Source organism: Mus musculus (genome assembly GCF_000001635.26).
Source record: "Mus musculus strain C57BL/6J chromosome 5 unlocalized genomic contig, GRCm38.p6 C57BL/6J MMCHR5_RANDOM_CTG5".
NCBI classification, from domain to species: Eukaryota; Metazoa; Chordata; class Mammalia; order Rodentia; family Muridae; genus Mus; species Mus musculus.
The window spans coordinates 580994-653082 of record NT_187059.1 but is presented as its reverse complement, the minus strand read 5'-3'; the positions used below and the strand labels follow the sequence as shown (position 1 = coordinate 653082).

Here is a 72089-nt window from a genome sequence, read left to right as displayed (position 1 = left end):
GTCCTCCCCTGTTCCTCCTGGGACGTCTCCCAGGGCGAACGGACGGTGGACACCTGGACACGTCTATCCTTATCCACCCCGCGTTCCCTCTCGGAGCGCGGTCTCACTGAGCGTCCCCAAAACTGAAACTGCGATCGCACCAAACTTAGAAACAGAACACAGACACCAGACCAAGACAGAACAAAGAATCTTACCTTTAAGTGGGTCTAGGACCTCTGGGTGGTCGCGCTGATCCCGGACGAGCCCCCAAATGAAAGATCCCCGAAGGGAGACCCTCACTCAAGCCTCGGGACAGCCGTGGACCCAAGAAGACACTGAGACCATACTCAAAATGTAAGTGGGTAAGATTTAATAAAGTAACAGCAAGAAAGCACATAGACCAGAGCTCTGGGGTCGAAACTCATGCACCTAGTATGGTGTAGAGGAGAATCGACCTCGAGCCAAATTTTTCACAGGCTTATATAAGAAAAACTCAAGGGGGGAGAGCGGGGCAGGGAAAGTACAAGTTTGCATAACTAAGGGGTTCTGCCAAGGGACAAGGGGTTCTGCCAAGGGAATTCTACGTAACTAAGGGGTCATGTCCTATTATTTGGCAATGTACCCGGTTCATTCTGAGGTTGTTCCAGGAGGCCCTTATCTCAAAAATGTTCTTGGAACAGTCTTTAGTTGGGAGGGTTCGAACTCTAGGGTGAGGAGTTCAGGAATGCATTCTGGGGTGAAGAGTTCAGGAGTGTTCTGGGAACACTCTCTAGATGGGAGGGGTCGGGCTCTGGGGTGAGGAAGAGTTCAGTAATTTTTTATTCTTCATTAGCTCCTTGGGTACAATATCTAGCTCCTCCATTGAGGGCCTTGTGATCCATCCAATAGCTGACTGTGAAGATCTACTTATGTGTTTGCTAGGCCCCATCATAGCCTCACAAGATACAGCTATATCAAGGTCCTTTTAGCAAAATCTTGCTGGTGTATGCAATGGTTTCAGCATTTGGAATCTGATTATGGTATGGATACCTGGGTATGACAGTCTCAGTTTCATAAATAAAATAGGGGACTGACATCCAATGTATATAAAAAACACAAAAACGTAGACTCCAGAAAATCTAATAACCCCATTAAAAATGGGGTACAGAGCTAAACAAAGAATTCCTAACTGAGGAATACCAAATGGCTGAGAAGCACCTGAAAAAATGTTCAACATTCTTAATCACCAGAGAAATGCAAATCAAAACAAACCTGAGATCCCCCCCCCCGGAAAAAAAGTCAGAATGGCTAAGATCAAAAATTTAGGTGACAGCAGATGCTGGCAAGGATGTGGAGAAAGAGAAACACTCCTCCATTGTTGGTGGGATTGCAAGCTGGTACAGCCACCCTAGAAATCAGTCTGGTGGTTCCTCTGAAAATTGGACATAGTTCTACTGGAAGATCCTGCAATACCTATCCTGGGCAAAAACGTAGAAGATGTTCCAACTGGTAATAAAGACACATGCTCCACTATGTTCATAGCAGCCTTATTTATAATAGCCAGAAGCTGGAAAGAACCCAGATGTGCCTCAGTAGAGGAATGGATACAGAAAATGTGGTACATTTACACAATGGAGTACTACTCAGCTATTAAAAACAATGAAATCATGAAATTCTTAGGGAAATGGATGCATCTGGAGAATATCATCCTGAGTGAGGTAACCTAATCACCAAAGAACACACATGATATGAATGCACTGATTTCTGAATATTAGCCTGGAAACTTAAAATATCCAAGATAGAATTTGTAAAACACAAAAAAAAAAATCAGAAAGAAGAAAGACCAAAGCATGGATACTTCATTTCTCCTTAGAATTGGGAACAAAATACCCATGGAAGGAGTTACAGAGTCAAAGTTTGTCACTGAGACAAACGGATGGACCATCCAGAGACTGCCTTATCTCCTGATACATCCCATAATTAGCCACCAAATGCAGACACTATTGCATCTGCCAGCAAGATTTTGCTGTAAGGACCCTGATATAGCTGTCACTTTTGAGGCTATGCCAGTGCCTGGCTAATACAGAAGTGGATGCTCATAGTCATCTATTGGATGGAACACAGGGCTCCCAATGGAGGAGCTAGAGAAAGTACCCAAGGAGCTAAAGGGGTCGACAACCCTATAGGTGGAACAACAATATGAACTAACCAGTATCCCCAGAGCTTGTGTCTCTATCTGCATATGTATCAGAAGATGGCCTAGTAGGCCATCATTGGGAAGAGAGCCCCCTTTGTATTGCAAACTTTACATGCCCCAATTCAGGGGAACTCTAGGGCCATGAAGTGGGAGTGGATGGGTAAGGGAGCAGGGCAGGGGGAGGGTATTTGAAATAGCATTTGAAATGTAAATGAAGAAAATATCTAATAAAAATTGGAAAAAAAGAAAACATACCACAAAATTTTAATGAAAAGAAAATCCTTCTGATAAAAAAAAAGAAAGTGTATCTTTGTATGTCAGGCTGTTCTGTAAGTCACTTGATAGACCAGGGTGGAGGTCGTCCTGCCTCTTCCTCCCATGTGCTGGGATTACACTTTTGTAATACCAAGCCTGGCTCTGTCTCAGGACTCTTAAAATGGCTGTTCCTTTTCTTAGGAGAGACAGAGAGGGTGTGGATTGAGATGGAAGAGAAGGTAGGGAAGATCTCAGAGGAGTTGGGGGAGGAGAAGCCATAAAACATTGTATGAAAAAAATATTTTCAGTAAAGGAAAAGCAAAGAAAAGGGGCTAGAGATATGAATGAACAGTTAAGAGCACTGGCTGCTCTAAGAGACCACTCAGGTTCATTTCCCAACCTTCTCCTGAGAGCTCCTATGTGCTGTATTCCTAGTGCTCTTAACTGTGGAACTATCTGTTCAACCTGCATTGGGGAAATCCAAAGAAGGGTCAGCTTAGCACATTGTCTACAGATGATGCCACCAAGATAGTAGCTAGACTTTGCAAAGGCTCATACTACACAAGGAGGCAGAGACAGGGTCTTCCTTAGTTTGGGTGTAACCTGGGTTATAGATGGAAACTGTTTCACCTAGGCAGCCTTGGAAAATGGGATCTGGGGTTCAATATAGGAAAAGATCTCAATATCCTGACTTAATTAGTGAGATAGTACAATTTAAGAACCTCTGAAGTTGAGAGTTCTAGCACCCTATAGCAAGAGAGAGGAAGCAATATAGAGAAGGCCAGTGGCTCCTTATGGTGAGCCCTAGTCTTAAATACAGTTTGTTCCCAAACTTGTTGCTGACAAAACTTTCCAAGATGTGCCCTGGACTGAAGGCAACTGATCTTTGTTCTGTACTGTCACAGGGATCTGCTGTGGTTGATGCTGCCTCCCTGGAAGTAGTAATACTGAAGTGACCCCTGATTTTACTCTCTAGGCACATCTGGTAGAGAGATTCTAGATTTGCAATGGTTGATGACCCACCCTAGATGTGGCCAGTGTCCTATGAAAGCCCAATTTCTAGAGAAAATCAAATGGAAAAGCCACGCTCAACAGTTTCTTTGGATTCCAAGTCTGTAGTCTCTGGCCCCTGCCTTTTGAGGGCAACTGCCAAGCAGGGAAGAAAATTGCTGCTTCTGGCTTGGGCAAAAAGCTGGTTTTGCTCTGATGCTCAAAATTGTTCATTCCAAGATTTTACTGTGGAGGCTCAGGGTTAAAAATAGAAAGAAACTGTGTGGGCTAGGAAGATGTGAATGGCTAAATACTAAGGGTACAACTGTGAGTCAGCTACTACACCTGCATAGGTGGTAGAGGGCAGCAAGCAACCAGAAAAAGATCAAATGGCCACTTACAAATAGTAGCTTTCATTATTAAAAATGATTCATCTGGGGAGCTTGTAATCTCAAGACACAGACCAGCAAGGGGCTAAAAGTTTCAAGGCCAGAGAATAGGGCTTATTAGCAGGATCTCAGCCTCAGCCAAGTCCAGAGAAAACCTTTAACTAAAGACAGAAGTCACAAAACCAAACAAACAGACAAGCAAACAACAAAACCTGCCAGGCTCTCCATTCTTCTACTCTTTTTGAGCATGGAACAGAAGATGAAAGGCACCTGGGCAGTGCTCCTAGCATCATGCTGAAACCATTCCTCCCCAAACCGCAGAATCTACTGTGCTCTATCCCTGGCATGGAATTCTTCAAGGACACCTTGAACAAGTGCCTTAGAGGGACACAGGTCAATCACAGAAAAGCTCTGGTAAACAGATTGCAGCAATATAACAGGATCAGGGATCTATCCCCTCCCACTGAGCACAAATCCTAGACCTGAAGGTAGTCCTTTTTCTACAAGTGGGTATTTAGACAAAAGCTTCCATTCCCTTTGAGGCTTGAAATTTTTCACGCATGATAAAAAGTGAGTCATTGTCTATATCTGGCCAGAGGTACTGGTGGCCCTTCCATTAATAACTATGGTGCCTATTAACTTGTCTGGGTCAATGCTAGCCTCTAGGCTCCCCAATTTCCTGCTCATGAGCCCCACCCAGCTCAAAGTCTCCTTTGTCTTGGTCCCATTTTACCCTGAAAATCTTTCTTTCCACTACTGACTTGTCTTTACTTTTCTCAGGAGACATCTACAGTTCTTTGTAGAAAGCCTTTTTCTCTTGAACTGAGGACCTTGGAATCTTTACTGCAGCTATTTTCACTCATGAAAATTCAGGACAAGTGGCTGAGCTGCCTATTTAACACCAGCTCCCACTGTTGGTATTTGGTTGGGTGAGACAGAATTTCATTATGTAGTGTAGGCTAGACTCAGTTTGGAGCTATCCTTCATCAGTCCCCTGAAGCTTGCGCCACCACACTGGTTCATCTCTCATCCTGTTCTGTATGTGATGACTGTCTTAGTTCATTTGTGTATTGGGGAACATGCATGTAGAGGTAGAGTACTGGAGCCTGATAAATTTCTCTTATTTTTCCTGTGGGCCCTATTACTGGGTCTTGCACCATGGAAAAATGAAAGAACAGTAGGCGTTTGTCCTAGCAGAATGTCTGCCTGTCTGTCTGTCCTCATACTGGGTGTTGGGGCTCTGGGTACTGCTTAATATTTCTATATAGTGAGACTATCTCTAAATAAACTGAAACACACAGACAGACACACAGACACAGACACAAACACAGACACACACAGACACACAGACACACAGACACACACCAAACCCAACCAATGAAAACAAAACAAAAACAAAACAAAACAAAACAAAACAAAACAAAACAAAACAAAACAAAACAAAAAAAGATTGTGAATGAAAAGTTAAAGGTAATTCCAGGGCTGGAGAGAGGCTCAGTGGTTAAGAGCACTGACTACTCTACCAGAGGTCCTGAGTTCAATTCCCAGCAACCACATAGTGGCTCACAACAATCTGTAATGTGATCTGATGCCCTCTTCTGGTGTGTCTGAAGACAGTGACAGTGTACTCATATATATAAAATAAGTGAATCTTTAAAAAAAAAAAAGAGTACTGACTGCTCTTCCAGAGGCCCTGAATTCAATTCCCAGCAACCACATGGTGGCTCACAACCATCTGTAATGTGACCCGTTGCCCTCTTTTGGAGTGTCTAAAGACAGCGACTGTACTCATATACAATAAATCAAATCTCTCTCTCTAAAAAAAAAAAGGTGATGCAAATCCTTTATTATGTGAAATAAATATCTGATTTGTTTGGATCTTATACCTACAAGTACTTTACCTATAGAAATTCCCCATATTCTTAGTTTACCCATTGTGTAAAAGAAAGGCCAGGAACCAGAATCAAGCTATGCTGGTACTCAGCTACTGAGTTGAATAATCAGGATTGATTCCCCTGTCCTTTCATCCACTGTCCTTTCACAATGAATGAGGCTGGGGATGGAGCCCCAGGGCATCATACATAACCAAGCAAGCATCCACCACTTACATACATCTCCAGTTTACTTTAGCCAAGTCATTCATTGGTTCATTTTTGCAAGCTGATATATTTCCAGAGGGTCTTACTTTGTAGCCTACCCTGACTGATAATTAATTTTATCTACCTAAGAGGTATGTACAGACACTCACAATTTTTATTGAGGTGGCTACTTAGCCTTCATATTGGGTTTGTTCAAATTTGCAAATCTCCTGCCTCATCTTCTCATGCCAGCAAACATGGTTTAAAACTATGCCACATATGTGTTTCTATGAGGAAACATGAATATTCTGCATCACCTTGGACCACAACCCAGTCTTAGAGACAAGCTGAAGATCATGGATGGGTCACTGTGTGGACATACGGAACCAGGTGGGCAGAGATCTCAGTGTCCAAGAGGTTAGACAGTGACCCTAAGCATGGGATCAGTGTCCATACTGGCTCCTGGGGGACTCATTGTTGCTGTTGCACTGGCTATACTGTATGAGTTGCTTCTGTAGTAAGACTGGCTGTGATTTTCCTGCCATTTATGAAGGGTGATGTCAAAGACGAGAGGAACTCAGAGGAGTTTTTGATTACTCCCCCTACTTTTCCAATATCTAGAAGTTGGGCAACTGAGATATATTTTCTCTTGATGTGAATGGTACTTACTGGGGACCCAGGTTCATTTTTATGGTAGAGATTACCAACAAATCCTGTTTCCCACCTGGAATCCCATGAGTATTGTTTGTAGAAAAAGAGTGTCTTGTGGTGTTGATAGAAGAAATGACTGGTCCATGATCCTATATAAGTACCTGACAAGACAAATCAGGACTGGCTCTATATCCATCTGACCATTGTTAACAATAATCTTTTGTCTGGTCAAAGAGAAATCAAGTATAGAGATCAAAATATTTAAATGAGTTAACATGGGATGATAGCAATTTGGATTTGTTTCTGGCACCAGGCTATGGAGCATTTTCCTGACCCTATTTTGAAAGACTGTTTGTTATCTGTGGGTTTGTCTTGCACCTCAAATCTGCAGATGTAAAGGTTACCCTGGATAGAAATGATCAGGAAGGGGAGGGCGAGAATCCCATGTTTTATACAATAAGGTCGAGCTTGACTGCCAGAGTGGAATCTCATTTTCTGGGATTGGGGAGAAGGTGGGTTGTCTCAATGTCCTCTGGAACTTAACAGAGCATGGTCCTGTTAGGATTGACATGTATAAAGAAGAGTCATTTTTAGGTAGAGGGATAAAAAGTTTGAGGTGTGTCAGGTGGACCCAATGAGAGAGTCCCTCCAGTGTCCGGGTCATGAGAATTACCTTAAATGGGCCCTGGCATTTGAGAGAGAGGGGTGAGGGCCAATGGCTTGGAGAGCATAGAAGGATTTGGTCTCCAATGTTGGCAGGCAGTGAACAGGAGATAGTGTGTGGCTGCCATAGACGGTGGTAACCAAAGATACATAGGAGAGAACACAAGGGGCAAAACAACGTGGTGAGTAGATCTGGGAGGGGAGAGCATTTAGGTAAAAGACCAGGAGTTAGTACCAGATATCCATACAAGAGTTCAAAGGGTAAGATGAGTAGAGGTTGGTTGGGGAGACCTTGTAGCCTGAAGAGACCCAGAGGTAGTTTTATCCAATCAAGGTGATGTTCCTGTGACAGCTTAGCAAGAGTGGTTTTTAAAGAGTGGTTGGTTCTTTGTACATTACCGTAAGATTGAAAGTGGTAGGGAACATGAAAATGCCAGGGGAAGTCTAGGGCCTTAGAAAGAATTTGAGAAATTTAGAAAGTAAAATCAGGACCATTGTCTGAGTGGAGGGAGGCTTGAACAACACATCAGGGGAATTCCTCTTGGAGAAGGATATCAGAGACTGTCTGATCCCTTTTGTTAGTTGTGGGAAATGCCTCCACCTACCTCAAGAAGGTGTCCACCAAGACCAGGAGGTACTTGGCACATTTGACAGTGTGCCTACTTGTGGGTAAAGTCAAGTTGCCGGTCAGTTTCAGGAAGGGAACCTGTAGCCTGATGGGTAGGAAAAGGGTTGCTACAAGACCTTGAGTTGTAGTTTGATATCTAACAGATTTTTCAAGAACCAGTGATAGATTTTTAAGAAAATTAAGTTCTCAGGAGTAGGCTGTAGTTAGGTCTTAAGAAAATAAGACAGTGCTTGGTTATTAGGATGAAAGAGTTGGTGAAGATAGGACAGAGTTTGTCAAGTGATAGGGGGTGAAAGTGGGGGTGTAGGTTGCAATTTAAGGATGTCCTGAGGAGGTTGAGATGAGTCTAGGCCTCTCTGGGCTGCAGCTCTAGCTGCCTCGTAGGCTTGGTTGTTTCCCTTGGAGACAATAGAGTCATTTGTCTTGTGTTATATGCAGTGAACAATCCCAAAAGCTGTCAGGATATGGGAGGCCTATAGCATGGTCATAAATTTGGTTGTATTAGTTATTGATCCTCCTTTTGTTGTAAGTAACCCAAACTCCTTCCTGATACTGGTGTGGACAGGAGGATATGGAAAGCTTTTTTGGAATTTGTGGAGATGTTGAGAGATTGTCCCTGTGTCAGCTGAAAGACATGGATAAGAGCTATTAGTCCAGCCTGTTGATTAGTGGTGTGAGCAGGAAGGACCTCTGCCTCCATTACCTTGGTGTCTGAAAGTATGGCATAAGGTCCAGATTGTCTGGACCCTTGCGTACCAGGTATAGATGGATTGAGGCATTGTGCCCTCCTGCATGTGTGAAGGACAAGGTAATAGCTCCTCTAATGTTTCAGTGCAAGAGTGAGATAGTATTTGGTTGAGGAAGAAGATTGGAAATAGTAAGAGGTGGACATGATTGGAAGGTGCATGTGGAGTCTTCTATTAGTGCTACCTGAAGATAAAGAACCTTGGAGGGAAGTTGAGTCTTTAAGCCTTTGTAAGTTAACAGCTGTTACTGGTTATGAGAAGAGAAGGCAGTTTTAGGTGACTCCAAGTTTAGTTTTTTTGAATCTCAAATAAGGAGTTCAGTGGATGTTAAAGTATGAATACAAGGTGCCCATCCCTGGATGGTTAGATCTAGTTTATTTGACAGGTGTGCTACATGTGCAAAAGAGGGTCCCAGTTGGTGACCTAAGACTCCAAGGGTAAATCCCTCTTTTTCAGTTACATGGAGGGAAAAAGGATGAGTCAGGTCAGGGAGATATAAGGCTGGGACCTTAAAGAGAGCCTGTTGGAGCCTTTGAAAGGGCTTAGTAACAGTTTTGAGAAGAGGTTCATGGATGGTGCCTGAAGCTGCTCCATATAAGGAGCAAGAGAGGGGGGAAAAGGAATGAACCCGGGAACATACAAAGCTAACCATTTCTAAGAATGATAAAATCTCTTCTTTTGTATAAAGAATCTTGGAGACTGAATCAGATTCTTTCTATCTAAGGTAATAACCTTGTGAGTTGGGGTGATTTTAGTCCCAAATAGGTGACCTGAGGAGTAGAAATTTGAACTTTAAAAGTTGAGAACCTGTAGCATCCACTGGAAAGGATATTTAGAAGAGCAAAGGTGTCAGCTTGGCTAATATCTAGCTATGGACTAGAGAAGGATGTCATCTATATAAAGTACAATATTAGATTTAGGGAGAGATAAAGAGAGTAAGTCAGAAGCCAGGGCCTGGCCAAATAGGTTTGGGCTGTCCCAGAATCTCTGAAGTAGAACAGTCCAGGTAAGTTACATAGAAAAGTGGGTGTCAGAATCTGTTCAGGTAAAGGCAAATATGTTCTGTGACTGGGCATCTAAAGGGATACAGAAAGATGCATCCTTGAGATATGGGACTGAGAAATGGGAAGTTACCGAGGGGATAGTGGAAAGAAGTATATAAGGGTTAGCCACAACAGGATGGAGAGGAATCACTGCAGAATTAATGCACCTGAGATCTTGAACCAGGTAATAGAAACCGCTAGGATTCTTAACTACTATTAAAGGGGTGTCAAAGTGTGAAGAGTTGTGATGAAGGAGTTTTTACCTTAAAAGGTCAAAACTGATAGGCTTAAGTCTGAGGCTCTGGAGAGAGAAGTTAATGAGTTTGGGTGTTTTACCTGGAACAATAGAGTAACTGGATGGCAAGAGTAGTTCTTGTCATGTTTAGCACCAGTGGGGTTCTGGAATTCCCAAACTTAAGGGTCACCTGAGAAGCTGGTAAAGGAAACAGCATGCTAGAGTTAGTAGGTTGACTGGCTAGAAGGAAGAGTAAAGGAACTGCTGGTGATCTTGGGTTTAGAAGAATCCAGAATCAAAGAAAATTGATGCTTCCAACTTAGCTTTCATTCACAATAATAGACAAGTCATGCCGCCACTTCCAAAAAGGAATGGGTGAGAGGCACACCTGAAAATGCAACTAAAAATGCAAATAAGTGGTGTGGTTTGATGGGGAAGGTGACATTGTCCTCCTATCCCAACAATAGAAAAACATGAAGGGGAAGTAGGTCCCCAAAACTGTCAGGACCAAGTAAGTGGCCCCAGTTTCCAAGAGAACAGAGATGGGCCACCCACATACCATCATGGCTTCCTGGGGCTTATTGCTACTGATGGTTGTGGCCAAAGTCAAGAGAGCTCAGGTCTCTTTAGTCAAAATGGTAGCCTAAAGAATGGAAAATTAACTTTACTGACTGTATATTTGACAGAGGGCTGATATTCAAACATTACAAATACCTCAATAAATTAGACATCAGCAAACCAAATACACCTGTTAAAAAGGGGGTGCAGAGGTCAACAGAGAATTTTCAAAAGAGGAATCTCTAATGGTCAAGAAGCACTTAAAGAAATATTTACTATTCCTAGTCAAAAGCAAACTGAAAGGACCCTGAGATTCCATCCTATACACATCATCATGGCTAAGATCAAAACTCAACTACCAGCACATGCTAGTGAGGATGTGGAGCTAGGAATACCATCCCACTGTGGTGAGAAGTGTGCAAACTTGTACAACAAATTTGGAAATGAATCTGGGTATTTCTCAGAAATAATTCTACTTTAAGAACTTGTTATAGCACTCCAGGGAATATATTGAAAATGTGTTTCCCCCAGAGCACATGGACACTTGCTAAAGTACATTCATAGCACATTTATTCATAATAACTAGAAATTGGAAACAGCCCACCTGTACAGCACCCATAGAATGGATGAGGAAAGTCTTGTACATTTATGCCATGAAATACCAATCAACCATTAAAAATAAGGACTCTTTTATAATTTTCAGGCCAGTGGATAAAACTGGAAAATATGATTGTAAGTGAGGTAACCCTGACACAAAAGAACTTGCTTAGTGTGTATTCAGTGATAAGTAAATATTGCCCATAGAGTACAGGATAACTATACTCTAATCCAAACACCCAAAGAAGCTAAGAATCAGTATGGCCCAAGGTAAGATGATGATTGAATCTCACTCAGAAGGGGAAATAAAATGTATATCAATAGTGTTTGATTAGTGGGAACTGTATGGGAAAGGATATGGAGACAGGAACAGTTTTGGGGATCAGGTGTGGTGGGAAGAGCTGTCTCCAAAGGACTGGGAAATGGAAAAGCCATCCATGTGGGGGCATGTCAGGAAGAATCCAGAGACCTGGGTTGGGGCAGGCTGCTGGGAGATTAAGGGAGTGATCTTGGCTGAGACCCTACTAACTGGAGATAAAGACTGAAGTGGCCACCTACTGTAGCCCAACAGGATTTCTAATGGAGGTAGGGGGACACCAACCTTCCCACAAAAGTTTCCTTCCACAATTTTCCCTGCCTACAAGATATACAATTTAAAGGCTGGAGCAGAGATTGAAGGAGTATCCAACCACTGAGTGGACAAACTTGAAACCTACCTCATGGAAGAGAGCCAAACTCTGACACTCTTGATGATACATGGTTATGCTTAAGTACAGAAGCCTAGCAGAAGTGTCATGTGATTAGTTTACAGTTCATAGCATACACTCAGTCACTTCCTCTCCTCTCAATCTCTCCCCATCCTCTTCCACACCTTGCCTCCCATTCTCCTCAGTTAAGGAGAGCCCTCCCATGGATATATGTTACCTTATCAAAGTGCATCTTTTTTGATTAAGGCTATACAAGGCTGCGCAAGTAAGGGAAAGTGATCAAAAGTTAGTCAACAGTCAGTAACAGCCCCATGTTCTGTCATTTCATTGCCATATGAAGGCCAAGTTTCAGAACTGTTAAATATGTGTAAGGGGCCTAGGTCTGTCTCATGAAACTTCTCTGGTTGGTAGTTGAAACTCAGTGATCTCAACTGTGGCTAGATAGCTTGATTCTGTAGGTTTTTCTAGTGCTGTTTTTGATCTCTCTGGCTCCTCAATCCTTCCTCCCCACCTTCTACAAAATTCCCTGAACTCTGTTTGGCTGGGTCTCTGTATGTATTTCTATCTATGGCAATGTGATTCCTCGCCAATGACAGTTGTGCTAGGCTCCTTTCTGCAGAATATCATTAGTAATGTCAGGGCTCTTGAACAGATTGGAAAATGTGATGACTTCCTGAACACCCATTGCTCAGGCACTCAGTTCAATAATTAATAAAATGGACCCCATTAAACAGAAAATCCTTTGGATGACAATGAACAGCATTAGTATGTCAAAACAGCAGCCTATAGAATGAAAAAACATATCTTTACCAACTTTTCATTTGTCAGATTGCTGATATCCAAACAAAATAAATATCTCAAGGAACCAGATATGTACAAACCAAATACCCCATTTAAAAATTGGGCAGAGAGGTCAACAGAGGAATTTCTAATGGTCAAGAAGCAATTCAAGACATATTGTATTTTCCTAGTCAAATGCTGATTGAAAGTACTTTGAGGGCACATCCTATAAGGTTGTGGGCACATCCTTTGAGGTTGTGGAGTAAGGGAGACAGTCTTCAATTTCTGATGAGTGTGCCAACTTTTACACCACACTTGTAATTCAATCTGTGTATTTTCCACAAATAATTCTACCTCAAAACCCAGTTATACCACTCCTGATCATATACTCAAAACATGCTTCCCCATAATACATGGACACTTGCTCAACTACATTCATAGCAGCTTTATTCATAATAGGCAGAAATTGGAAACAACCCACCTGTCCCTCAACCATAGAGTTGATAAGGAATATCGTGTACATTTATGCCATGGAATACTGGTCATCTCTTAAAAATAAGGAATATTATGTAATTTTCAGGAAAATGGATGGAACTGGGAAATATCATTCTGAGTGAGGTAACTCAGACCCCGAAGAACTTGCATGGTATGTAGTCACTGATAATGAGTTATTACCCATACTGTACAAGATGTCCATGCTACAATCCAAGCACCTAAAGAAGCTAAGAAACAATAGGGCCCAAGGTAAGATGATTGAATCTCACTAAGAAGGGTAAATAAAATATCTATCCGAGGTGATTGATCAGAGGGAATTGTATGGGAGAGTGTACATGGTGAGGAACAATTTGTGGTATCAGGTGTGGTGGGAGGGCCTGTGGGGTTGAGAGTTTTGAGACATAGAAAAGCAATCCATGTGGAATCATTATAGGGACAAGCAAGAGAGCTGGGATAGAACAGGCTGCTGGGAGTATATGGGAATGACCTTGGCTGAGACCCCAGCAGATGGGTATAAAGAATTGAAGTAGCCACCTCCTCTAGCCAGGCAGAATTTCCAATGGGGGGAGGGGGGACACAAAACCACCCACAAATCTCTCCATCCAATATTTTCCCTGCCTACAAGATATGCAGGGATAAAGATCAAGCAGTTTTTGAAGGAATAAACAACCAATGATTAAACAAATTTGAGACCTACCCCACGGAAGAGAGCCAAACTCTGACACTCTCAATGATACTTGGTTATGCTTAAGGACAGAAGCCTTGCATACTGTCTTGTGAGTTACTTCATCCAGCACCTGATGGCAACAGATGGATATCCACAGCCAATCATTAGGCAGAATTCTGGGAGTCTTGTGGAAAAATCAGAGGAAGAATAGAGGGAGCCAGATGGTTAAGAGATCAGCCCAGGGCTTTTACCAAATTCCACCAAACCCCAGAGCCTAAGGATCCAGCCCTTCCTGGAAGACAGAGGATGTCATGAAGCATGTACGCAACCCTCCCTTCGTGGATTACATTTCTCAGGAAAACCTCAGGGCACACTATCTGTTGGCCACCTACAGACAAGAGAAGTCCTTGCCACCTCATTCCCTAAGGCCCAATCAGTTTAAAAGTCATACTGTTTCACAAATGATATTGTGCCTAGTTGTTGTATAAAAACTTGCCAAATGGGCCATGTGGGATTGGCATCTCTTCTTGAGGTGCAGGACAACCCCAGCAAACTGGAACAATAAATTTCTCTTGCTTTTGAATTGATCACTGGCACTGAGTCTTTACTTAGCAGTCTCCAGTAGCTATGGGCCATCAATGCCTTACAATGGGGTCAAGTATACCAGAAGGAGACCTACAGAGCTAAGCTATTCTGACCCATTGGGCGTTCAGAGAGACTGAACCAACCAAAGAGCATGCATGGCCTAGACCTATGCCTTCTACACACATGGAACAGATGTGAAGCTTGGTCTTAATGGGGTATCTCAATAATGAGATTGGGGGTTGTCTGTTTTAGACCTTTTACTCTTCGTTTGGAACCTTTTTGACTTGTGGACTGACTTGTCTGGCTTTAGAGGGAGAGGATGCATTCAATCCTGATGCAACCTGGTGTGTCAGGGTTGTGTGGCACCTGTTAGGGGTGGGGAATGGGTGCCTTTCTTTCTCTGGGGATAATGGGAGGAGGAAATGAGGAGAAAAGGTCAGAGGGTAGGATTTAGTGGAAAGGAAAGGCAAGAGGTGATCAGCTAGTAAAGTGAATACATAAATGAATTAATGAAAACAAAAAGGAATGAAAAACTGGGAGCTAGATGTGTTAGCATTTAAACTTGGCACAAACTGAATGGAAACAAGGTTTCCTGAAACTTCTTAACAACATATATTCTCATGAGGTACTTATAATTACATTAAATAAACATGAAATTTGCAATTATTTTGATATAAGATAAAGTTCTGAATATTTGTGTGAAGCTTTGTATCTATAGTTAGTATGCACTTATAACTGATAATTAGATCATGTCAATTTTACAAAGAATGTTGTTTCAGTCAGACATTTCCCTAAGACATAAATAGGCATGGTTATATTTATTTTAGTCCTTATCTCCCTCCATTTCTACATGGTTTCTTTCCCTTCTGTTATCAACATACCCTTAAAGTTCATAGTATAGAAATTGTCTAGGTGTTTTTGTTATTTTGATTTTTATTTACCTATTTTGCAGAGTTTTTATTCCATTGCTGATCAGGGATAAGATGAAGTCAATAGACAGCAAAAGGAAAGTGCTCAGGGACTCAAACTCCATGTCAAGAAGAAGTTTCTAGAATTTTTATATTAGGTATTAGATAAGTACATAGAATGATATTGATTTTCTGCTCTGAATTCTCAACCTATAGGGTACTGAGATAACTGTTACATATTATCACACTGTGTTTAATGGGGTTCACAGATCCTGTGAATGGCTAGGTAAATGATCTATGAAATGATGCACATCCAGACCATTCTTGGAATGACTCAGGATATTGGTATTGCATTGGCAGATCTACTTAGAAACTATCTAAAAAAAGCAAACAATCAAGCAAACCAGCAACACACACATGTATACAAATCGTTTAAACTGAAATGAATTAAAGATAATGTCAAAGTCATAAGCTTTTGTGCAAATGAGATTCCTGATTCCTTGTGATTCTGTATCCATGAGCGCATTTACCATTGTCACACATGCAAGAATCATCTGTCAGTAAGTATGAGTCCTGGCTTCTCTTTCAGACAACGGGAGTTCAATTCTATACAACCACCTTGTAGCTGACAACCATCTATACAAGGTTCTGATACCCTTTTCTGTCATGCAAGGATACATGCAAATAGAACAAGAATATACATAAATGCATACAGAAATAAATGTACCGGGACAAACTCCTAATTTCCTCTCACTCACCCATGGTGTCAGAGGTAAACTTCTGGATCCCAGAACACCCTACACTATTGCTCACCAATGGAACTCAAAGGATATACCTAAACCTCCACATACTCTCTTCCTAGAGCAACACAACTGAGACTGATCAACATCACCATTTTAATTAAATGGGCCATTTTTATTCCTTTGTGAAATTAAGTCAATTTTTTAATTTAATTTTTTAATTAGGTATTTTCCTCGTTTACATTTCCAATACTATCCCAAAAGTTCCCCATACTCACCCACCACCCCCACCCCCCGATCCCCTACCCTCCCACTCCCCCTTTTTGGCCCTGGCGTTCCCCTGTCCTGGGGCATATAAAGTTTGTAAGTCCAAAGGGCCTCTCTTTCCAGTGATGGCTGACTAGGCCATCTTTTGATACATATGCAGCTAGAGACAAGAGCTCCGGGGCTCATATTGTTGTTCCACCTATAGGGTTGCAGTTCCCCTTAGCTCCTTGGGTATTTTCTCTAGCTCTTCCATTGGGGGCCGTGTGACCCATCCACTAGCTGACTGTGAGCATCCACTTCTGTGTTTGCTAGGCCCCGGCATAGTCTCACAAGACACAGCTATATCTGGGTCCTTTCAGCAAAATCTTGCTAGTGTATGCAATGGTGTCAGCGTTTGGAAGCTAATTATGGGATGGATATCTGCATATGGCAATCACTAGATGGTCCATCCTTTCGTCACAGCTCCAAATTTTGTCTCTGTAACTCCTTCCATGGGTGTTTTGTTCCCATCTCTAGGAAGGGGCAAAGTGTCCACACTTTGGTCTTCGTTCTTCTTGAGTTTCATGAGTTTAACAAATTGTATCTTATATCTTGTGTATCCAAAGTTTCTGGGCTAATATCAACTTATCAGTGAGTACATATTGTGCGAGTTCCTTTGTGATGGGGTTACCTCACTCAGGATGATACCCTCCAGTTCCATCCATTTGCCTAGGAATTTCATGAATTCATTTTTTTAATAGCTGAGTAGTATTCCATTGTGTAAATGTACCACATTTTCTGTATCCATTCCTCTGTTGAGGGGCATCTGGGTTCTTTTCAGCTTCTGGCTATTATAAATAAGGCTGCTATGAACATAGTGGAGCATGTGTCCTTCTTACCAGTTGGGATATCTTCTGGATATATGCCCAGGAGAGGTATTGCGGGATCCTCTGGTAGTACTATGTCCAATATTTTGAGGAACCGCCAGACTGATTTCCAGAGTGGTTGGACAAGCTTGCAATCCCAAAAACAATGGAGAAGTGTTCCTCTTTCTCCACATCCTCGACAGCATCTGCTGTCACCTGAATTTTTGATCTTAGCCATTCTACTGGTGTGAGGTGGAATCTCATTGTTGTTTTGATTTGCATTTCCCTGATGATTAAGGATGTTCAACATTTTTTCAGGTGATTCTCTGCCATTCGGTATTCCTCAGGTGAGAATTCTTTGTTCAGCTCAGAGCCCCATTTTTTAATGGGGTTATTCAATTTTCTGGAGCTCACCTTCTTGAGTTCTTTATATATATTGGATATTAGTCCCCTATCCGATTTGGGATAGGTAAAGATCCTTTACCAATCTGTTGGTGGTCTTTTTGTCTTATTGACGGTGTCTTTTGCTTTGCAGAAGCTTTGCAATTTTATGAGGTACCATTTATCGATTCTCAATCTTACAGCACAAGCCATTGCTGCTCTATTCAGGAATTTTTCCCCTGTACCCAAATCTTCGAGGCTTTTCCCTACTTTCTCCTCTAAGTTTCATTGTCTCTGGTTTTATGTGAAGTTCCTTGATCCACTTAGATTTGACCTTAGTACAAGGAGATAGGAATGGATCGATTCTAATTCTTCTACATGATAACAACCAGTTGTGCCAGCACCATTTGTTGAAAATGCTGTCTTTTTTCCACTGGATGGTTTTAGCTCCCTTGTCAAAGATCAAGTGACCATAGGTGTGTGGGTTTATTTCTGGGTCTTCAATTCTATTCCTTTGGTCTGCTTGTCTGTCACTATACCAGTACCATGCAGTTTTTATCACAATTGCTCTGTAGTACAGATTTAGGTCAGGCATGGTGATTCCACCAGAGGTTCTTTTATCCTTGAGAAGAGTTTTTGCTATTCTAGGTTTTTTGTTATTCCAGATGAATTTGCAGATTGCCCTTTCTAATTCGTTGAAGAATTGAGTTGGAATTTTGATGGGGATTGCACTGAATCTGTAGATTGCTTTTGGCAAGATAGCCATTTTTACTATATTGATCCTGCCAATCCATGAGCATGGGAGATCTTTCCATCTTCTGAGATCTTCTTTAATTTCTTTCTTCAGAGACTTGAAGTTCTTATTATACAGATCTTTAACTTCCTTAGTTAGAGTCACGCCAAGGTATTTTATATTATTTGTGACTATTGAGAAGGGTATTGTTTCCCTAACTTCTTTCTCAGCCTGTTTATCCTTTGTGTAGAGAAAGGCCATTGACTTGTTTGAGTTAATTTTATATCCAGCTACTTCACTGAAGCTGTTTATCAGGCTTAGGAGTTCTCTGGTGAAATTTTTAGGGTCACTTATATATACTATCATATCATCTGCAAAGAGTGATATTTTGACTTCTTCCTTTCCAATTTGTATCCCCTTGATCTCCTTTTGTTGTCTAATTGCTCTGGCTAGGACTTCAAGTACAATGTTGAATAGGTAGGGAGAGAGTGGACAGCCTTGTCTACTCCCTGATTTTAGTGGGATTGCTTCCAGCTTCTCACCATTTACTTTGATGTTGGCTACTGGTTTGCTGTAGATTGTCCATTTTATCTTTAAAGACGTCTTCAGCTATTTGAATAGCTACACATGTATTATGTGGATTAGTGATTGTGAAAGGTGGGATCAATAGAGGATAGAAAGGAGGGTCCTAGAACAGGAAGCCTGAGTTCCATTAGACAACCACCTGATTATTAGCTCTGAAACAAAACTTTGGTTCTCTGAAAAAGCAGCGTGTGCTCTTCACCTGTGAAGAATCTCTCTCCATCTATGCATTGTTTGTTTTAAGAATATGAAAGAATCTTAATTGTCAGAAAATATCAGGTGAGTTTACTGGTCCTAAGGAAAAAGATCAGGTAACTGGACATTCAGACAGGGAGACGTGTTTTGGGGGAAGACAGAAAGAACGAACCTGAGAGAGGTATGTTCTTTACTTTTTGTCTACCTCTGTACTTTAGGCCAGCCTAAAAGTTTATATGTATCCCACCATAGCTGATAACTTTATCCACCTTCCCAAGATTGTAAACTGGACTTCTTGCCAGAGGGTGATTGTTGCATAATCTTTAAATTTACATGCTTTATTCAATTTGGACGAAGACAATGATATTTAAAGAAAGAACTCATGTTTTACCTGTTCAATAAATATAGAGTAAGAAATTATTTTATTGAGAGGTTACTCTACAGAAATGGGATATAATGATGAGGCTGAGGGTGATACTTTTCTCTCTTCTTTTGATTACAACTGAAGACTTAAAATACATTTTTTTTGTACAGTAAATGGTTTATGGAGAAGAGGGACCTGCATCTCATTGGATATCTTTAAATAAATATGGGTACTTCAGAGAGTTTTGGAGTACATTGGAATAAGGCTTTAGGGACATGTGGCATAACAGATGTATATAGTGGTTCCAGCAGTCATCTCTTTAAAGCATGTCAAAAAGGTCAAGATTACAAAGCCAGACTATAAAGCCTGTTTACTTTGCACTATGTTGTCTTCTTCCCTTTAGGCATTCCTTATAGGTCCACAGTGCCTTGTGGTCTGAATATACTAGATGTTAATTATCTGTGATCCTTTTAATCTTCCTTCCTAGTAGGTGTGTCTATGTTGCTCACATTAGTTTAAATGTTTTGTGCACGTAACTGTTCTGCCACACAGGAGTGTTGTACATGTAGCCCAGGAAAAGGACAAGGGAAAGAAGTGTCAAGAAACTTTCATTTTAATGTAACAGGTTAATTTCACCAAGACCTTTGCTTCACTAATGAAAAACAGTGTCTTTCCATTTCTCCACCCATTGAACCTTCCTGACCCTGAACCAGGTAGTGAGGTTGTTAACAGTCAAATACCACACAGAGAACATCCAGGTTTATAGGTATCCAGACTAGTTAGTCTGTCCATGGAGAAGACATGTAACAATGAAAAGCTGTGTATCTGACTCCACTAGGCCCCTGTTCCCACAGTCCATACAACTGTTCCCCATGTCAAGCTCAGTTTCCAAGACCCAGTCAATGAACAACATTGTCCCTCCTGATGCAACTAGGACATGGACTCCTTGGCTTGTGGGGCATAAGGCAAGCTCTCTCCCAATGACCTGGTTGACCACATCTATAGCAGGGGCATGTTGGTCACTGAGCTTAGAAGACCAGTAGTATGGTGTCATAGCTGGGGCTGGTCAGATAGCCTTTGCCAGCCTGTGGTAATTTTTTCCGTGGGCTTCTCATCTCTCTTATGGTACACCTTGAAGGCCAGCACCAAGGCTTCTGTCTGAGAAGTGGGGTCCCTTCTCCAACAAGTTAAGTTTAACTTTTATTTTGAAGTAGCTCTGGGAAAAAAAGTAAGGCATCAGAAGTTGCTTACCTTCTGGGTTTTCAGGGTCCAGATTAGTGTATTGAAATAAAGCCTTTGTGAGGCATGCTAAAAATTGAGATGGGTTTTTCTCTTTGTCCTGGAAAACCTCGTGGAGTTTTTCAAAATTTACCATCTTTAAGACTGCCTTTTTTAGGCTGGCCTGAAGGCATGTTATAAATCAATCTCTGGGTAAAATACCAACTGCAAAATTATAATTCCATCGAGGAACTTGGTCAGGTACTGCACTGATGCAATTAAACCAATTGGATAGGTTCCATCTATTTGGTGAATTTTGTCTGCATGTGTTTTTGTCTCTTCCCAAACTCACCTGTGTTCATCAGGAAGTAAATTATTAGTAAGGATCATATGTACATAATGGAAAGTCAAGCTATAAGATTTGGTAAAGTAAACAAAGAAGTCTCACCTGAGGAATATGAATGGCTTAGAAGCACCTGAAAAAATGTTCAGCATCCTTAATCATCAGAGAAATGCAAATCAAAACAACCCTGAGATTCCACCTCATATAAGTCAGAATGGCTAAGATCAAAAATTCAGGTGACAGCAGATGCTGGTGAGGATGTGCAGATAGAGGAACACTCCTCCATTGTTGGTGGGATTGCACACTTGTACAACCACTCTGGAAATCAGTCTGGCCGTTCCTCAGAAAATTGGACATAGTACTACCGGAGGATCCAGCAATACCTCTCCTGGGCATATATCCAGAAGATGTTCCAACCAGTAAGAAGGACTCATGCTCCACTATGTTCATAGCAATCTTATTTAAAATAGCCAGAAGCTGGAAAGAACCCAGATGTCCCTCAGTAGAGGATTAGATACAGAAAATGTGTTACATTTACACAATGGAGTACTACTCACCTATTAAAAAGAATGAATTTATGAAAGTCCTAGGCAAGTGGATGGACCTGGAGGGCATCATCCTGAGTGAGGTAACTCAATCAAAAAAGAACTCACATAATATGTACTCACTGATAAGTGGATATTAGCCCAGAAACTTAGAATACCCAAGATATGAGATACAATTTGTGAAACACATGAAACTCAAGAAGAATGAAGACCAAAGTGTGGATACTTTGCCCATTCTTAGAATTGGGATCAAAACACCCATGGAAGGAGTTACAGAGACAAAGTTTGGAGCTGAGACAAAAGGGTGGACCATCTAGAGACTGCCATACCCGGGTATCCATACCATAATCAGCCTCCAAACGCTGACACCATTGCATACACTAGCAAGATTTTGCTGAAAGGACCCAGCTATAGCTGTCTCTCGTGAGACTATGCCGGGGCCTAGCAAAACACAGAAGTGGATGCTCCCAGTCAGTATTGGATGGATCACAGGGCCCCCAATGGAGGAGCTAGAGAAAGTACCCAAGGAGCTGGGGGGATCTGCAACCCTATAGGTGGAACAACAATATGAACCAACTAGTACCCCCCCCCCCCCAGAACTCATGTCTCTAGCTGCATATGTATCAGAAGATGGCCTAGTCGGCCATCAGTGGAAAGATAGGCCCATTGGTCTTGCAAACTTTATATGCCTCAGTACAGGGGAACGCCAGGGCCAAGAAGTGGGAGTGAGTGGGTGGGGGAGTAGGTGTGGGAGGGTGTGGGGGACTTTTGGGATAGCATTGGAAGTGTAAATTAAATAAATACCTAATAATAATAATAATAATAATAATAATAATAATAATAATAGATTGCGTAATGTACTGAAACTTTAATAAAGGTAGAGGAATTAGAGAGACAGGAACCAAGTCTGTTTTCTATTTGAGAAAGTTCACTCAGGTAGAAAGGGACATGTACTCTGACAAGGCTGTCCACCCCAGTAACTTCCCTTAGAGGAAGGACCAGTGCTTGGTCAGGTGGCCCTGGAAGAGGACTTGGGGGTTTGGCTGTGGCCTTATAGCAGGTTATAGGAGGAGTAAAGGTCAACACCAATGCAATGTGATTGTAGTGACCTGCAGCTGGCACAGGAGGAGGGGAGGGGTTTGAGAGGTCAAGCTAGGAGGGTATGGGTTGTCCTGGTGAGAAGGAGAAACTGAGGCAGCAGTTTGGGTTTTCAGCAGCGTGGAACAGGTCTGCATTGTAAAGGAGGTGGATGAAGGGTCGTAGACTCATCTATCAGAGGTTATGTAGGTTTCACAGTTAAGAGAAGTTTGGTTGGGGTACAAGAGGAGCACATGGAGGGATGGGAGTGAAGATAGATGAATGCCTGTACAAAGGGAACCTCTTTCCATTTACCAGACCTCTGAAGTATGGATGAAGATCCCTTAAAATCATTAGATCTAGTGTACCTTTAAGTGTCCATTTGGAGCTATTGTTTAATGGGTACTTAATCCTGACCTTATTGAACTAACTTCAGAGATTTGAGATTTTCCAGGAGACATCCCAGTGGAGTGCCCATGGATGTGTTCAAAGACAATTTAGCACCCCCTGGGTGATGGGGTGTTACTGAACTATTCGTACTGGCATCCAGAGCAGAGTTCAGTAACAGGTTTAAGTCTACAGCCAAGGCTAGATGTTCAGGTCATCACAAGAATGTACTGAATTTGCCTGAAAGTGGTTCAACCTAGATGTAGGAATTTAGGAATTGCTACAAGAGCCTGAGGGATTATGAATGGCTTTCAAGAAGAGAAGTCACCCAAGGGTCTAATTCTTATCTCAAAGATCAGCTAGGAGGTTGGTCATAAGAATGAGAGCATTGAAATGCCAACCTCTTAGCCCAAGAAAGGCTGACCAGGCCCTATCTGGGCATTTAGGGTCCCTTCTGCCTACTGGGGAAACACCTTACTAAATTTCTGGTGTGTGTTCCCAGACTTTTCTGTTTAGTAGCAGAAAACATGGAACTGTATGGTTGGTGTAGACCTATCTGACTGTAACTCCACATGGTATTACACATCTTGGTGTGCCAGGATAGTGGGGAGTAGGTGCCTCTTCTTTACAGGGGAGAATGGGAGCAGGAAATGAGGGGGAAAGACAGAAGGTAGGACTGGAAGGAAAAGAAAGGCAGGATATGATCACCTGGTAAAGAAAATAAATACATGAGTTAATGAAAATCAATAGAAGTGATAAATAGGGAGCTAGCTATTTTTAACATTTAAATGTTGTCCACTGCAAACTGAATAGAAACAAGTTTTCCCTGAGACGTACTAGCAACAAATGTTTTTGTGGGCCACTTTTGTGTGTGTGTGTGTGATTTTTTTTATTAGGTATTTTCCTCATTTACATTTTCAATGCTATCCCAAAGGTCCTTCATACCCACCCCCCAATCCCCTACCCATCCACTCCCCCTTTTTGGCCCTGGCTTTCCCCTGTACTGGGGCATATAAAGTTTGCAAGTCCAATGGGCCTCTCTTTGCAGTGATGGCCAACTAGACCATCTTTTAATACATATGCAACTAGAGGCAAGAGCTCCAGGGTTGCTGGTTATTTCATATCATTGTTCCACCTATACGGTTGCAGTTCCCTTTAGCTCCTTGGGTAATTTCTCTAGCTCCTCCATTGGGGGACTTGTGACCCATCCAACAGCTGACTGTGATCATCCACTTCTGTGTTTGCTAGGCCCCGGCATAGTCTCACAAGAGAGAGCTATATCTGGGTCCTTTCAGCAAAATCTTGCTGCTGTATGCAATGGTGTCAGCATTTGGAAGCTGATTATGGGATGGATACCTGCATATGGCAATCACTAGATGATCCATCCTTTCGTCACAGCTCCAGATTTTGTCTCTGTAACTCCTTCCATGGGTGTTTTGTTCCCATTTCTAAGAAAGGGTAAAGTGTCCACACTTTGGTCTTCTTTCTTCTTGAATTTCATGCGTTTGGCAAGTTGTATCTTATATCTTGGGTATCCTAAGTTTCTGGGCTAATATCCACTTATCAGTGAGTACATACTGTGCGAGTTCCTTTGTGATTGGGTTACCTCACTCAGGATGATACCGTCCAGGTCCATCCATTTGCCTAGGAATTTCATAAATTCATTTTTTTAATAGCTGAGTCGTATTCCATTGTGTAAATGTACCACATTTTCTGTATCCATTCCTCTGTTGAGGGGCATCTGGGTTCTTTCCAGCTTCTGACTATTATAAACAAGGCTGCTATGAACATAGTGGAGCATGTGTTCTTTTTACTGGTTGGCACATTTTCTGGATATATGCCCAGGAGAGGTATTGAGGGATCCTCCGGTAGTACTATGTCCAATTTTCTGAGGAACAGCCAGACTGATTTCCAGAGTGGTTGTACAAACTTGCAATCCCACCAACAATGGAGGAGTGTTCCCCTTTCTCCACATCCTCGCCAGCTTCTGCTGTCACCTGAGTTTTTGATCTTAATCATTCTGACTGGAGTGAAGTGGAATCTCAGTGTTGTTTTGATTTGCATTTCCCTGATGATTAAGGATGTTGAACATTTTTTCAGGTGATTCTCTGCCATTTGGTATTCCTCAGATGAGAATTCTTTGTTCAGCTCTGAGCCCCATTTTTTAATGGGGTTATTTGATTTTCTAGAGTCCACCTTCTTGAGTTCTTTATATATATTGGATATTAGTCCCCTATCCGATTTGGGATAGGTAAAGATGCTTTCCTAATCAGTTGGTGGCCTTTTTGTCTTATTGATGGTGTCTTTTGCTTTGCAGAATCTTTGCAATTTTATGAGGTCCCATTTATCGATTCTTGATCTTACAGCACAAGTCATAGTTGTTCTATTCAGGAATTTTTCCCCTGTACCCATATCTTTGAGGCTTTTTTCTACTTTCTCCTCTATAAGTTTCAGTCTGTCTGGTTTTATGTGGAGTTCCTTAATCCACTTAGATTTGACCTTAGTACAAGGAGATAGAAATGGGTCAATTCGCATTCTTCTACATGATAACCGCCAGTTGTACCAGCACCATTTAATGAAAATGCTCTTTTTTCCACTGGATGGTTTTAGCTCCCTTGTCAAAGATCAAGTGACCATAGGTGTGTGGATTCATCTCTGGGTCTTCAATTCTGTTCCACTGGTCTATTGTCTGTCACTATACCAGTACCATGAAGTTTTGATCACAATTGCTCTGTAGTGCAGTTTTAGGTCCGGCATGGTGATTCCACCAGAGGTTCTTTTATCCTTGAGAAGAGTTTTTGCTATCCTCGTTTTTTTGTTATTCCAGATGAATCTGCCGATTGCCCTTTCTAATTCATTGAAGAATTGAGTTGGAATTTTGATGGGGATTGTTATAATTACACTAAAAATATCATGAGATATGCAAGTATTTTGGTATAAGATAAAGTTTTAAAGATTGTTGTGAAGCTTGGTGGCTATCATTAATTTGTACTTATAACTGATAATCAGCATGTGCCAATTATACAAAGAATGTTGCTTCAGTCAGACATTTCCCTACAGACATAAATAGGTAAAGTTATATTTATTTTAGTTCTCATTTCCCTCCATCTGCACATGGTTTATTTCTCTTCTCTTAGCAATGTATGCTTGATGTCTATACTATAGAAATCATTGAGTTTTTTATTATTTTGATTTTTATTTACTTATTTTGCACAGCTTTTATTCCATTCCTGAGCAGGGATAAGATGATGTCAAGAGAGACTGGGAGGAAAGTGCTGAGGGACTCTAGCTCCACATCAAAAGTAAGTTTCTTGAATTTTCATATTAGATATTTAGCTAAGTAGATAGTATGATATTGAATTTCTGCTCTGAAACCAGAAAACTCCTATGTACTATTACACCCTGTTTAATGATGTTCACAGATCCAGTGAATGGATAGATAAACAATCTATGAAGAGAACTACATCCAGACCTTTCTTGGACTGACCCTGAATATTTTAATTTCTTTGGCAGACCTATATAGTGACTATATAAGAAATAAACAAGCAATACTTCAACACACACATGTGTAAAATATGTTTGAAATGTAATGAATTAAAGACAATGACAATCTGGTAAGTTTTTATGCAAAACAGACACCTGATTCCTTGTAATTATGTATCCACAAGTACTTTTTGGATTGTCAAACATAGGTCTGGAGAAATGTCTCAGTAACTAAGAGTACTGGCTGCTCTTTCCAACAACCTGAGTTCAATTCTAGACAACCCCCTGACCTGCTTAAAACTATCTATACAAGGTTCTGATGCCTTTTTCTGACATGTAAGCATACATGCAACTAGAACAGGAATATAAAATACATACAGAAATAAATGTTGAACATGGACAAACTCCTAATTTCCTCTCACTCACCAATGGTACAGTAGTTCAAACTCTGAAGCCCAGAGCACCCTACACTATTGATCACCAACTCAACTCAATGGAAACACCTGAAATTCCACAGGCTCTCTTCAGAGACACACAATCAACATCCCCATTTTAATTGAGTTCTATTTGTGAAATTGAGTCATTTTTAAAGGACTTCTTTAGCTATGTGCATAGTGACATATTACGTGTTCATGCATGTGAAAGCCAAGATCCACATAGTCCAGAAAAGAGAGTCCTTTCACCTGAAGTCTGAGTTCAAGAGTGACCTGATTATTAGCACTGAAACCAAACTTTGCTCCTATGCAAAAGCAGCATGTGCATTTAACCTGTGAGCAATCTCTCCCAAACTACGGGCTGCCTGTTTAAAGAATGTGAATGCATGTTTATTGTCAGCAAATTTCAGGTGAGTTCACTGGTCCTAAGGAACAAGGCTAGGAAACTGGACATTCAGACAGGTAGTCAGAATGTAGGGGAAGACAGAAAGAAGGAGCCTAAGAGAGGCTTGTTTGCTTTGTCTTCCTCTGTGCCTTAGGCCAGCCTAGATGTCCATGTGTTCAACCATAGCTGATAACTTTACCCACCTTCCCAAAATTTAATTGTGACATTCCTGGCATCAATGTGTTAATTTTGACTTCTCTCCAGAGGGCATTTGTGGCAGAGTCCTTAAATTTTGATATGTTATTCTATTAAGACAATAACAATGATCTTAAGCAAAGGACTCATGTGCCAAGTGTTCAATAAATACAGAGTAACAATAAATTATTTTATTGATAGTTTGCTATACAGAAAGGGGTATAATGACTAGGCAGAGGGAGATTCTTTTCTTTTGTTTTTATTACAACTAAAGCCTTAAAATACATTTTTTAAAAGTAAATACTTCATGTAGATAAGTTACCTGCATATTATTGGACACCTTTACATATACTATAGGTACTTCATAGATTTTGGGACTCCATAGGAATAGGGCCCTAGAGACACATGTCATGAAGACCTCATATAGAGGTTCCTGTTAGTAAACTCATTAAGGCATGACAAAAATATCAAGAGTTCAAAGCTAGAATGGAAAGCCTGTTTGCTTTGCTCTATGTTGTCTTCTTAACTTTAGGCATCTTTGATGGGTCCAAGGTGCTTTGTGGTCTGAATGTACTGTATAGTAACCATTTGTGACACTTTTCTTCCTCCTTCAAAGAATTTGTCTATGTTGCTCACTTTAGTTTAAATGTTTTGTGCACATAACTGATCAGCCACACAAAAGTGTTACACATGTAGCCCAGGCAAGAGACAAGGGAAAGATGTGTCACGAATACTTTCATTTTATACATGCCATTTATCACCTAAAACTTACCTTTCTTTATAAAATAACAGTGTATTTCCAATCCTGGACCTATTCAACCTTCTAGACCCTGACCCTGATAGTGATGTTGTTAATAGTCAAAGACCCATGAGAGAGATCATCTAGGTTTATGAGTACACAAAAAAGCATCTATATATACACTGTCTGGGCAGAAGCCACATATAAATGCCAAACTCTTTTTCTGACCCCACAACCCCCCTGATATCAGATTCCATCGAAATGGTCCCAATGTTAAGCTCAACCTTCAGGGTCCCAGTCACTGTAAATCTCTTTATTTCCAACCATATGGGAAGTGTCTGAAATCACAGTTTCTGAGCACTGCAGATAAAAGATGTGTCCCAAGCCTGTCATTTATTCATATCCAGAAGTCCTGTATCTATGTTTACTGAAAACAAGAACAAAATATTGGGCCCTGGTCATAGACACAGGGCTTACCACATTTTTGACAGTTATCTGTAGCAAAAGAGATGCTCTTGGGCTGCCTTATAGCTCTGAGAGTATACATGAGCTCCTGACAAAGTTGGACAAATCTTTCTACAGAGACATGACCCAACTCATTATAGCACTGCAGAGGGGCAGGGTATTGTTCCACATTCATCTTGCTCCAGTTGGCTGTGTGCTGGAAAAGGGCCTTCAGGGTGCACATGGAGAAGTCATTGTTGTAGAAGTTGATCTGGTTGAGCTGAGTGCATTGACTGAGGGCAGGTAGGAGGGCATTGATCTGGGAGTCCTACATCCTACACCACTGAAAATCCAGAATCTCAAGAGTGTCTGCTACTTTTTGTAGGAGACCTCTCAGAGGCATAAGATCCAAAGCATATAAGATCATCCCTCTTATTTCCAGATGTTTTAATTTAAAGAGGTTTTGGGAGCAGGAAAATAAATCAAAGTCTCTCTGTGAAATTAGGCATTGAGTGATGGAGAGGGTCTCCAAGGGTGTCATCAGGCACCTAGGGATAGAGGAGACCAGAGGGTTAGTTCTAAAAAGTAGTGTTGTAAAGGTTTGGCTGGGATGTACATAGAGGTAGAATAAACCAGGGGCCCCAAGCTCAGTTTGACAAAAGGATCAAGTACATCATCTATGATGCTTACTATTGGATCTGCTCATTCATGCCAATCCCACAATTCATCCTTGGATCTCACACTCAAGCTGAAAACCAGTTCATCATTAAAAAACAAAAAACACACACACAGAAGAACTTCCAATCTAAGAAAGTCCTGACAGAATTTTGATAAATTCTGTGGACTCATTGAATCTACATTCCATCATTCCTTCTGCAATCATCCTTGCTCTAATTTACATTCACCTGTCCCATACACTCAGTGCTACTTAGGCTCAAAACGTTTCTCCCATTGGCACTTGGGGAAGATAGAAGGCTGTTCTCACAGATCTGAGCATATAGCTCATGTTCAAACTGTACTAATGAGTATCCTGACTCATCTATACACTCCCCTTTCTCTTCCCTATCCATTTGATTGGACGGGCATGATTCCAGGAAGAATTACAACTCATTCTTACAAGATCTGACCTACTCTTTACACCAAATCACTTCTCTACACCATGAGTTCTCATTTGAGATACTATTATAACTTGTAGTATTCCCATTGTATATTTCAGTATACATTGAAACAAGATACAACTTTCTGAGTCTAATGAATGTCTAAATGTTGTTCCTAGTGACTGGCAGGCATCATGGACCACTAATCTTAAGATAGACAGATTTGCTTTTGTACCTGACCCAGATCTCCATTCTTGCTTACCCTAGGACCTGATTCATGTAGTCTCTTAGAAAATGGACGTGTTTCATGAAGATATGCTGGAGACAGTTGAATTGGGAAAACTGAGAAATAATTTTGTGAACACACTTGGCTTCTGTGGCACTTGTTATATTGATAATAGGGGAGGTATTCTTGTGGAGGGGTGCCAGGAAGACTTTTTGAAGATTTTTCATGTGCCCAAAATAGGGAGCAAAATGTGCAAGCTGTAACAGAGTCCAGTCAGTATTCAGTTCTAATTCTGTGATGTGCTCTGGATCAAAAACATTAAAGATGTCTCTGATAACTTGGTCTGGTGGGTCCCAGATCTTCATCTTTATACAGCAGAAATATAGGGATCCTATTCTCTGCTTGGCCCAATTCAAGAAATATGCCTTTGATTTATTGAAGTGGGAACTGATTGACAGGTTGACTATGACCTTCAGACGCTGCCTCCGTGCATATCTCGGAAGGACCTTCACTAGCTGCTTTTCATCCAATGTCTTTGATTTATAGTCACTGTCATTTGCATCAGCCCGTATGTTCCAGAAGGCATGGTACATATTTCTCATGTCAAGAACCTGAAGTTTTGCCCTCCTGTGGTTGAAACATATGAATGTTAGCACACCCTGAATCATCTTTTGCTGCATATATCTAAACTCAGCTCCCCTCCTATTTAAGGTGTTTGATTTTTAAGCACCTGATATCCAAGGTGGACTCAGGTATGCTACAGAAGCTTTCCTGGGCTTCATTACACTTGATTACTTTCCTTTCAGTAAGGTAACCATTATTTCTCCTTAGAGATTAATTAATTATTAATTAGAAAATTTAATTATTATTACTAGTTGTGGGAAGGCCAGGGATAGGCTCATTCTACTGTGAGGCTAAATCTAATCTAGTCCATATTCAACTCTAATCCATATCCAACTGTCCTCAGTATAAGTAAACAATAGCTTTCAAGAACCTTGTATCCCTACTTGATGATGTGATTAGAAGCATCTGATCCATTTAGTACAAAGCCAATCTCCCTGGCAATGTCTATTGTGTACTCCTCATGCTCCCTTATACAATACATGGATATTGCTTACCTGGGGTGAAACTCTCTTGTCAGTCGCATGTCTATTCCATCTAGCAGGGCTTGCAAGGTTTCTAGGTTAGGCTTCTTCATCAATGACCCCACAGGGAGACAGGGGAAAGGCCAGGCTGCCACCATTGCCTTTAGGAGATTGGTTTGTCTGCCAGCAAAGGCCTCTTTGAATAGTGCTGGGAAGACCACAGTAGGCAACTCCTCCAGAGAGGACATGATCAAAGCTTCATGTGTCAGCAGAGTGTGTGTGGGTGGGGTCTGACCACTCATCCTCTCAGGTCTTCAGTAAAGGCTCCTGGGGAAGCAGTTAGAAAAGAATATATATTCAAGACAAACTTTATAATATTCCTTCACCATCACATCAACCACTTAGCTTCTGAGTTACTGCCATGACAGTCATAAAGCCACCAATTTACCTCTTCATCCTAAACTGGTGGTGTAAAGACTCTCAAACTGGCATCATGGGAATCTCTCTATTACTCTAATGGACACCTAATTTTGGGGTCAAAATATTTTTATTTGTTACTCTTTCTTTTAAAAAGGAAAGAATGAAAGAATGCAAAATGGGAGAGACTCCCAGTAACCAGTACAGCTGGCCCTGGCTGAAATATGTAACATAGAGGAGATAGAGCTTGATGAAGCAACCCCCAATGAATATGCATGGCTCCCTTTTGAGGGAAGGGGCCACTCACACATCTCAAAAATTTTAACGTAGAATTGTTACTATCTAAAGGAAAAACAGGGACAAAAATTGGAGCAAAGACTGAAGAAAAGGCCATCCAGAGACTGGAATCTTGGAATCTATAAAATTAGCAGACACCAAACCCCAACACTGTTGCTGATGCCAAGGTATGGTTGTCCTCTGAGAGCCTGTGCCTATAACTGTCTAATACAATAGTAGACACTCACAACCAACAATTGCATTGAGCTTGGGGACCACAGTGGAAGAGAAAGGGAAGGACTGAAGAAGCTGAAGGGGATTACAATCCCATAGGAAAAAATTATCAACTAACTGGACCCCTCAGATTTCCCAGGAACTAAGTCAGCAACCAGAAAACATACATGAGTGTGTCTATAGTTCCTGATACATATGTAGCAAATGATTCCTTATATGGCTTCAATAAGAGAGGAGGTCCTTTGTCCTGTGGAGGCCTGTTGTCCTAGTGAAGTGGATAAGCTAGAGGAGTGAGGCAGGAATGTGTGGGTGGGTGGGGGAGTGCCCTCTTAGTGGTAAAGAGGAGGGATCATGAGAGGGGGCTTGCAGAGCTGAAACCAGGAAATGAGATAACACTTGAAATGTAAATAAATGAAGTGATCAATAAAAAAATGGGTGGAGGGCCAGGCAGTAATGGCACATGCCTTTATTCCCATCACTTGGGAGGCAGAGGCAGGGAGATTTCTGAGTTCAAGGCCAGCCTGGTCTACAGAGTGAGTTCCAGGACAGTTAGGGCTACACAGAGAAACCCTGTCTCAAAAACCAAAAAAAAAAAAAAAAAAAAAAAGGGAGGGGGGCAAGGGACAAGTAGGAGGAATGGGATGAGGAACAATCAAGTGGCAGATCAGGAGGGGGATAATGAATGGAGGGTAAAAATGAATTGAAGAGAAATTAAATTTAGTAATAAAAATTTAAAAAAAAGAAAAAAAAAACAAATCAAAAACTGAATAGCAAAAAACAAACAAGAAACATACAAAAAAAACCAGTGCAAAAAAAAAAATACAAACAAAAGTCTTGTGTTGCAGATCAATATTGAATTCTCACTAAGGAGGATGACAACTGTGGGTTCCTACAACTTTCAGGCTCTCTTGGGTCCCAAAAGCATACCAAACCCCTCCACAAACACACTCACACACACACAAAAGAAAAGGAAAAGGAAAAGGAAAAGGAAAAGGAAAAGGAAAAGGAAAAGGAAAAGGAAAAGGAAAAGAGAAAAGGAAAAGAGAAAAAGAAAAAGGAAAAGGAAAGGAAAGGAAAGAAAAATCAGGAAATCAGGTGAAACATGTGAAAATGATCTAAAGCAAAGACTAAGGTGAGACATTTTATTAACTCAGAATTGTAATTTCTGCTATTGGGAGTTAATGATGATCAAAGTTACATGTTCTATAGGGCTACAATGTGAGCCAGGGTCTCACAAAAACAAAGAAGACCATCATTTCAGTGAAAGGAAATATGAAGGAACAGGTTAGTCAGAATGATCTGATTTCCAGCAAACCCAGAGCAACATGCCCAAGGGCTTAGAAAATTCTTGTATCAAAGAAATATATAAAGCACACTAATGAAGTATACAAGCTATCATAGAGATATATTGGAGAAGAGGCTAAAACTGCATTGGGAATGAAACCCAAGGTCTTCAATGTGTTTTACTAAAGAGACAGAAAATGAAATTTCCTGTACTATCCTGGAGTCTAAAATCAAACTGCATCAAACTGCTTAACCCTAGGGAAACCAATTACATACCCGTTGTGAGTACTGCAGTTCTGAGTCCTAGACAAACTAGGCAGTTTTTCTACCTCAAGGTCTGAATATTTTCTGTCTCCACTGAAGACTTTATATGCCTCTCTGTGTAACCTTCCCTATTGCACCTACACCCTTCAACCTCGAATTAGAATTGGATTAGATGGTTAAACTCCACCCTTTTAATTCTATATGTAACATCCAACCACTTCGTTGATTGCATTAGAGCTCTCTGTGAGAATACATCCATAGCACAACACCCCTCAAACATTCTATTTGTTACTTAACAGCACATCACTGAATTTGTGGATTTCCCCCTTCATTTGCTTTTTTATTACATAGTTTTGAGTTTGGTACAGGACTGGGTCTTGCTGTGAATCTAGAGTGGTTTCCAAACTCTAAGTTCTAGCAATCCTCTTGTCTCAGCATTCTTCTTCCTGCTAGGATTAATATGAAACACCACACTTGGGCAAATTTTTATTCATGCACACGAAGTCAGTCTGATTTGTGTCAGATCAGGGTTCAATCTATTGCTGATAATAGACATAAAACAATTCATCAATATTACTGTCACTGGATTTGAGACAGTTTTTAATAGTCAGGAATAAGTTCTGGAGCTCTAGGACTGAATTGGATGCTTCAATAAACTGCAGTAGTACCTACACAAAAGTTAGAGGAAGGAGCACGGCCAGATTCCATTAACATTGTCCAAGTGTGCTGGGTGTACACTCAGTTTGTAGGGAGCTACCAAACATACAGGGAGTCCTCTTTGGAGCAGTGCATGCAGCAGATATGACAGCCATGCCTGGAAACTCACAATTCAAGAGTTGGGAGTGAGGGATCAATTAAAACCCATCCTCAGCCATATTGTAAATAGAGGGACATCCTGAGACTTACATGTGATTCTGTTTTTAAATAGACCTAAAGAGAAACAGAAAACAGAGGGTCTGAGGCTGATGCTGCCCTTTGTAGACAGAAAACAGATAATGTGTCAGGTAGGATCAGACCAGCATGTTTGCCCAAGATGAAATCAGGAGTGGGACCTGTGCTGAGGAGTTGGATCCTCAATAATGAGCACCTGTTAATATTCTATTCTGAGCACCTACATGGTGGATTGAAATGATCTGTGAATCCAGTTCCTTGAAATCTGAACCCTCCTTCTCAACAATGTGGGCATCAGGCATACATGTGGTGCACATTCATATATGCACAGAAAACACCAAAAACACAGAGAAAAAAATCTTTAAGAGAAATAAATCTGTAAGTAGAATGGCGGCAAACACCTTTAATCCCTGAACTCTTGAGGCAAAGGTAGATTGGGCTCAGTGAGTTCAAGGCTAGCTTTATCTAAGTAGCTAATTATTAACCAGTGAAGCCTATTGACTAAGGATCTGTTTTATAATTAAAGCAGAGCTGGGATGGGTTGCACATAACTTTAATCCCAGCACCCTGCAGGCAGAGGGATGTGGACCTATAGGGCCCATACTGATCTACAGGTTAAAGTGTGGAACAGGGAAACCTGTAAAATAGGGAAACTCTCTCTCTCAAATCCAATCCAAATCGAAGAAATAAAACCAAAATCTGCTTTAGCCATGAGGTGCTACTATAAGCCTTTCATCCCAGAATTAAGGACGCAGAAGTAGGTGGACCTCTGAATTTGAGCTAGCCTGTTTTACAGAGTAAGTTCTGGATCAGTCAGATCTGTTAAACAGAAACCCTGTCTTGAAAAAGCTAAAAACAAAAAATGAAAAAAAAAAATAGTGTTTTTAAGAAAAAAATTTTAGGGAGCCTAGTAGACTGTGAGATATCTCAATGGTCAATGGCACTTGTTGCCAAACCTGAATTCAGCTATGAGACACACAGATGTAAGGAGAGAAATCACTTCAGTATCTCATGGTTTCTAGACCACCAACACATTCTTGGGATCCAGGTAAAATATGAAGACCTAGATGGAATATAAGACCTAGGTAACTGCTACATATTGGGATATAACAAAATAAAGATATATAGCAAAAAGAGCCAATGAAAAACCATGAGAAATTCATATAGATGCAGGACATGTTCACACACAGTAGATTCCAATAAAAACCCAACATTGGTAGCCATAATATATGAGCAAAGGTCCCAAAGGTGATAAAGACACTGTAGGAAGTCCAACAGAGTCAATCAACTGGGACCTTTGATGCTCTCAGAAACTGAACCCCCAACCAAAGAACACACATGGGCTTGGAATAGGCCTCCCCACACAGATGTACAGCTTGGTCTTCATGTGGGTCCCCTAACAGCTGGAGTGGAGGCCTCCTTCAAAATCTGTTGCCTGTATGTGGGACATGTTCTTCTATTTGAGCTGCTTTGTCTGGACTCAGTGAGAGAGGATATGCCCTGCCTTGAAAATACTTAAAGTACAAGGGTGTGGAAATACACAGGGAGCCTCCACTCACTTAGAGGAGATGGTAAGAAGGCACCTAGACGGAGTGTGCTAGGGTGTGACCCTGGAGAGAACAGCTAGTGGGTTTTAAGATAAATAAGCAAGAAAAAAAAAAAAAAAAAAGGCCTGACAAAACATTATGAGACCTAGGACCTCCAAAGAGGCCCCTGAGTTCATTTTGTGTTGGCCTGCAGACCTGCCCATCTGAATGGGATCTGTATCCTCAGGGAGACTTCATTTGAGAGAACTAATTTTTCGTTTGTTATTAATAGTTTCTGGGTTTGGGATTGGAGCTTGTGTCTATTTCTTTTCTCTACACTGATATGCCATGCAGTATAGACCATCACAGGCCCTGAGAATTCTCCTTTAGTCTCTCTGAGTTCATATGTGCATTAGTTCTCCTGTGTTTAAGAAGGGCTGACTTGCTTGGTGTCCAATATCCCTAACCCTGACACACCATTTAAATTGTTTTGAAAACATTTTAGTACAGCTCAGGCTTTCATTGCACTTTCTATTACAGTCCAAGGTGTCACTGGATTTCTGAGCCTCTACTCAGACTCACATGAACTGGGAACACAGCATGCCTCATTTGTCTAGATCATGCAATTATTTAAAATCTAAGATGTGAACGCCAAAAAAGGAGTTTTCTCCTCAAGTTATATCACAGAATTCCCTGCCAAAATGGGTGAAGCCATCATCCTGCCTCAGCCTTCTGAGGGCTACCATAGTAGAAGATTGGCAAAGCATAAAGCTCACCTCTTTATTCCAGAATAGTGAAATAATTTTTTAAAGTGTGACCAAGAGAGCTCAGTCAGGCAACAGGGTCTCAAGGGTAGGAATGACGATTGAAAAGACAATGACCATTAGACAACATTATTCCATGACTCCAGCCAGAGCTAAGGCTGAAGTAGATTCACTCTTCTCCAGTCTGCTTTTATACTAGTCTAAATACATGCAAAGGATGAAGTCAGTTTTAGGTCAAGCAACAAACAAGGCAATAAACTACATACCAAGTAAGGGGACTCCAATGGAGATGTTAGCAAAGCACTGAAGTAGATGAAATGGTTTGCAACCCCATAAGAAAAACAATATCGTCCAGCCAGACCCCAAGAGCTTCCAGGGACAGAACCACCATCCAAAGAGTACACATGGAGTGAACCATTGCTCCAGATGTATATGCAAAACAGGATGGTCTTGTTGGGCATCAATGAGAGGAGAGGCCCTTGGTCCTATGAAGGCTCAATGCTCCAGTGTAGGGGAATGCCAGGGTGGGGAGTCAGGTGTGGTTGGGAAAGGGAGCACCTTCATAGAAATGGGAAGAGGGGATGGGATGGGGTTTCCAGAGGGCAAAATGGTAAAGGGAAGAAGATTTGAAATGTAAATAAATAAAATATCCAATAAAAATTCTATTGACAAAAACAAACAAAAATAAATAAATATCCCCTGATCAATATTTCTATGGGTTTATCAAGAGACCATGGTAAAACTAATGCCACATATTCCTCTGCTGAGTTTTCCTTGAGCATTGTATTAGCCCCAAAGTAAATATTCTTATCTGAGCCTACTTCACTGTCCTAGCCCTTTGTCAAATTCCTGCCAAATTCCTACAAGGAGGCCCCAAATGCACTGCACAAGGTACTCGTCATGTCCTCCTCTTACAATGGCATTTTATGGTTTTGCACATTTATTTTCAAGGACAGATTATGGCTCCCAAGTGAATTTCCCTCTGAACCATGCTGGTCACCAATGAGGAAAACACATCCAGGTGACTTGGCTCACATAGTAATCCTTCCAGCAAGAAGGCCAAGGCAAGAAGATCCCCATGGGTTGAAATTCTAAATTATCCCTGGCTATAGAACAATGTTGTCACAGAATACAATCCAAACCAAGAAGGTCAAGAGCAAAAAGGAGAATAAAGAAATCAATCAAACAATAAATAACCAAGGAAGGAAACAATAAAATTCAAGTCTTAATATGCAATACAAGGAACACAGAACCTGAAGAGACCACCCCCAGTGGATAGGCATGGCTTTCAGTTGAGGGAAGGTGCAACTCACACATCTCAAAATTTTTAACCTAGAATTGTTCCTGTCTAACAGAAAAACAGGGACAAAAAACTGAAGAAAGGGCCATCCAGACACAGGGATTTTGGGATCAATCTCATTAGGAGACATCAAACCCCTACATTATTGCTAATGACAAGATCTACTTACATAAAGGATCCAGGTATGGCCGTCCTCTGAGAGGATCTGCTATCACCTGTCTAAGATAATTACAGACACTCACAGGCAACCTTTGAACTGAGCCTGAAGACCATAATCCTCTATAATATATGATGTTCTAGAAGTATCACCATTTCTGATCTGAAGTTATACTACATAGCCATAGTATAGTGAAAACTGCATTGTGTTGGCAGGAAAATAGGTTGATCAAAGAAATGAAACTGAAGACCTGGACACTAGATTTTTAATAGAGAATTCAAAAGAGACATTGGAAAAAAGAAATCATCCCTATCAAATGGTGCCTGTCTAACAGGATATCTGCATGTTTAAGAAAGCAAGTTGCTTCGTATTTATCATCCTCCAATACTCTCAAGTCAATTGAGTAAAGATCTCAACATAAAAATTTATCAGCCAAGCTCAACAGTTCCTTTGGATTCAAGTCTTCAGTTTCTGGCCTGTGCCTTTTTGAGTACAACTGCCAAGCAAGGAAAAAAATGGCTGTTCTTGGATTGGGGCAGAAAGCAGGTTTTGCTCTGAGGCTCACAAGTGTTCATTCCCAGTTCCTACTGTGGAGGCTCAGGGTTAGCAATGCAAAGGAATTGTGTGGGCTAGGAAGATGTAAATGCTAAATACTAAGGGCACAACTGTGAAGCAGCTGCTACACCTGCATAGGTGGTAGAGGGAAGCAAGCCACCAGAATAAAAGCTCTTAGAAACAGACCAGCAAAGGGGCTAGAAGTTTCATGGCCAGAAAGAGAACAGGGCTTGGCAGCAGGATCTCAGCCTCAGCCAACACCAGAGAAACACTCAACTAGACAGAAATCACAAACAAAGAAACAAACAATTACAACACCTGCCAGGCTCTCCATCCTTCTACTCTGAAGAGCATGAAACAGAAGATGAAAGTCACCTGGGCAGCACTCCTAGCATTATGCTGAAACCATTCCTACTGTGTTCTATCCTTGGCATGGAATTCCCCAAGGACACCCTGGACAAGCTTCTCAGAGGGACACAGGTCAATCACAGAAAAGCTCTGGGAAACAGCTTTCAGCAATATAACAGGATCAGGGATGGATCCCTTCCCATTGAGCCCAAAGCCTGGACCTGAAGGAAGTCATTTTCTTACCAGTGGGTATTTTGACAAAAGCCTCCATGCCTTTTGAGGCTTGAAATTTTTCATGCATGGAAAAAAGTGAGTCATTGTCTTAATCTCGCCAGAGGTACTTGTGGCCCTTCCATTAATAACTGTGGTGCCTGTTAAATTGTCGAGGTCAATGCTAGGCCCTAGGCTAATTTCCTGCTCATGAGCCTGACCCAGCTCAAAGTCTCCTTTGTCTTGATCCCATTTTATCCGGAAATTTTTTTCTTTTCAGTATTGATTTGTCCTTACATTTCCCAAAAGACCTCTATAAACCTCTTTGTAGAAAATCTCTTTCTCTTCACCCGAGGAATTTGAAATTTTTACTGAAGCTATTTTCATTCATGAAAGCCCAGGACAAGTGACTGAGCTGCCTATTTAACATCAATTCCCATTGTTCGTATTTGGTTGGGTGAGACAGAATTCCATTATATAGTCTAGGCTAGAATCAGTTTGGAACCATCTTTTGTCAGTTCCCTGAAGCTTGCATCACCACAATGGATCATCTCTCGACCTGTTCTGTATGTGATGACTGTCTTAGTTCATTCGTGAATGGGTGTGTCAGCATGTATGTAGAGGTGGAGAACTGGAATCTGATAAATTTCTCTCATTTTTTCTGTGGGTCCTATTATTGAGTCCTTCACCATGGATGAAATGAAAGTTCACTATTTGTCCCAGCATGATATATGTCTGTCTGTCTGTCTGCCACTCTCATACTGCAGGTTGGGGTCTTTGGTATTGCTTACTTTTTTTTTTTTTTTTTTTGTTTTTAGAGAAAGGGTTTCCCATTAAAAAATGGGGTATAGAACTAAATAAAGAATTGTCACCTGAGGAATAACGAATGGCAGAGAAGCACCTGAATAAATGTTCAGCATCCTTAATCATCAGAGAAATGCAAATCAAAACCAACATGAGATTCCACCTCACACCAGTCAGAAAGGCTAAGATAAAAATTCCGGTGACAGCAGATGCTGGCAAGGATGTAGAGAAAGAAAAACACTCCTCCATTGTTGGTGGGATTGCAAGCTTGTACAACCACTGTGGAAATCAGTCTGGGGCTTCCTCAGAAAATTGGACATAGTACTACAGGAGGATCCCACAATACCTCTCCTGGGCATGTAACCAAAAGTTGTTCCAACCGGTAAGAAGGACACATGCTCCACTATGTTCATAGCAGCCTTATTTATAATAGCCAGAAGCTGGAAAGAACCCAGATGCCCCTCAACAGAGGAATGGATACAGAAAATGTGATACCTTTACACAATGGAGTACTACTCAGCTACTAAAAAGAATGAGTTTATGAAATTCCTAGGCAAATGGATGGACCTGGAGGGCATCATCCTGAGTGAGGTAACACAATCACAAAAGAACTCAAATGATATATACTCACTGATAAGTGGATAGTAGCCCAGAAACTTAGGGTACCCAAGATACAAGATACAATTTGCAAAACACATGAAACTCAAGAAGAATGAAGGCCAAAATGTGGACACTTTGCCCGTTCTTAGAATTGGGAACAAAACACCCATGGAAAGAGCTATAGAGAAAAAGTTCGGAGCTGAGATGAAAGGATGGACCATCTAGAGACTGCCATACTCGGGGATCCATCCCATAATCAGCCTCCAAATCCTGACACCATTACATCACCAGCAAGATTTTGCTGAAAGGACCCTGATATAGCTGTCTCTTGTGAGGCTATGCTGGGGCCTGGCAAACACAAAAGTGGGTGCTCACAGTCAGCTATTGGATGGAACACAGGGCCCCCAATGGAGGAGCTAGAGAAAGTACCCAAGGAGCTAAAGGCATCTGCAACCCTATAGGTGGAACAATGATATGAAATAACCCGTAACCCTGGAGCTGGTGTCTCTAACTGCATGTGTATCAGAAGATGGCCTAGTTGGCCATCATTGTGAAGAGAGGCCCCTTAGTCTTGTAAACTTTATGTGCCTCAGTATGGGGTAATGCCACGGCCAAGAAGTGGGAATTGGTGGGTAGGGGTGTGGGGGTGGTTTGGGGGAATTTTGGGATAGCATTTGAAATGTAAATGAAAAAATAATTTAAAAATTAAAAAAAAAAAAAAACTGCCAGTGTTCCACTGGCTACAGTTGGAAGGTCAATCAAAGGCTAGGGATTTTAAACTCACCTATGTTTGTAGTTAAAAAGATATCAAGCTTGTGGAGATGATTGCAAGAGTAATAAAAGGGTTAAAAACAGATGTGGTACAGTATGGGCCTATAGTTTTCTTTATACAAGCTTTGTTGGATACTGTGATAGATACAAATTTAACCCTGCCCCAATGAATATAAGGGAAATCTCCATAGGACTTTATCTAACATGGTGCTGATGAACTGCTCCAAGAAGCTGGTATCAGTTTTGGAGACTATGGCAGGGCTTCCTGTTGTTATACAATTGGCCTATGAGAATGCCAGTGCAGCCGGCCGCATGGCCATCTGGCCATACAAATCAAAGATATATATATATATACATACATATATATATATAGTTATAGATAGATATAGACATAAATATATACTCATCTTTGTACAGAATTGAGCCCTCCTATAATTAGGGTCCGGCTCTGACTGCTGCCTTGCAGGTGACTACAGTACAAACAAAGCTTTACAGCATAGGGGTGATAAGGAATGTTTAAAGTATGGGGGCATAGGCCATTTTAGGAAAGACTGTCCAAAAAACAGAGGTATAGACAGGCAGTAGAATCACTCCCCTTGAGTCTGTCTTAGGTGCATGAAGGGGAATCATTGGGCCGGGCCCCAGGAAATAGGCACAAATTAAGAAGCCTTTATATTGGAGTTGATGCAAAGCTCAGAGCAGGCTCCAAGATGCTTGTGTGGCTTTCCATTTGTCTTGGTCATCCTGACCAGGCCCTAGGAAGGTGTTTACCAGACCTGCTGACAAAAGAATTGATCAACTTATTTTACTTCCTTTGCATCCACTTCCTACCAAGTTTGTTATCAGTGAGAGAGGACAAAGTTGCTTTCATTCCTCTGATGCTTACTGAGTTCAATCTATTAGTAACAAGAGACCTTACCTTAAAATACTACTTGAAGAAAAAGGCTTTGAAGAATTAATAGACACTGGACCTGATGTACTCACCTCCAAGGGATTGGCTAGTTCATTAATCCAAAGGAAATTTCAGATTTAAGATTCATGGAAGGTTAATGAAACTAGGAACTTGTGGGGGCATTTCAGGCTGGCTTGCCTATTCTAGCTGCCATTCCAGGAAATGTATATAGAATTATTATGGATTTGGTTTTTGGTTTTTTGTTTTTGTTTGTTTGTTTATTTGTTTTTTGGTTTTTTTTGGGGGGGGGGTGTTGAGACAGGGCTTTTCTGTTTAGCCCTAGTTGTCCTGGAAATCACTTTGTAGATCAGGCTGGCCTCGAACTCAGAAATCTACCTGCCTTTGCCTCTGCATCTGCATCTGCCTCTGCCTGCTGAGTGCTGGGATTAAAGGTGTGAGCCACCACGCCCAGCTGGGGAATTGTTTTTATACTATTCCTTTGCACCCTGATGATGGCAAAGGGTCTGCTTTTAGTGAGCTTTTAATTTTAAAGAACAAATGAAGCAATATAATTGGCAAGTTTTGTCTCAAGTAATGGCTAATAGCCTCATATTATGTAAAAATTTTGTCGCTTCTTCAAAACACAAAGTTAGGACTTTTGACTCTTTCAGTGTACATTATTCTTTATATGGATGGTATTTTATTAGCTGATCCCTCTGATAGAATTTTACTACAAGTCTTTGCTCTTATACAACAAATTTTGGAGTAGTTGTTGCTCCAAAAAAGATTCAAAGGTAATAACTTTATGAATATTTGGGGGCTCAGTTACATCCTAAACATTCTAAACAGATTGTGGCACAAAAAAAAATCAAGAGAGAAAAGATAATCTATTTACTACAAATTATTTTCAAAAGTTGTGTTAGGAGGATTTACTTGGCAAAGACCTCATCTTAAGCTTATAACAGGAGGACTTGATCCTCTTTGATAATTCTCAAGAAGAATGAAAATCTTAATTTCCATAACAATTAACTGATGAGGGACAAATAGCTTTATAGAAATTAAAGGAAGCTGTAAGCCAAAACAGATACAATATATAGACTATGATCATTTATTGGGTGTTTTCAGCAGTCGTTTGGCAAAAGGAACATTAATGTAGATTCAAAAAGAGAGGTTATAATTACTCTTCTCTTTCCTTTGGTGTGACAGTTATTCTGACTCAATCATGGACTGGCCTATAAATCATTCCAATATTGGAAAAAAGGGAATGACAGTCATCATTTGGAAGTCTGTGTTGGGCATTGGGCTATACACTGACAGCCGGGTCTCCAGTTGAGCTGAGATGTTGAACCACAGAACCTGGTAGTGATAATTCATCTACATAGGACAGAAGGAGTTCTCTCATAATGAAAATGAAGCCACAACATACCCAAACCTATGGGACACAATGAAAGCATTTCTAAGAGGGAAACTCAAAGCTCTGAGTGCCCCCCAAAAGGATCTAGAGAGAGCACACACTAGCAGCTTGACAACACATCTAAATGCTCTTGAAAAAAAGAAGAAAATTCACCCAAGAGGAGTAGATGAAAGGAAATAATCAAACTCAAGGGCGAATTCAACCAAGTGGAAACAAGAAGAACTATTCAAAGAATTAACCAAAAGAGGAGTTGGTTCATTGAGAAAATCAACAAGATAGAAAAACCTTTATCTATACTCACTAGAGGGCACAGGGACAGCATCCTAATTAACAAAATCAGAAATGAAAAGGGAGACATAACAACAGATCCTGAAGAAATCCAAAACACCATCAGATCCTTCTACAAAAGGCTATACTCAACAAAACTGGAAAACCTGGACGAAATGGACAAATTTCTAGACAGATACCAGGTACCAAAGTTATATCAGGATCAAGTTAATGATCTAAACAGTCCCATATCCCCTAAAGAAATAGAAGCAGTCATTAATAGTCTCCCAGCCAAAAAAAGCCCAGGACCAGATTGGTTTAGTGCAGAGTTCTATCAGACAATCAAAGAAGATATAATTCCAGTTCTGCACAAACTTTTCCACAAAATAGAAGTAGCAGGTACTCTACCCAACTCATTCTATGAAGCCACAATTACTCTGATACCTAAACCAAAGAAAGATCCAACAAAGATAGAGAACTTCAGAAAATTTACCTTATGAATATCGATGCAAAATACTCAATAAAATTCTTGCTAACCGAATCCAAGAACACATTAAAGTAATCATCCATCCTATTCAAGTTTTTTATTTCAGGGATGCAGGGATGGTTTAATATACGGAAATCCATCAACATAATCCATTATATAAACAAATTCAAAGACAAAAAACACATGATCATCTCGTTAGATGCGGAGAAAGCATTTGACAAGATCCAACACCCGTTCATGATAAAAGTCTTGAAAAGATCAGGAATTCAAGGCCCATACCTAAACATGATAAAAGCAATCTACAGCAAACCAGTAGCCAAAAACAAAGTAAATGGTGAGAAGCTGGAAGCAATCCCACTAAATTCAGGGACTAGACAAGGCTGTCCACTTTCTCCCTGCCTCTTCAACACAGTACTTGAAGTCCTAGCCAGAGCAATTCGACAACAAACAGAGATCAAGGGGATACAAATTGGAAAAGATGAAGTCAAAATATCATTTTTGGCAGATGATATGATAGTATATTTATGTGACCCAAAAATTCCACCAGAGAACTCCTAAACCTGATAAACAGCTTCGGTGAAGTAGCTGGATATAAAATTAACTCAAACAAGTAAATGGCCTTTCTCTACACAAAGAATAAACAGGCTGAGAAAGAAATTAAGGAAACAACAACCTTCTTAATAGTCACAACTAATATAAAATATCTTGGCAAGACTCTAACTAAGGAAGTGAAAGATCTGTATGATAAGAACTTCAAGTCTCTGAAGAAAGAAATTAAAGAAGATCTCAGAAGATGGAAAGATCTCCCATGCTCATGGATTGGCAGGATCAACATTGTAAAAATGGCTATCTTGCCAAAAGCAATCTACAGATTCAATGCAATCCCCATCAAAATTCCAACTCAATTCTTCAATGAATTAGAAAGAGCAATCTGCAAATTCGTCTGGAATAACAGAAAAGCTAGGATAGCAAAAACTCTTCTCAAGGACTTAAGAACCCTGGTGGAATCACCATGCCTGACCTAAAGCTTTACTACAAAGCAATTGTGATAAAAACTGCATGGTACTGGTATAATGACAGACAAGTAGACCAATGGAATAGAATTGAAGACCCAGAAATGAACCCACACACCTATGGTCACTTGATCTTCGACAAGGGAGCTAAAACCATCCAGTGGAAGAAAGACAGCATTTTCAACAAATGGTGCTGGCACAACTGTTTGTTAACATGTAGAAGAATGTGAATCAATCCATTGCTATCTCCTTGTACTAAGGTCAAATCTAAGTGGATCAAAGAACTTCACATAAAACCAGAGACACTGAAACTTATAGAGGAGAAAGTGGGGAAAAGCCTTGAAGATATGGGCATAGGGGAAAAATTCCTGAATAGAACAGCAATGGCTTGTGCTGAAAGATCGAGAATTGACAAATGGGTCCTCATGAAACTGCAAAGCTTCTGTAAGGCAAAAGACACAATCAATAATACAAAAAGGCCACCAACAGACTGGGAAAGGATCTTTACCCATCCTAAATCAGATAATGGACTAATATCCTATATATATAAAGAACTCAATAAAGTGGACTCCAGAAAATCAAATAACCCCATTAAAAAATGGGGCTCAGAGCTAAAAAAAAAATTCTCACCTGAGGAATAACGAATGGCTGAGAAGCACCTGAAAAAAATGCTCAGCATTCTTAATCATCAGAGAAATGCAAATCAAAATAACCCTGAGATTCCATCTCACACCTGTCAGAATGGCTAAGATAAAAAATTTAGGTAACAGCAGATGGTGGCGAGGATTTGGAGAAAGAGGAACTCTTCTCCATTGTTGGTGGGATTGTAAGCTTGTACAACCACTCTAGAAATCAGTCTGGCGGTTCCTCAGAAAATTGAACACAGTACTACTGGAGGATCCTGCAATACCTCTCTGGACATATATCCAGAAGATGTTCCAACCGGTAAGAAGGACACATGCTCCACTATGTTCATAGCAGCCTTATTTATAATAGCCAGAAGCTGGAAAGAACCCAGATGCCCCTCAACAGAGGAATGGATACAAAAAATATGGTACATTTACACAATGGAGTACTACTCAGCTATTAAAAAGAATGAATTTATGAAATTCCTAGGCAAATGGATGGACCTGGAGGGCATCATCCTGAGTGAGGTAACACAATCACAAAAGAACTCAAATGATATGTACTCACTGATAAGTGGCTATTAGCCCAGAAACTTAGCATACCTGAGATATAAGATACAATTTACAAAACATATGAAACCGAAGAAGAACGAAGACCAAAGTGTGGACACTTTGCCCGTTCTTAGAATTGGAAACAATCACCCATGGAAGCAGTTACAGAGACAAAGTTTGGAGCTGAGAGAAAAGGATGGACCATCTAGAGACTGCCATATCCAGGGATCCATCCCATAATTAGCCTACAAATGATGACATCATTTCATACACTAGCAAGCGTTGGCTGAAAGGACCCTGATATAGCTGTATCCTGTGAGACTAGACCGGGGCCTAGCAAACACATAAGTGGATGCTTATAGTCAGCTATTGGATGGATCACTGGGCCCCAAATGGAGGAGCTAGAGGAAGTATCCAAGGAGCTAAAGAGATCTTTAACCCTGTAGGTGCAACAACATTATGAACTAACCAGTACCCTGGAGCTCTTGACTCTAGCTGCATATGTATCAAAAGATGGCCTAGTTGGTCATCACTGGATAGAGAGGCCCTTTGGACACGCAAACTTTATATGTGCCAGTACAGGGGAATGCCAGGGCCATAAAATGGGAATGGGTGGGTAGGGAAGTGTTGTGGGGGAAGGGTATGGGGGACTTTTGGGATAGCATTCTAAATGTAATTGAGAAAAATACGTAATAATAAAAAATATTTTTTGTTAAAAAAAGGAGTTCTCTCATGTCTCCTGGAACCCTGGCTCCTGTCCAAGTTACCAACCTGTGGAGAGCCGTGAGCAATTGCCATTACAAGATGGCGCTGGCTTACTCAGTGCCTAACTAGTAAACAAGCAATTTGCGCAGGTGCTGGAGTAAATTTGTGCCAAGTCACTGCCCATCTCGGGGCATAGCAGTGGGGTGATGAGTGAGCAGCTAATCAGGAGCTGACACGTCACACGGAGGGGTATTTAAGCAGCTACTTTTTCCGGGTTCAGGGTCTTCCTGAGAAGTAAGCAATAAAGCTTTGCTGTAGAATGATCTTTTTGTCCGAGTGTGTTTTGCTGGTGAAACGTTACAAGGACAAAGTGGCGCTAATAACCCGGGAATATATCATCACCAGGCGCTGAAAGGAGACCCCCCGTTTCACGGGGCAGATTCAGAACTACGGGACAATACAGCTCTGCAAGGTATGGGCTTGAACTTTCTCCAGTGTTAGAAGCCTTTCTGTTCCTTTTTACAGGGCTCGTTCTTTTCTTTAGCTTGTGTATAGTTTCCACAGGAGGAATTGCTAACTAGTGTTCAGCCGAGGTCAGGCCAGGTTAGAAAAAAGGCAAGAAGATAGCATGGGAGCCTCCCACTCTGTGGTGACCGCCTTACGGTTGGTTGGTCCTGAGGCAGAGTGGCTTGAAAGTCTCCACCAAGACATTAGAAGGCTTTGTAAAAGAGATAGATCGCATAGCACCGAGGTTTGCGTGCTCAAGGTCCTTAACTATCTCCTCTTGGGAGAAACTCAGGTGAGATTTAGTTGGGGAGCAGGAGAACAGCAAACTTAAAGCAGGAAACAATCATGCCGTTGTGGAAGCTGATAAGACTGTGCTTAAAGGATGAGGAATGTCAACAAGTAGTTAAGGCAGGGCAGAAAATTCTGGATGAAATTCAAGAAAGCCTATCAGAGGCAGAGTGGGGAGAGAGAGTAGGAGCTAAAAGGGAGTCATGGTGCACCAATCAAGCATACAGGCCTTTCCATGGGTCTTGAACCTGAGGAAAAGATAATGTTGATACAGAATGCCCGGAGAGAGTTTAGAAGAGGAGAAAACAGAAAAACAAAAGATAATAGAAAATATAAAGATACAAAAGATAATATAAATTATAAAGATACAAAGGATAATACAAATTAGGTCAATTTACCCTCCTCTCGAGGACTTTGACTAAAGAGGCAGCCTTCATTAAAGGCTTAAAGATAGTTCTCAGGGTCACTGTGCCTCCTCTCATTCACTGGCAGTATTCCCAGAAGAAGGAGATAAGGAAGTAGAGTCTGAACATGAGAGAGAGAAAATAAGTTTTAGAAAAGCAGTTATCCCCTGTTTGGGATCTTTTAGCAAAAAAGAGAAAAAATGAAAATAAGCTGTTTCAGAGCTCTCCTGGGAACAGAAGAAAAATGTGAGACGTCCTACTTTCTCTCTGGCTCCTATGGAGATATTCTTAGCTCTTGTTAGGATATCTGTGCCCCTTTGAGACACCAAGTTCTATTCCCTGTCTGTCTATTGTTTGTTTCTGGTGCACCAAAACAAATTGTCCATATGTCTGTCAATTCATGTTTGTTTTTGTTATGTTGTTTGAATGATTATTGTTCTGTGTTTCATGTTGAAAAAATATAAATGGTTAAAACTTTATCTGCTGGCTCTCCATCCTTTACCTTGTTTAAAAAGCAGTCTCAATTTCCACAGCACAAGCTGATAAGTTTGCTACACTGTGGCTGGGAGCCAAGTACAGCTGAAAAAGCCTTGCTGAGGGCCTATTGCAAACGGAGCTCTTAAAGGGGCAGACAGCCTTTCGCTTGTAACGGAAAGTTGGCTTGGGGTTCGGAACTCAGGGTTAGAGTCTTTCTAGACAACATGAATGAACACAAGAGGGCAGGTCTTTAGGGATACTTCAATATGGGGATAGTCTTTGGGCCAGGACTCTGGCAGAGTGTTCAGATTGAGAAAAGTTTGCATTTGGGTTGAGGCAGAGCTCAGAGGGGTGCAGCCTCAGCTTGGCTTGTGTGATACTTCTTAGTGCCTTATTACAGACCTAGCCAGATGTTGTTCTAAATAAAATTTAAATTCAAAGTTTATAAAAGGTCAATTACACTGTGAAATTTATCCATACATTGCGATTTGACTTGCCTACTTTATATAAAGTTATAGTGTACAGAGTTTGCTTACATGTATAAGTGTCTTTTCCTTGTTCCAAACAGCCATTAATTTGGTTATTGCAGAATATTGATGTTTGATTTATTGCATACCATTATATAAGGTAAAATTGATAATCATCATCCTAAGATAAGTTAAAAATTTATAAATTCATGCATGCATGCATCCCATTTATTGTGTTTAAAAATAGCCTTTATATGAGAAGAAAAAAGTACATGTGAATTAAATCACATGATTATTCTTTTGAGTTTCCTCTTGTTTCAGCACAGATAATTAAATTGTGTGCTGAAGGTGGTGTTTAAAAATATTGAACAATCAAACTTTAAGTTGTATATTAATAGTTAATATTATACCTAAGAGCTTACAATTGCTTATGCAACTTATAAGAAAAATTACTGTTTCTTTAAGAAAATTGTTTTTGGACAGTTAAGAACTTGTCCTGGGTTGCCTGGAAATGACCCCCCAGGATTTGCTTTTGTGTTATAGAGGTTTACACAAAGCTTTAACTAATAAAGATTACAGATAGCTCTTGAGAAGATACAAACTCAGGATTCTTATATTTATTTGGGTTTTAGAAGATAGTTATTTACAGAGACAACTTAAATATTTTCTCTAATTTCTGATTAATAAATAAATAAATTATACACAAGTGACTATAATGACTTTTCAAGCATTCTAGTTACAATCTCTCTTCAAGAGAAACAATTGAAAGGTAATTAGTCACTGTTCATGTTGTATTAAAACTGACTAACAGTTCAGTATCTAAAATTTTGATGAAAATACAAGATTGTATTTTGATGCGTGAGCACCCCTTTTATATTCAACATGTTAGAGCACATACATCATTACCTGGCTCCTATTCAAGAGAAAAATTCCTAAGCTGAAGTTAGCCACTGGCAAGAAAGACTAAACAGATAAGTCCTAGCTGTTTATTTTGTAAATCTAAATAGTATATATGACTGGGGTGAAAAGCCACCCTAGAAACAAATGTTCTGTTCTTGTTAGTCAAAAGATACATGACCTACACCTGGAATCATGGCGACCAACTCCCACAGGCTATATCCTGGGGAGGACTTGGAATGTATATGAAGGCCTCTATCTCAAACTGGTCATTAGATAACTAGGAGAATTAAAACTTCTTTAAAAACAAAAACATAAAGGGGGGATAAAGGCTATGATGCCAAAGATGGCTCTATGCCTTATAATATTTACTCTTAATTTCTTAAAACTGGATAATGCTGGGAGACCACCACCTGAAAGGCATGGACAATGGCCTCAACCGCCCAATGAAATGGTCAAGTAGAAGAATGTCCTTGATAATAAATGGTACGGCCCGGATCCTATCTTAATCAGATCCTGGGGAGCTATTTGTGTTTTTTCCACAGGGTGAAGAAAATCCACTTTGGGTTCTGATGCGACTGACAAGGACCGTGAAAGATCAAGACGAATCCCAAGATGATCCTGTTATTCTTACTCCTGATGATTGAGACCAGGATAAGTATACCTTTGTGGGCCATAGTAAGATCATGGCCAGAACATTTACCGGTACATTCCAATTCTTCTACCTTGCCTTTGTTTTTGGCAACTGAATATTTTTAAAGAAAAAGATTATCTTAATTGGGCAGATTTCATTAGCCAAAATAAAGTGAGCTCTGGGGTGTTATTTAATGCTTTAACACAAGTTGCTCAAGGAGCAGTCAGGCTCAAGTGATGTTGGAAGTACTGTAACTTCACCTATAAACATCACCATGATTATAATAAAGAGAAATGTGACTATTCCCAAAAAGATCACGATGGCCTGTTGACAATACTACTGCTATACGCAGCATGCCTTGGTGTCATCCTGACCTTGCATTTCCTATAGTTTTTGCACCTTGTCAATCAAAAGCTTTTTCCTCAGAAAGAAATAACATATTGTTTTGTTTTGTCATCTCCATTGGATTTTGCTGTAATAACTGGTAAAGGAGATGCTACAGGAAAAGAAAATATTTGGCCATATTACCAATGGATTCTAAGTAATGAGACAGGTGTTGGTGCCCAGTTGAAAGAAGGGCTGATGATTTTGAATCAGCGCCTCGATCTGGTTGAGGAACAAATAAGTGTTCTATACCAGTTGGCCCAGTTGGGCTGTGAAAGAAAAGTGGGTGCTCTGTGCATTACCACTGCTCTATATGATAAATTTACTCATGCATCTAATCTGTCTAGGCAGCTTTCTTTGTATCTTGCAGGAAATTGGTCTGAAAGATTCGATGAGACCCTTGAGGCCCTGAGAGCGGCTGTTCTCAGGATCAACTCGACACGAGAGGACCTGTCATTGACAGAGGGTCTCTCCTCCTGGATTTCATCTGCATTTTCTTTTTTTTCCCATTTTTTATTCGGTATTTAGCTCATTTACATTTCCAATGCTATACCAAAAGTCCCCCATACCCACCCACCCCCACTCCCCTACCCACCCACTCCCCGTTTTTGGCCCTGGCGTTCCCCTGTACTGGGGCATGAAAAGTTTGCGTGTCCAATGGGCCTCTCTTTCCAGTGATGGCCGACTAGGCCATCTTTTGATACATATGCAGCTAGAGTCAAGAGCTCCGGGGTACTGGTTAGTTCATAATGTTGTTCCACCTATAGGGTTGCAGATCCCTTTAGCTCCTTGGCTACTTTCTCTAGCTCCTCCATTGGGAGCCCTGTGATCCATCCATTAGCTGACTGTGAGCATCCACTTCTGTGTTTGCTAGGCCCCGGCATAGTCTCACAAGAGACAGCTACATCTGGGTCTTTTCGATAAAATCTTGCTAGTGTATGCAATGGTGTCAGTGTTTGGATGCTGATTATGGGGTGGATCCCTGGATATGGCTCATCTGCATTTTCTTATTTTAAGGAATGGGTGGGGCTACTTTTGTTTGCTGCTGTTATCTGCTGTGGACTTGTGTTTATGCTCTGGTTGGTTTGCAAGCTCAGAACCCAACAAAACCGTGACAAGGTTGTTATTGCTCAAGCACTTCCTGCCATTGAACAAGGGGCCTCCCTTGAAATTTGGCTATCCATGCTTAAGACTTAATTGGCATCTGAGTTCTCTGCTCTTGTGCTCTTCAGTTCTGCAGAAAATGAGAGAGACTCAACAATTAAAGCTCGCCCAGGGCCATACTCAGCTCTTGCTCCCCTAGAGGCTAGACTCATTGCACAGGAAAGAGTGAGTAGGTCTTTAACTCTTCTGGATTGTTGGGCTAAGCACTGCATAGGAGTCGCTCAGAGGTTTGGGCAGTCTGAGAAGACAAGTCGATTTGCATGAGGGTTGAGTGTCCAAGTGTCCCTCCCCTAGGAAAAAGGGCACGGGAGCACATCAGTGTTTCTCTGGGTAAAAACCTGTGAGCCTAAGAGCCAATCCTGTACATGGCTCCTATTTCTGCACACTAGGGATTCGACTTCTATCTTCATCCATTAAAGAGTGGCTTGCATTTTAATAAAATAAAAAGGGGGAGATGTGGAGAGCCATGAGCAATCGCCATTACAAGATGGCGCTGGCTTCCTCAGTGCCTAACTAGTAAACAAGCAATGTGTGCAGGTGCTGGAGTAAATTTGTGCCAAGTCACTGCTCATCTTTGGGCGTAGCAGTGGGGTGATGAATGAGCAGCTAATCAGGAGCTGACACGTCTAACAGAGGGGTATTTAAGCAGCTCCTTTTTCCAGGTTCGGGGTCTTCCTGAGAAGTAAGCAATAAAGCTTTGCTATAGAAGGATCTGTTTGTCCGAGTGTGTTTTGCTGGCGAAACGTTACAAGGACACCAACCCCCTCAGCCCCCACAAGAGAAGTGTGTGGCTAGCAGTCACGTAGGCAATGCTCCAAGCTTCTGACCTTCAGGCTAAACTCCTCCCCAGTTACCTATCAACAGAAAAGATAGCAGCATACTTTAAAAGGGGCTGTTGGGCCCCTCCTTGCTCTCTCACTCCTCTCTCCTCTCTCTTTGTCTTCTATCTTCTCTCCTCTTTCTCCCTGTCATTCTCTAGCCTTTCTTGTCTCTCTCTCTCTCCTTTCCCCCTTCTTTCCTCTTGGCCATGGCCAGTCTCTGTCTTTTCTACCTTCTCTCTCTCCCCCTGTCTTTCTATAATAAAGCTCTAAAACCATAGACAGTCTCTGCTCATCAAGGCCCACTGAATTTGGAGGATGATGAGATAGGTTTTCTCCTAATAAGCCATTTCTGATCTCCCAATTGAAGGCCTTCCTGTGCTCCATCCAAAGTCCTCTGTGCTCACTCTTGCCTGTGTGGGAACCTCTCTTTCCTTTGCCCTCTCTCCCATAACCCCGGGGCTACAGGGTATAAACCTAGGGCCCCTTTTGGTTTCAGGGCTGCCCCTTGTCCACCCCCTGTCAAATGGGTCAGAGGCTTGGATGCCCACCCGGGCTGAGTGGAAAGTGTCTGGCAACCTTCCCACTTCAGCCTGGTCAGAGCATAGGTGGAACTCTGGCTGGACATGGGCTATATATAGTCCCTCCCCCTTCTTTCTCAGGCCCCTTGTTAGTTCCCACAGTTCTGTACATTTTCAGAGAAATACTTGGAAATTAGTTACAGTTCTTTATGAAGTTACATTTGCAGGGGGTAAAATTGGACAGGAACTGGATTTTGAACAAGTGTTAGTACATGTGTTTAAGCTCCTAATCTTTTATTCCTTCAACAAGAACAACTATGTACAGCCCTTCATGAAGAATGTTACTTTTATGTCTATCATTCAGGAATAGTAAATGATTCTATTTAAAAAATTCGAGTAGGGATAGTCAAAAGGAAAAGAAAAAGGACAGAATCAGGGATGGTTTGCATCCTGATATTCCACTTTCCCATGGCTTACAATATTAAATTCTAAACTGCTTGAACCATTAATTATAATCTTGTTGCTTTTAACTTTTGTACCTTTTATCTTAGGCAGATTGGTTGCCTTCACACAGGATCACTTTAGCAAGCTCAGCTATTTCACCATGGCACTTATTCATTGCTATAAAGAAATGCAATGAGTGCATATTCATATACCCTTTGTAGCCTTGGTCTGAATGGGAAAGAGTGTGTGACAGAAGGCCTGTAGCCAGAGACAGGTATGAGAGTTCTTATGCTTCTATCAATCTAAGAGAGTAATACATCAATGCTACATTTGTCCTCCATCATTGGTAAGAAGGAGCAATATAGGCACCAACATAAGATAGGCATAGTCACTTAGCTACTATACCCCCATATGGGAATACAAAAAAACAAAACAAAACAAAACAAAAAAAACCCCAAAAAACAAAAACAAAAATAAAATCAAAAATAAAAACAAAAACAAAAAACAAGTAAATCTTGTGCCCCTGTCCAGCTACTGCTCATGTTTATAAAATAAAAATGTGGGGATTATAATCTTCACCCAGCCTTGAGCAGGTAAACAGACACTGAGTGCTTGCTACAATGGGTTTTACGACCTAGGTATTCCATAGGATATTGGCAAACAGAACCCAAGTAGACATCAAAAACACAATCCACAATGATCAGGTAGACTTCATACCTGAGAAGCAGGGATGGTTTAAAGTACAAAAAGCCATCAATATAATCTACCATATAAACATACCAACGAAAAATTACATGCTACTGAGTAAGACTTTGAAAAAATCCAATGTATTATGTTGAAAATCTTTGAGAGATCAGGGATAAAAGGCACATAGCTAAATACAATAAAGTCAATATACATCAAGTCAAAATCAAAGATCAAATTAAAAGGAGAGAAACTTAAAGCAATTCCACTAAAATCAGGGACAAGGCTGTCCATCTTCTCCCTGTCTCTTTATTGCAGTACTGGAAGGCCCAGCTAGAGCAACAAGACATCTAAAAGAGGTCAATAGAATACAAATTGGAAAAAAGGAAGCCAAATTATTGTTATTTACAGGTGATATGATAGCATATGTATATGAGCCCAAATATTTTAAGAGAGAAATCTAATAGCTGATTAACTCCTTTAGCAAAGTGGCTGGATAGAAAATTAAGTAAAAAAAAATCAGTATCTTGGCTCTATACAAATGATAAATTGGCTGAAAAGGGAATTAGACAAACAATGTCCTTCACAATAATCACAAATAATATATCTTTTTGTAACCAAGCAAGTAAAAGACCTGTATGACAAGAACTTCAAGTCTTTGGAGAAAGAAAATGAGGAATATATCAGAACATGGGAAGATCTCTCATGCTCATGGATTGGTATCAATGTCTAAGGCATAGGTCTGAAGGGTAGAGTTGCATTAATAAGTACACAAGGGATGCATAGCAACAGTGTGACAATGCATAGTTTGTTGAGTGCTCAATAATCATTTCTAGGTACTCAGAATAAAGGTTGCCTACAGATTCTAATTCTCAACAGCTTCCATATCTCAAGCCATAACTTATCTAGTTTCAAGGTGATACAAACCTCCTTGCTGAGTGAGAATTCTGTCAGCAGCCCACATAATTTAAGTGATGCTTAGTTTAATTAAAAGCAAAGTACATTTCTAATGAAAAAAATGGCGAAGAAAGCCACTTCCTCAGGCATACACCTAAATTGGCTTAACATCAGTGTTCTCTGCTGAGAAAGTACATCTTGTCCATGTCTCAGTACCCTGAGATTTACAGAAATCCTTATGTCACCTCACAGATAGCAGGCTGGGAGTCATGTAACTTTTCTACAGATCAGAAGGATTAACATAGTGAAAATGGACAACTTTTCAAATGAAATCTATAGATTCAATGAAATTCCCGTCCAAAAACTCCAACATAATTATTTACCTTGAAAGAGCAATTCTCAATTTCATATGAATAAATGAAAAACCTAGGATAGTTACAAACAATTCTCAACAATAAAATAATTTCTAGAGTTATCACCATCTCTTATTTCAAGTGGTATTACAGAGCAATGGTAATATAAACTGCATAGTGGTATTGAGACAGACAGGTTGATCAATAGAATTGAATTGATTATCCACACATCAATGTACACTTGATTTTTAACAAAGCCAAAAACAGACAATGAAAAAATGATCTTCAACAAATGGTGCTTTTCTAACTTGATATCTGTATGTAAAAGAGTGTAAATAAATCCATATTCATCATCCTGCAAAGTACTCAAGATCCACGTGGTTCAAAGATTCAGTATCTTGTTTCCCTGAATCCCAGGATGCTCCACTTGATCCTACATGGGTCATGTTGTATATACATGGAGACCTATTAAAATTACACCCAACTTCTTAAAAGAGACTTTATATCCAGAAGGGCCTTAGCAAATATCTTACAGCAGAGACTGCAGATGGAAGATGCAGACAACTATACCCAGGTAAAATTTTACATCACCATAGATGTCATAAACCAGACTTTCCATGAGAAAATAAAATTTAAACAATATTTATCTTGAAATACAGCCCTATAGAAGATACTAAAAGGAAAATGCTAATCCAATCAGGTGAAGCAAACACAAAATATATACATGAAATAATATAATCGCACACCAGAAAAAACAAAAGCAGGGGAACACACACACACATATCCATCACCAACATCAGAAGAGGAATTACTAATCATTAGTCATCAATATCTCTTAACATCATTGGACTCAATTTTCAAGTAAAAAGACACAGACTAACTAATGGAATGGATGTGAAAAGAAGATCCAGCATTCCACGTCATACAAGAAACAGACCACCACAACAAAGATAGCCATTACCTTAGAGTAAAGGGATGGAAAAAGATTTTCCAAGCAAACAGACCAAGAAGCAAATTATTGTAGCCATCCTGGTAGTTTTAGAGACTTTCAGTGAAAATTATGGTAGGTCACTTCACACTCAATCATACCAAGAGGATGTTTCAGTTATCATTATCTATGCTCCAAATGAAAGGGCACATACCTTCATAAAACAAATATTATTAAAGTTTAAATAAAACCTAGAATAGCACACATTAATAGTGTGATACATCAATACACTGTTTTCACTAAAAGATAGGTCATTGAGGCAAACAGTAAACAGGGAAATAATGAAATGGAGATATGAATCAAATGGACCTAACAGATCTTCAGACCCTTTCACCCAAACACAAAGTGTAGTCTCCCCTCCCCCAGCCTGAAACCTGCTTGCTCTGGGGTGGAGCTTCCTGCTCATTCTTTCTGCCATGCCCACTGCTGGAACCTGCTGCCTTGCTGTTCTGAAGCCATCACGTGCTCACCCTGCTACTGGACTTCGAGATTATTTATCAAGTCCTCCCCCCCTTCCTTCATAACTGAGTGTTGCAACAGTAAAAATTGAGCTTTGATCAGAGTGACTTTTGACTTGGCTTCGTTCTTTCTTCTGCTCATCTAGTTCTTCTCTTTCAGCTCGAGTTGCCATCTCATTTGAAATGTTCATTGCTAGCTGTGGGCCAGCCTCAACAACAAAGGATATACCTTTCCTCAGAAACTCATGTAACCTTCTCCAAAATTGACCATGTAGCTGGTTACAAGGCAAACCTCAACAAATATAAGAAAGCTGAAATAAATCCCTATATCTTATCAGACCACTCTATTAAACCTGGACTCTAACAATAGAAACAACAGAAAGCAAACAGCCTCATGGGAACTGAACAACTGTCTACTCAGTGATCACTGGGTCAAGAAGAAATGAGTTAAAGTCTTTTGAAAAGTCAATAAAAATGAAGGCTGAACACACCCAAACTTATGGGACATGGGGAATGCAGTCCTCAGAGGTAAATTCATAACACTAATTACCATCATAAAGAATTGGATTTCTCATACCAGCATCTTAATACTACACCCGACAGCTCTAATAATAAGAGAAGCAAATACACCCACCATTTGTAAACAACAGGGCCGAAAACAATCAATTAGAAACAAATAGAGCAGTAAAAAGAATCAACCAAACAAGTTTTTTTTGTTGTTTTTTGTTTTTGTTTTTGTTTTTTTGTTTTGTTTTGTTTTGTTTTTATTTTTTTTGAGAAGATCAACAAGACAGGCAAATCTTTAGCCAAACTAACTAAAAGACAGAGAGACAGTACCCAAATTAACAAAATCAGAAATTAAAATGAAGACATGAAAAAAGACACCAAGAAAATCATTAGGTTTTACTTCAACAACGTGTACTCTACAAAATTAGAAAATCTAAATGAAATGGAGGATTTTCAAGACAAATGCAAATTACAAAAGTTAAAACTCAATGTCCAGTTAACTGTTTATTCCTATAACCCCTAGAGAAATAGTAGTAGTCAGTAAAAACAGCCCATCTCCAAAAAAAAAAAAAAAAAAATGCTCAGGGCCAGACAGTTTTATTGCAGAACTTTACTCTACTTTGAAAGAAGAGCTTATGCCAATAATCCTCAAATTATTCCACAAAATAGAAACAAAAGGAACATTGACAACTCATTCTGAGGCCAGGGTCTCCCTGATACCTAAATTATTCAAAGTCTCAACAGAAAATAAGAACTTCAGGCTAACATCCCTTATGAATATTTACGCAAAAATATTGGAAACTGAATCCAAGACTATGTCAAAGACACAACCCACCTTAATCAACTAGGCTTCATCCCAGGGATGCAAGGACAGTTCAATTTATGGAAAATCCATCAATGTATTCCACCATAAAAACAAACTTAAAGAAAAAAAAATCACATGATCACCTCACTCGATTCTGAGAAAGCATTTGACAAAACCTAACAGCCTATTATGTTAAAATTTTGGAGTTATCAGGATACAAGTTGGATATGTCAACATAATATAAGCAATATGTAACAAGGCAATACCCAACATCAAATTAAAAAGAGAATTTTAAAGCAATCTCTGTAAAACCAGGGACAAGACAAGTCTTCCCACTCTCTTCCTATCTACTCAACATATTACTTAAAATTCTAGCTAGAGTAAAAACTAAAGGATCTCAGGGGGATAAAAATTGGAAAGGAAGAATTCAAAGCATCACTAGTCGCAGATCATATGATATGAATAGATAAAAGATCCCCAATATTCTACCAGAGAATTCATACAGCTGATAAACACCTTCAAAAAAATGGATGGATTCAAAGCTCACTGTAAAAAATAACTCTTTTTATAGAAATGATAAACTGGCTTAGAACAAAATTAGGGAAACAGCACCCTTTACAATAGTTACAAATTATCTCGGTATAACTCTCCTCAAGCAAGTGTAAGACCTGAATGACAAGAACTTCAAGTTTTTGAAGAAAGAAACTTGAAAGAAATTGGAGAAAGAAATTGGGAACATATCACAACATGGAAAAAATCTCTCCCCTTCTGGATTGGTAGGATCAACCTAGTAAAATTGGTCATGATACCAAAAGCAATCTATAGATTTAATGCAATTCCTATCAAAATTCCAACACAATTATTTATAGACCATAAAAGAACAATTCTTATATTCGTATGAAAAAATACAGAAGTGGATGATCATAGTCATCTATTGGATGAAACACAGGGCCCCCAATGGAGAAGCTAGAGAAAGTACCCAAGGAGTTGAAGGGGTCTGTAACCATATAGCTGGAACAACAATATGAACTAACCAGTACCCCCAGAACTCATGTCTTTAACTGCAATAAGTAGCAGGAGATGGCCTAGTCGGCCATCATTGGGAAGAAAGGCCCCTTTGTCTTGCAAACTTTATATGCCCCAGTACAGGAGAATGGCAGGGCCAAGAAGTGGGAGTGGGTGGGTAGGGGAGCAGGGCAGGGTAAGGGTATAGGGGAATTTCTGGGTAGCATTTGAAATGTAAATGAAGAAAATATCTAATAAAAAATTGGAAAAAAAAGAAAAAATAAAAAAAAAAAGATATCTAAAACAATCCTGTACAAGAAAAGTTCTGGAGTGATCACCATCTCTGCTTTCAAGTGTTACTAGAGAGCAATAGTTGAACAATGTTATCAAATTGAAGACCCGGAAATAAACCAGTACAATTATGGGCATTGGTTTTTGACAAAGAAGGCAAAACCATATAAGAAAAAAAAAAAGAAAAGAAAAGAAAAGAAAAGAGCTTCAACAAATGGTGCTGTTCTAACTGGATGTCTGTATGTAGAAGAATGCAAATAGATCCATATCTATCTCCCTACAGAGCACTCAAGTCCAAGTGAATCAAATATATCAACGTAGACATGCATGCACTAATTCTAATAGAAAAGTTAGGAATAGCCTTGAACCCATTAGTACAGGAGACAACTTCCTGAACAGATCCAACATCTCAGCCCCTAAGATCAACAATTAAATGGGACCTCATGCCAGGGAGGGTGGCACACGCAGAGGCAGGTGAATTTTTGAGTTCGAGGCCAGCCTGGTCTACAAAGTGAGTTCCAGGACAGCCAGGGCTATACAGAGAAACCCTGCCTCGAAGAACCAAAAAAAAAAAAAGGGGGGGGGACCTCATGAATCTAAAAAGCTCCTGTAAGGGAAAGAACACTGTCAAAAGGACAAAATAGAAGCCTAGAGATTGGGCAAAGATCTCTACCACCCTTACACCTGAAAGAAAACTGATATGCAAAAAAAAAATATAAAGAACTAAAAAACATAGACACCAACAAACCAAATAACCCAAATCTTAAAAATGGGCACATAGCTAAATAGAATTCTCAACAGAGAGATATTAATGATGGAGATGTATGTACAGAAATGTTCAACACCCTTAGTCATCAGGGAAATCCAAATCAAAATGACTATAGGATTTCATTTTATATCCTTTAGAAGGGCAACAGTTCATGCTGGCTATGATGTGCAGCAAGGGGAAAACTCTTCCTTTTCTGGTAGGAGTGCAAACTCATACAACCAGTCTGGAAATCAATTCAGAGATTTCTCAAATAATTGGAAATAATTTTCCCAGAACTGATTATACCACTCCTGGTCATACACACAAAAGATACTTGATCATACTTCAAGGACAGTGTTTTAACTATGTACATAGTTTTATTGGAAATAGCCAGAAACTTGAGACAAAGCAATGTCCCACAACTGAAAAATGGATAGTGATCATATGGTACATTTACACAACAGAATACTACTCAGCTATTAAAAACAATGATATCATGGAATTTGTAGGCAAAACTCAGACCAAAAAAGGACAAATGTGGCATGGACTCATAAGTATATATTAGCCATATAGTACAGGATAACCATGCTATCCACAGACCCAAAGAAACTAAGAAGGAAGACCCAGCAGAAGATGCTTGAATCTTACTAAGAACAGAAATTAAGAACACATCAGGAATAGATGGATGGAGGGAAATGTGTGAGAGAGAAAATCTGGACAGTAACCAGAGGGATTGCATGTGAGGAGGTTGAAGGCAGAGAGAAGTGGAATCTGTGACTGTGGAGAATCTCTGAGATGAGCTAGATAACTAGGACAATGGAAACTCCCTGGAATCTATGAGAGTGACCCTAACTATGACTTCTTGAAATAGGACATACAGAAAATGAACCAGTCACATGCTGTAACTAGGCAAGATTTCTGATGGAGACAACAATTCAGCCACAAACCCTTAACCCACAAATTTCCCTGCCTATAAATATGCATGAATAAGGAAGGAGCAGAAATTGAGGGAATGCATAACTAATGACTAAACCAGTGTGAGATTCATGCCAGGAGAGAGACACTACCCCTGATGTTATATTAAGGATATTGTGTTATACTGACCGACGGGAGCCTAGCATTCATGTCATCTGAGAGGCTTCACACAGCAGCTGATGGAGACAGATGCAGAGACCCAATGCAAAACATTAGGCAGATCTTGGAGAATCTGTGGAAGAAAGGGGTTGGGGGAAGGATTGAAGAATCGGATAGCTCAAGTAAACAACAAAACTTACAGAATCAACCAACCAAGCCCGATAGGGGCTCAATGAGATTGAATTACCAACTGGAGTGCATCCACGGGATAGACCTAGGCTTCCTACACAGATGTAACAGATGTGCACCTTGGTCATTCCATGAGACCCCTAGTAGCAGGAACAGGGGCTGTCTAATTGTTGCCGCATTTGGATCTTTTTTCCCTAACTGGGCTGCCTTGTCTTGCCACAATTAAAAAAAAGAAGCACAAAGTCTACTGCAACTTGATATACCAAGGTATATTCATGGGAGACCTCCACTTCTCTGTGGAGAAATGAAGGGGAGAGGAGGTAAAGGAGGTGAGAGAGCATAACTGGCCAGACAGAGAGGAGAAGCTGCATTCTGGATGTAAAATAAATAAATTAATAAATTAATGGAAGTCATCCAGTCTCTCTTTCTTCCTATTGGGTTCCTTTGTAAGCCTTGATATGGGAGCCTTTGTCTTGCCTTGTTTTGTTCTCTCTGGCTGTCATCTCTTGGAAACCTGCTTTTTTTCTGAAGAGAAAACAAAAGGGGATTAGCTCTGGGGAGGGGAGATATGTGTTTACAGGGAGTTAGGAGGAGTAGAGGAAGGGGAAATATGAATGAGATGTATCGTATATATTTGAGAATATTTTTAACAAAATATCCATTCTCTTTTAAAATACAAAATCTCCTTTCAAAGTCCAAAGTCTCTCAAGTCTGAGCTCCTGTGAAAATCAAATGTAAATTAAATTCTTACTTTAAGAGGAGAAAACCAGGGCATAGTCACAATCAGATTAGAGCCAACCTAAATGGCAAGAGTATAAAGAACTCAATGTCCAATGCCTGGGTACTAATGAAAGACTCCGAGAGGAGCCCCTCGCTCAGGCCTCAGGACAATAGCGGACACCCAAGAACTCATGACAGACCGAGCTTGTTGCAAACCACATGAGGCTTTATTCGGGGAAAGCCAGAGCTCTGGGGACGACTCATATCCCACGCAGGGGTAGAGGAGTCGTCCTCGAGGGGAAAGAGTTCCCAGTTTTTATAGGCCCTCAGGGGGGAAAGGAGAAGGGGGAGATTAGGGGATTTCCAGATCTAAACAATGTCTATTCTCAAGAAATGGATATGGGAGGGCTACAAGGAAAGAGTCTAATGAAGGTGCAGCAATGGGCACACACCTGGTCAGAACATTGGCAGACACACAGGTTCAAGGAGTGGCCAGAGCATTGTGCACCTCTATTTTTCTAAATCAGTGAAGCTAGTTCTTCTAACACTGACATCTATCTTGCCAATTTCAGGGCTTCTGTGTCCTTTTACATTCTGCCAGGATCTTTCATTACCTTCTCTCTTCTGGGTTCCTTCAAAGGGCTTGGATCACTTCTCTGGTCTGCCCTGTACTGCACACAGAGCTTGTCTTCTAGGCTCAAGCTAGCTCCACCCCATACCTGCTGTCCTTGGTACTCATGCCAAGGTACTGCATCTCCAAATGCTGGGGGTCTGTCAACTGGGTAGCACTTTCACCCATAGCCTTTCCTAGACTCCAAGATTCCAGCAATGCTCTCCAATGCCAAGCCTCACCTGTTCTCCCCTTAGTAACTTCATAACCAGCACCACCTGGGTGATTCTTTCAATAACAAGTTCAGCTGCCAACCTTGGAATACAGCTTCTTTGTATTCTGAGAGAACACTCTCCAGATGACTTTACATCAATAATGCTGGTCTCTTAATTTATATCTGCTGATTCTTCAGCCCCAGCTGACCTATATTGATATTTCAGGAAAGAAAAGGTTTCGCTTTACTTGTTCTGGTGACTTGTTCATCAAGAGCTGATTCTTAAGCTAAAACCTGAACCATGAAGTCTTAACTCAAATGGCTCAGTAGTCTTGGCTTCCTTCTGAAGTATCACAAGCCATGCCTCCACCATCTGTACTGCTCTCGATGCTCTTACCTTCCAACCTCCTACAGAACGCCTGAGATCTCTTCACTTAATGGATTTTCTACCCAAATTTCCAAAATCCTTTCCCAATACTCCCTAAAACATGATCAGGTCTGTCAAAGTAACATCACACTCTGCCAGTACCAGGTAATGTCTTTGGGATTGTTTGCTGTGATGAACCTGGTCCACCAGCCTAGGGATAGAACTACCCACAATGGGCTGTGCACTTCCTCATTAATCACTAATTAAGAAAATGTTCTACAGGCTTGCCCATAGCGCAGTCTTATGGAGGCATATTCTCAATTCAGTTTCCCTACTCTCAGATGACTCTAGCCAGTGTAAAGTTGACACAAAACTGTCTACACACACACACACACACACACACACACACACACTTACACACAAATTTCAACCCAACAGTTTTTTCTCTTATTAGTAACAGAGGAAAACCCCTCAAGATATTTTAAGGTATTATTCTTTACATTTTTCTCACCGATGAGAACTTCATTTTTTAATGAGTCTAAGTTCCATGAATGCTGACAAAAATAAGTGAAATAAAAGTTTAAAGGTAGATACTAGACATGTAGTGAGTTTCAGGAAGGCTTGCCAGTGTGCTTTGAGCATTCTCTGTCACCACACTCTTTTAAGAGTCCACAGAGCTTGGACTTTTTCCCATCACATAGGACATAGAGGTAGAAAGGTCTCTGCTGCTCAAACTCATCTAAGATACATATATATTTCTGAGGTAGCCTGGATTATAGGAGACCATGTTTCAGTTTAGCAAAACTAACCAAGCAATAAAACTAGCCAGAAACATTAAAATGAAACAGGAGATTCTTGAGTAACAGCCTGTAAGGTCAACCCCTGGGAGCTGAGGCTGGGTTTGGTCACACATGCCAATGACTCAAGTATTCAGGAGACAGGGACAGGAGGACTGCAGATTCCAACCAATCTGAGCTACATGACTAGTTCCAGGCCAGTCTGGGCAACATATCAAAATGCTGTCTCAAAAATTAAGAGTCACAAATTATCAAAGGAAAAGACACTTTGAGCTAAACTAAAACTGAATTTGGGTTTGAAACCAACCTCTAAACAGCAAATCTGGGGTCAGAAATTACAGTGCCCCATGCCACCCAATGTCCTCAGCATGGAATGGCAGGGTGGGCTGCAGAATGCAGGTGTTTAACTTACCTGTGGTGACAGTGTTCCTAGTTCAAGCAAGGACAGGCTGAAGTTTTAGGTTCTACAACTCTGAAAGTTTCCCTTACTCCTCTGGAGCAAAAAGCCACCTTCTTCCTTACTCCTCCTCTTTGCCACCCCAGATCCACCCACAAGCTACAATTTGATTCGATGGGAAGGGGTAAATCTCAGAGAGCCCCACCTCTAGTTAAAAAATCGCAGTAACCAAGGGCTGCTCAGTGAGGGGGAATTAATAAAAAAACAAAAAACAAAAAACAAAAACCCTGAGCTTCCTAATTGCTGTGCAGCTCCAGGTGGTTGGACTTGAAAACACATATACACAGGAAATAGTAAATCAGACTCAGCTGGTTGTAGTTATATATTACAGATCTGTACAGACACTCATATGTTCATGTGTCTATGTGTAGTTGTTTGTGTATTATTACTGGATCTCTCCCAATGCAATGCTCGGTTTCTTTGTGTGATGAGCAAAAAGTTAAGATTGACACATCAGGAAGGGGAGAAGTGGATTCCCTTTTTGTTGATACAAAACAACAACTATAAACTAAACAAAACGAAACAAACCAACTCTAATCTCAAAGGGAATAAAACATACTTTATTCTGGTGCCAAATAGGAGTAGTCATGTTCTGAAAAAAGATTTAGGTTACACCAAATTTCTTGTTTCAACATAAAAGCAGTCTCATGAAGTTCTTATACTAGCAACTCAAAAAAATATATAGGTAAAATTTTAATGTTAAATTTTAATATTTACATTGCTGGGAATGTTAGTAGGTAGGTTTTTAAAACCTGAAAAATCTCTCATATCAGCTTCAGATGCCATCTGAGAACATTCTGAAGTTTTTGATTGTTGGGACTGGTGTTTTTAATTTAATACACTATAAGTGTTTTTTTTTTTTTAATCTATTAGGGTATTAGGTCCTGTTTTATTCTTTAGTGACAGGGTGTTTGGTGGGACATATAGGGAGAGACAAGGCATGGCTATTTAATACACTAAAGATTCCCCAAGTCAACTGTGTTCAATTTCCTGCCTGAGGCATTCTATCTCCCCCATGTCACTGCATGCCGGTCAGCCAGTCAGCCTCTGCAGCCATCTTCCCAGGAATCTCTTTGCAGTCCTCCTTACAGAGATGAAGTACATTAAAAAGAATTGAAAATGAAATTCAGAAGGAAGTGCATATATCATCTTATTAGAGTCTGAGAGGGAGACAGGCCATCTGTAAATCCCAGAAGGTACCAGATGGGAAAGGAGATAATGAGGGAGAATCATGTCTTTAGAGTTAGGGACAGCAATGGTGGTCTGCAAACACAATATAAAAAGGCAGGTGGTATCTACAGAAGAGAAGGACAAAAAGCCTAGAGAATCACAGCAGGAATGTTTAGAACATACACAGGTATTGGAGCGAAAAAGTTTAAAGATTGCATTCACAAATTTGAGTTAGAACCCAAAAAATAGGCTGGTTTGGCATTGAAGATGACCGACCAACTGGTAGGAGGGAAGTGTAAGAACAGCAGCTAAATAAGTGGTTGATCATTCTTCCCATGTCCTTGGAATATCCTCAGGTGAACCAACTCTCCTTTGGGATGCCAAGTGATTGACAGGTCAACTTGTATTAACTCCTAAATTGAAGGGATAATGCAATGTAATGTTCTAATCTTTGGTACAGATTAAAATGACAGGGTTCTCTCAGGGTCAGGGGTCAAACTCAGACCCTATAGTATGTCCAAGAGAAAGTAGCTCTTTGTATATATTGGACATTAGTCCCCTATCAGATTTAGGATTGGTAAAAATCCTTTCCCAATCTGTTGGTGGCCTTTTTGTCTTATTGACTGTGTCTTTTGCCTTACAGAAGCTTTGCAATTTCATGAGGTCCCATTTGTCAATTCTTGATCTTACAGCACAAGCCATTGCTGTTCTGTTTAGGAATTTTTCCCCAGTGCCCATATCTTCAAGGCTTTTCCCCACTTTCTCCTCTATATATTTCAGTGTCTCTGGTTTTATGTGGAGTTCTTTGCTCCATTTAGACTTGAGCTTTGTACAAGAAGATAAAAATGGATCAATTTTCATTCTTCTACATGATAATCACCAGTTGTGCCAGCACCATCTTCTGAAAATGCTGTCTTTTTTCCACTGGATAGTTTTAGCTCCCTTGTCAAAGATCAAGTGACCATAGGTGTGTGGATTCATTTCTGGGTCTTGAATTCTACTGCATTGATCTACCTGTCTCTTGCTGTATCACAATTGCTCTGTAGTACAGATTGAGGTCAGGCATGGTGATTCCACCAGAGGTTCTTTTATTATTGAGAATAGTTTTTGCTATCCTAGGTTTTTTATTATCCCAGGTGAATGTGCAAATTGCCCTTTCTATCTCAGTGAAGAAGTGAGTTGGGATTTTGATGGGGGGATTGCAATGAATCTGTAGATTGCTTTCACCAGGATAGCCATTTTTACTATATTAATCCTGACAATGCATGAGCATGGGAGGTCTCTTCATCTTCTGAGATCTTTGATTTCTTTCTTCAGAGACTTGAAGTTCTTATCATACAGATCTTTCACTTTGTTAGTTAGAGTCACACCAAGGTATTATTATTTGTGACTATTATGAAGGGTATTGTTTCCCAAATTTCTTTCTCAGCCCGTTTATTCTTTGTGTAGAAAAAGGCCATTGATGTGTTTGAGTTATTTTTATTTTTTAAAAAATATTTATTTATTTATTTATTATATGTAAGTACACTGTGGCTGTCTTCAGACACCCTAGAAGAAGAGGTCAAATCTAATTAGGGATGGTTGTGAATCATCATGTGGTTGCTGGGATTTGAACTCATGACCTTCGGAAGAACAGTTGGTGCTCTTAACTGCTGAGCCATCTCTCCAGACCCAGATAGTGAAATTTTAATGAATTTAAAATGAGTTATATCAATTTCCCCATTTTCTTCAGTGCATCTACTAAATCAGTGGTTCTTAACCTGTATGACAGGACTCCTTTGATGTACCATATTATATATCTTGCATATCAGATATTTATCCTATAATTCATAACCTTGGCAAAATACAGTAAAAATCTAACCATGAAATAACTTTTTGGTTGGGGTCCCCACAAAAATGGGAAGTGCACTGAAGAAGGGTCTCAGCACTAAGGTTGAGACCCACTGGTCTAGACTGTCTTCCCCTTTCATCCCTGCCAGGATAGTTACAGGGAAGAAGCTTCTAGGCTAGGCCGGCAGGTGAGAAGAGAGTCTGTCCTGTGGATCGCATAACAGCTCTGGGAAGCATGAAGTGCAGGAGAAACACCAGGATATATGATTTTTAAAAAAGCCACAGACATTGAAGTCGTAGGGAAGGAAAGTGACTTTTCCTAACCACAACTTAATTCTTACTGGGGGTGTCAGCATGTAGAACACACTTCATTTGGGGATTGTAGAAGGAAGGAGGTTGTTAACTCCTTGCCTTGTAGACTTAAGATGGGAAGAGAATGTTAGCTGGTTTATTCACAATTGAAACACTTTACATGGGAGGTCTTGTGGTCACAGACAGTCATTGATTTGAGCCAACAAGTTGATGCTATTGAATTGTAACCTTCTGTCTAGTTCAGTCCTGAAGGCTGAAGCATGGATAAACTGAGGCTTATTCTTTTTTTTTAAATTTTTTATTAGGTATTTTCCTCATTTACATTTCCAATGCTATCCCAAAATTCCCCCATACCACACACTCACTCACTGACCCACCCACTCCCCCTTTTGGCCCTGACATTCCCCTGAACTGGGGCATATAAAGTTTGCAAGTCCAATGGGCCTCTCTTTCCAGTGATGGCTGACTAGGCCATTTTTGATACATATGCAGCTAGAGACAAGAGCTCAGGGGTACTGGTTTGTTCATATTGTTGTTCCACCTATAGGGTTGCAGTTCCCTTTAGCTCCTTGAGTACTTTCTCTAGATCCTCCATCTAGGACCCTGTGTTCCATCCTATAGATGACTGTGAGCATCCACTCCTGTATTTGCCAAGTAATGGCGTAGCCTCACAAGAGACATCTATATCAGGAACCGTTCAGCAAAAACTTGCTGGCATATGCAATAGTGTCTGTGTTTGGTGGCTGATTATGGGATGGACTCCTGGGTGGGGCAGTCTCTGGATGGTCCATCCTTTGTATTAGCTCCAAACTTTGTCTCTACAACTCCTTCCGTGGGTATTTTATTCCCTATTCTAGGGAGAAATGAAGTATTCATGCGTTGGTCTTCCTTCTTGATTTTCTTGTGTTTTGGGGAATGTATCTGGGGTATCCTAGGGTTTCTGAGCTAAAATCCACTTATCAGTTAGTGCATATCAAGTGACTTCTTTTGTGATTGGGTTACATCACTCAAGATGATATCCTCCAGATACATCCATTTGGCCAAGAGTTTCATAAATTCATTGTTAATAGCTGAGTAGTACTCCATTGTGTAAATGTACCACAGTTTCTGTATCCATTCTTCTGTTGAGGGACATCTGGGTTGTTTCCAGCTTTTGGCTATTATAAATAAGGCTGATATGAACATAGTGGAGTATGTGTCCTTATTACCAGTTGGAACATCTTCTGGGTATATGCCCAGGAGAGATATTCATGGATCTACTGGTAGTACTTTGTTCAGTTTTCTGAGGAGCCACCAGACTGATTTCCAGTATGGTTGTACAAGTTTGCAATCCCACCAATAATGGAAGAGTGTTCCTCTTTCTCTGCATCCTCACCAGCATCAGCTGTCACCTGAATTTTTGATCTTAGCCATTCTGAATGGTGTGAGGTGGAATCTCAGGTTTATTTTGATTTGCATTTTCCTGATGATTAAGGATGTTGAACATTTTTTCAAGTGCTTCTCAGCCCTTTGGTACTTCTTAGCTTAGAATTTTTTGTTTATATCTGTACCCCATTTTTAATGGGTTTATTTAAATTTCTGGAGTACAGCTTCTTGACCTCTTTGTATATATTGGATATTACTCCCCTATCAGATTTAGGATTGGTAAAAATCCTTTCCCAATCTGTTGGTGGCCTTTTTGTCTTATTGACAGTGTCTTTTACCTTACAGAAGCTTTGCAATTTCATGAGGTCCCATTTTTCAATTCTTGATCTTATATCACAGGCCATTTCTGTTCTGTTTAGAATTTTTTCCCCTGTGCCCATATCTTCTTGGCTTTTCTCCAATTTCTCCTCTATAAATTTTAGTGTGTCTGGTTTTATGTGGAGTTCTTTGATCCACTTAGACTTGAGCTTTGTACAAGGAGATAAGAAAGATCAATTTGCATTCTTTTACATGATAAACACCAGTTGTAACAGCACCATTTGTTGAAAATGCTGTCTTTTACCCACTAAATGGTTTCAGCTCCCTTGTCAAAGATCAAGTAACCATAGGTGTGTGGGTTCATTTCTGGGCCTTCCATTCTATTCCTTTGATCTACCTGTCTGTTGCTGTATCACAATTGCTCTGTAGTACAGCTTGAGGTCAGGCATGGTGATTCCCCCAGAGGTTTTTTTATTGTTGAGAATAGTTTTTGCTCTTCGAGGGTTTTTGTTATTCCATTTGAATTTGCAAATTTCCCTTTCTAACTCCCTGAAGTATTGACTTGGAATTTTGATGAGTATTGCATTAAATCTGTAGATTGCTTTCGGCAGGATAGCCCATTTTTACTATATTAATCCTGCCAATCCATGAGCATGAGAAATCTTTCCATCTTCTGAGACTTTCTTCAATTTCTTTCTTCAGAGACTTGAAGTTCTTGTCATACAGATATTTCACTTCCTTAATTAGAGTCAGAGCAAAGTATTTTATATTACTTGTGACTATTGAGAAGGGTGTTGTTTCCCTAATTTCTTTCTCATCCTGTTTATCCTTTGTGTAGAGAAAGGCCACTGATTTAATTTTATATCCATCTACTGCACTGAAGCTGTTTATCAGGATTAGGAGTTCTCTGGTGGAATCACTTTATGGTCACTTATATATACTATCATATCATCTGCAAATAGTGATATTTTGACTTCTTCCTTTCCAATTTGTATCCCCTTGATCTCCATTTGTTGTCGAATTGCTCTGGCTAGGACTTCAAGTACAATCTTGAATAGGTAGGGAGAAAGTGGGTAGCCTTGTCTAGACCCTGATTTTAGTGGATTGCTTCTAGCTTCTCACCATTTACTTTGATGTTGGCTACTGTTTTCCTGCAGATTGCTTTTATTATGTTTAGGTATGGGACTTGAATTCCTGATCTTTCCATATCTTTTATCATGAAGGGGTGTTTATTTTGTCAAATGCTTTCTCAACACCTAACAAGATGCTTATGAGGTTTTTATCTTTGAGTTTGTTTATATAGTGGATTATGTTGATGGATTTCCATATATTAAACCATCCCTGCATCCCTGGGATGAAACCTACCTGTTCAGGATGGATGATTGTTTTAATGTGTTCTGGGATTCCATTTGCGAGGATTTTAATATTTTTGAATCGATATTCCTAAGGGAAATTGGTCTGAAGTTCTCTTTCTTTGTTGGATCTTTGTGTGGTTTAGGTATCAGAGTTATTGTGGCTTCATAGAATGAATTGGGTAGAGAATATTCTGTTTCTATTTTGTGGAATAGTTTGCGGAGAGTTGGAATTAGGTCTTCTTTGAATGTCTGATAGAACTCTGCACTAAACCCATCTGGTCCTGGGCTGTTTTTGGTTGGGAGACTATTAATGACTGC

General features: G+C 40.4%; 1 protein-coding gene across 2 annotated transcripts; it reads right to left on the bottom strand.

Moving 5' to 3' along the window:
* Positions 1 to 27488: 27488 nt before the first annotated feature.
* LOC100041806 (PRAME family member 9/15-like) lies at positions 27489 to 65494 on the bottom strand. 2 transcript variants are annotated; one of them, XM_017318920.1, is made up of 5 exons: positions 65377 to 65494; positions 62098 to 62200; positions 30929 to 31222; positions 29847 to 30437; positions 27519 to 29035 (listed from the first exon to the last, which is right to left on the bottom strand). In XM_017318920.1, the coding sequence occupies exons 3-5, from the start codon at positions 31195 to 31197 to the stop codon at positions 28816 to 28818; spliced, it is 1080 nt and encodes a 359-aa protein (XP_017174409.1). In that variant the 5' UTR covers positions 31198 to 31222; positions 62098 to 62200; positions 65377 to 65494; the 3' UTR covers positions 27519 to 28815. The 2 variants fall into 2 exon arrangements, with proteins under 2 accessions (XP_017174410.1, XP_017174409.1); XM_017318921.1 differs by lacking the exon at positions 62098 to 62200 and having other exon boundaries at positions 27489 to 29035; positions 65377 to 65459.
* Positions 65495 to 72089: the final 6595 nt, after the last annotated feature.

What these genes read in the sequence shown, in the direction of transcription:
- LOC100041806 (XM_017318920.1), bottom strand. Translation starts at nt 31,197, where the DNA reads ATGAGTGGTCAGACCCCACCCACACACACTCTGCTGACACATGAAGCT. An exon ending in ACAAGAGAGTTTCACCCCAG is followed by an intron (nt 30,438 to 30,928) that starts GTAAGCAATATC and finishes TTTCAACCACAG; the next exon opens with GAGGGCAAAACTTCAGGTTC. An exon ending in TACATGAATCAGGTCCTAGG is followed by an intron (nt 29,036 to 29,846) that starts GTAAGCAAGAAT and finishes CTCTATCCCTAG; the next exon opens with GTGCCTGATGACACCCTTGG.